The sequence below is a fragment of the Ranitomeya imitator genome, chromosome 3, assembly GCF_032444005.1.
Source record: "Ranitomeya imitator isolate aRanImi1 chromosome 3, aRanImi1.pri, whole genome shotgun sequence".
Taxonomy (NCBI): domain Eukaryota; kingdom Metazoa; phylum Chordata; class Amphibia; order Anura; family Dendrobatidae; genus Ranitomeya; species Ranitomeya imitator.
Window position 1 is genome coordinate 818,411,429 of NC_091284.1, and position 72,089 is coordinate 818,483,517.

At 46.3% G+C, this 72,089-nt stretch overlaps 1 protein-coding gene across 1 annotated transcript; it reads right to left on the minus strand.

The window, feature by feature from the left end:
- Nucleotides 1-45,387: 45,387 nt before the first annotated feature.
- LOC138671283 (uncharacterized) lies at nt 45,388-48,160 on the minus strand. The gene is made up of 2 exons (XM_069759345.1): nt 46,472-48,160; nt 45,388-45,998 (listed from the first exon to the last, which is right to left on the minus strand). Exons 1-2 carry the CDS (start codon nt 46,889-46,891, stop codon nt 45,471-45,473), a joined length of 948 nt encoding a protein of 315 aa, XP_069615446.1. The 5' UTR covers nt 46,892-48,160; the 3' UTR covers nt 45,388-45,470.
- Nucleotides 48,161-72,089: the final 23,929 nt, after the last annotated feature.

Below are 72,089 nucleotides of genomic sequence, written 5' to 3' on the forward strand. Positions count from 1 at the left end.
AAAGATAGATGCAAGAGTTAGAGTCCCTATGTGTGGGTCACAACAATACGGAGGCTATAGAAGGCAAACGGTGCAACATTTTTAATGAATCATGATTGCAAAAATTATTTTTAGCCCAAATTAATTGCATTTAAGTAAAAAAAAATTAAAAAAATCCCACAAGTGGGAAACCCCTTTAAGGAACTGGTATTCAGCACTGCAGTAGTAAAAAGAGCAGGTGGTGGATTATAAGGGTGCTCGCTATTCCTATGCCCCCCATCAGGTTTCACTTTACAGTATTTGTACTATTTCTATTTCCCCTAATGCTAAAACTTCAGCCTGTGGCCAATAATCAATGGTGGAAAAAAGCCTTCACCGCCTGGAATCGGTCACTGCCCTCCCTTTACTTCTAGAATTACTGAATTAAAGCCATGGGGTTTCTTCAAGGCCAGGAGCAGCGAGTGCAGCGCTTGCCCTCTGATTTATGGAGGCTGATGGCAGATAAGGAGCGTTTGATGTGGCCACCGAATTAGCAGCTGGATTCAGTTACAAACGAGTCTGAGCTTCCTGGAAAACATCTCCATGGGATGGTGACTGTGTAGATAGAAGTGTTTACCGGTTATCCCTTTACTGGTTATTCTGTGTCTTGTATAAAAGAGAAAAAAAAAGAAAAACAGAAACTTAGAGATGTTATTTTGTAACAAAAAAGTGAAAAAATACAATAAAAATATTATAGTGATGAGAGAATAAAAGTAATTTAATAAAGAGACAATCTTCTTTTAATTCATTTTTTTTGCAAGTTTTGGACATGTGTACATACATAACATTACTGATCCTAAGTTAGATCAGCAATCTACAGATGGATCTGGATAAGTTGGAAACTTGGGCCGAGAGGTGGCAGATAAGGTTTAACAATGATAAATGTAAGGTTATACACATGGGAAGAAGGAATCGGTATCACCATTACACACTGAACGGGAAACCACTGGGTAAATCTGACAGGGAGAAGGACTTGGGGATCCTAGTTAATGATTAACTTACCTGGAGCAGCCAGTGCCAGGCAGCAGCTGCCAAGGCAAACAGGATCATGGGGTGCATTAAAAGAGGTCTGGATACACATGATGAGAGCATTATACTGCCTCTGTACAAACCTCTAGTTAGACCGCACATGGAGTACTGTGTCCAGTTTTGGGCACCAGTGCTCAGGAAGGATATAATGGAACTGGAGCGAGTACAATGGAGGGCAAACAAATAATAAAGGGGATGGGGTAATTACAATACCCAGAGAAATTGGCAAAATTAGGATTATTTAGTCTAGAAAAAAGACGACTGAGGGGCGATCTAATAACCATGTATAAGTATATAAGGGGACAATACAAATATCTCTCCGATCTGTTTATACCAAAGAAGGTGACGGGCACAAGGGGGCATTCTCTGCGTCTGGAGGAGAGAATGTTTTGCCACCAACATAGAAAAGGATTCTTTACTGTTAGGGCAGTGAGACTCTGGAATTCCTTGTCTGAGGAAGTGGTGATGGCGAACTCAATCGAGGGGTTCAAGAGAGGCCTGGATGTCTGTTGTGAATTCTGCTTTTGGGTTCCCTCCAGTGGTTGTAGGTGGTAATGCAGTTGTCCCTGAGTTGCAGTCCTGGTCAGGTGTTTCTGCTGATTGCAGTTCTGACTGGGGTATTTACGTGTGCAGGATTCATTAGTCCTTGCCAGTTGTCCATGGTTCTGGGAGGTTTTGGATCTTTGTCTGCTTCCTCCTGCCTTGCTGCCAATTCAGCAAAGATTAGTGTCTGGTTTTTGTTTCTGTGGCACACATGCTGTGTGCTTAATAATTCTGTGCTATTCATTTGTTTTCTCTTGTCCAGCTTAGACTGTGTCAGTGTTTTCTCAGTCTTGTTGGATTCTCTGGAGTTGCAGATATACGCTCCACATCTTTAGTTAGATGGTGGAATTTTTTGTATTTTCTGCTGTGGATATTTTTGGAAGGATTTTAATACTGACCGCTTAGTATTCTGTCCCATCCTTTCCTATTTTAGCTAGAGTGGCCTCTTTTGCTAAATCCTGTTTCCTGCCTGCGTGTGTCTTTTCCTCTACTACTCAGTCAATATTTGTGGGGGGCTGCCTATCCTTTGGGTTTCTGCTCGGAGGCAAGGTAGAATTCCTATTTCCATCTATAGGGGTATTTAGTCCTCCGGCTGTGTCAGTACTGCATGCTCGCAAATGCCAGAAGCCTGACAAACAAGATGGAAGAACTAGAAGCAGAAATATCTACAGGTAACTTTGACATAGTGGGAATAACCGAGACATGGTTAGATGAAAGCTATGACTGGGCAGTTAACTTACAGGGTTACAGTCTGTTTAGAAAGGATCGTAAAAATCGGAGAGGAGGAGGGGTTTGTCTCTATGTAAAGTCTTGTCTAAAGTCCACTTTAAGGGAGGATATTAGCGAAGGGAATGAGGATGTCGAGTCCATATGGGTTGAAATTCATGGAGGGAAAAATGGTAACAAAATTCTCATTGGGGTCTGTTACAAACCCCCAAATATAACAGAAAGCATGGAAAGTCTACTTCTAAAGCAGATAGATGAAGCTGCAACCCATAATGAGGTCCTGGTTATGGGGGACTTTAACTACCCGGATATTAACTGGGAAACAGAAACCTGTGAAACCCATAAAGGCAACAGGTTTCTGCTAATAACCAAGAAAAATTATCTTTCACAATTGGTGCAGAATCCAACCAGAGGAGCAGCACTTTTAGACCTAATACTATCTAATAGACCTGACAGAATAACAAATCTGCAGGTGGTTGGGCATTTAGGAAATAGCGACCACAATATTGTGCAGTTTCACCTGTCTTTCACTAGGGGGACTTGTCAGGGAGTCACAAAAACATTGAACTTTAGGAAGGCAAAGTTTGAACAGCTTAGAGATGCCCTTAATCTGGTAGACTGGGACAATATCCTCAGAAATGAGAATACAGATAATAAATGGGAAATGTTTAAGAACATCCTAAATAGGCAGTGTAAGCGGTTTATACCTTGTGGGAATAAAAGGACTAGAAATAGGAAAAACCCAATGTGGCTAAACAAAGAAGTAAGACAGGCAATTAACAGTAAAAAGAAAGCATTTGCACTACTAAAGCAGGATGGCACCATTGAAGCTCTAAAAAACTATAGGGAGAAAAATACTTTATCTAAAAAACTAATTAAAGCTGCCAAAAAGGAAACAGAGAAGCACATTGCTAAGGAGAGTAAAACTAATCCCAAACTGTTCTTCAACTATATCAATAGTAAAAGAATAAAAACTGAAAATGTAGGCCCCTTAAAAAATAGTGAGGAAAGAATGGTTGTAGATGACGAGGAAAAAGCTAACATATTAAATACCTTCTTCTTCACGGTGGAAAATGAAATGCTAGGTGAAATCCCAAGAAACAATGAAAACCCTATATTAAGGGTCACCAATCTAACCCAAGAAGAGGTGCGAAACCGGCTAAATAAGATTAAAATAGATAAATCTCCGGGTCCGGATGGCATACACCCACGAGTACTAAGAGAACTAAGTAATGTAATAGATAAACCATTATTTCTTATTTTTAGTGACTCTATAGCGACAGGGTCTGTTCCGCAGGACTGGCGCATAGCAAATGTGGTGCCAATATTCAAAAAGGGCTCTAAAAGTGAACCTGGAAATTATAGGCCAGTAAGTCTAACCTCTATTGTTGGTAAAATATTTGAAGGGTTTCTGAGGGATGTTATTCTGGATTATCTCAATGAGAATAACTGTTTAACTCCATATCAGCATGGGTTTATGAGAAATCGCTCCTGTCAAACCAATCTAATCAGTTTTTATGAAGAGGTAAGCTATAGACTGGACCACGGTGAGTCATTGGACGTGGTATATCTCGATTTTTCCAAAGCGTTTGATACCGTGCCGCACAAGAGGTTGGTACACAAAATGAGAATGCTTGGTCTGGGGGAAAATGTGTGTAAATGGGTTAGTAACTGGCTTAGTGATAGAAAGCAGAGGGTGGTTATAAATGGTATAGTCTCTAACTGGGTCGCTGTGACCAGTGGGGTACCGCAGGGGTCAGTATTGGGACCTGTTCTCTTCAACATATTCATTAATGATCTGGTAGAAGGTTTACACAGTAAAATATCGATATTTGCAGATGATACAAAACTATGTAAAGCAGTTAATACAAGAGAAGATAGTATTCTGCTACAGATGGATCTGGATAAGTTGGAAACTTGGGCTGAAAGGTGGCAGATGAGGTTTAACAATCATAAATGTAAGGTTATACACATGGGAAGAGGGAATCAATATCACCATTACACACTGAACGGGAAACCACTGGGTAAATCTGACAGGGAGAAGGACTTGGGGATCCTAGTTAATGATAAACTTACCTGGAGCAGCCAGTGCCAGGCAGCAGCTGCCAAGGCAAACAGGATCATGGGGTGCATTAAAAGAGGTCTGGATACACATAATGAGAGCATTATACTGCCTCTGTACAAATCCCTAGTTAGACCGCACATGGAGTACTGTGTCCAGTTTTGGGCACCGGTGCTCAGGAAGGATATAATGGAACTAGAGAGAGTACAAAGGAGGGCAACAAAATTAATAAAGGGGATGGGAGAACTACAATACCCAGATAGATTAGCGAAATTAGGATTATTTAGTCTAGAAAAAAGACGACTGAGGGGCGATCTAATAACCATGTATAAGTATATAAGGGGACAATACAAATATCTCGCTGAGGATCTGTTTATACCAAAGAAGGTGACGGGCACAAGGGGGCATTCTTTGCGTCTGGAGGAGAGAAGGTTTTTCCACCAACATAGAAGAGGATTCTTTACTGTTAGGGCAGTGAGAATCTGGAATTGCTTGCCTGAGGAGGTGGTGATGGCGAACTCAGTCGAGGGGTTCAAGAGAGGCCTGGATGTCTTCCTGGAGCAGAACAATATTGTATCATACAATTATTAGGTTCTGTAGAAGGATGTAGATCTGGGGATTTATTATGATGGAATATAGGCTGAACTGGATGGACAAATGTCTTCTTTCGGCCTTACTAACTATGTTACTATGTTATGAGGTGTCTAGGATTTGTTAGGCACACCCCACGGCCACTTCTAGTTGCAGTGTTAAGTTCAGGATTTGCGGTCAGTACAGTTTACACCAACTCCAGAGAAAGTTCCATGCAGCTCCAAGCTCACCGGATCATAACAGTACAACTGGCCGATAATGAGTTAAATGCATCTCAGAAGAAGGGAAGAAAGGTGTTGAGCCATTTTTTTTTCTGCACTCTGTTTTGTCTTCTCTTCCCTCTTTTTCTCTGGGTGGCTGAGGAGTCTTGTGCTAGCATGGATATTCAGGAATTAGCTTCTCGTGTGGACCAGCTTGCTGCTAGGGTACAAGGTATTTCTGATTATATTGTTCAGACTCCTGTTTTAGAGCCGAAGATTCCTACTCCTGATTTGTTTTTTGGTGACAGGTCCAAATTTTTGAGTTTTAAAAACAACTGTAAACTGTTTTTTGCTTTGAGACCTCGATCCTCTGGTGATTCCATTCAGCAGGTTGAAATCGTCATCTCCCTGCTGCGTGGCAACCCGCAGGATTGGGCATTTTCCCTGGAATCTGGGGATCCGGCTTTGCTTAATGTAGACTCCTTTTTTCAGGCTTTATGTTTATTATATGATGAACCTAATTCTGTGGATCAAGCGGAGAAGACCTTGTTGGCCCTGTCTCAGGGTCAAGAGGCGGCAGAATTGTATTGTCAGAAATTTAGAAAATGGTCTGTGTTGACTAAATGGAATGATGATGCTTTGGCGGCAATTTTCAGAAAGGGTCTTTCTGAATCCTTTAAAGATGTTATGGTGGGGTTTCCCACAGCTTTCGGTCTGAGTGATTCTATGTCTCTGGCCATTCAGATTGATCGGCACTTGTGGGAGTGCAGAACTGTGCGCGCTGTGACATTGTCCTCAGAGCAAATTCCTGAGCCAATGCAGTGTGATAGGATTCTGTCTAGAACGGAACGACAAGGTTTCAGACGTCAGAATAGGTTGTGTTATTATTGTGGCGACGCTTCTCATGTCATTTCTGTCTGCCCTAAGCGGACAAAGAGGATCGCCAGTTCATTTACCATCAGTACTGTACAACCTAAATTTCTGTTATCTGTGTCCTTGATCTGCTCATTGTCATCATTTTCTGTCATGACGTTTGTGGATTCAGGCGCCGCCTTGAACTTAATGGACTTTGAGTTTGCCAGGCGTTGTGGTGTTCCCTTGCAGCCTTTGCAGAACTCTATTCCTTTAAGGGGCATTGATGCTACACCCTTGGCTAAAAATAAGCCCCAGTTTTGGACACAGGTGACCATGCGCATGGCGCCACCCCATCAGGAAGATTGTCAATTTCTGGTGTTGCATAATTTGCATGATGCTATCGTGCTGGGTTTTCCGTGGTTGCAGGTACATAATCCTGTGTTGGACTGGAAGTCTATGTCTGTGACTAGTTGGGGTTGTCAGGGGATTCATAATGATGTTCCTTTGATGTCAATCTCCTCTTCTTCCTCTTCTGAAATTCCTAAGTTTTTGTCTGATTTTCAGGATGTATTCGATGAGCCCAAGTCCAGTTCCCTTCCACCGCACAGGGACTGTGATTGTGCTATTGACTTGATTCCAGGCTGTAAGTTTCCTAAAGGCCGACTTTTCAACCTGTCTGTGCCTGAACATACCGCCATGCGGAATTATATTAAGGAGTCTTTGGCGAAAGGGCATATTCGGCCATCTTCTTCACCGTTGGGAGCGGGATTTTTTTTGTTGCTAAGAGGGATGGCTCCTTGAGACCCTGTATTGATTATCGCCTCTTGAATAAGATCACGGTCAAGTTTCAATACCCTTTACCTTTGCTTTCTGATTTGTTTGCTAGGATTAAGGGGGCTAGTTGGTTTACTAAGATTGACCTTCGGGGGGCATATAATCTTGTTCGTATTAAGCAGGGTGATGAATGGAAAACTGCGTTTAATACGCCCGAAGGTGATTTTGAATATCTTGTGATGCCATTCGAGCTCACTAATGCTCCATCTGTTTTTCAGTCCTTCATGCATGATATCTTCCGGACTTATCTTGATAAATTCTTGATTGTATATTTGGACGATATTTTGATTTTTTCCGATGATTGGGAGTCTCATGTGCAACAGGTCAGGATGGTATTTCAGATCCTTCGTGACAATGCTTTGTTTGTGAAGGGGTCTAAGTGTCTCTTTGGGGTGCAGAAGGTTTCTTTTTTGGGCTTCATTTTTTCTCCCTCATCTATGGAGATGGATCTGGTTAAGGTTCAGGCCATTCATGATTGGATTCAACCCACATCCGTGAAGAGCCTTCAGAAATTTTTGGGTTTTGCAAATTTTTATCGCCGTTTCAAACCCTTGACCGATTTGACGAAGAAAGGCGCTGATGTGGCGAATTGGTCCTCTGCGGCTGTCGCTGCCTTTCAGGAGCTTAAACGCCGATTTACTTCTGCTCCGGTGTTGCGCCAACCGGATGTTTCTCTTCCGTTTCAGGTTGAGATTGGGGCAGGGGCCGTTTTGTCTCAGAGGGATCCTGTTGGTTCCTTGATGAAACCGTGTGCCTTCTTTTCCCGTAAGTTTTCGCCTGCTGAACGCAATTATGATGTCGGCAATCGGGAGTTGTTGGTTATGAAGTGGGCGTTTGAGGAGTGGCGACATTGGCTTGAGGGAGCTAAGCACCGTATTGTGGTCTTGACCGATCATAAGAATCTGATTTACCTCGAGTCTTCCAAACGGCTGAATCCTAGACAGGCTCGATGGTCCTTGTTTTTTTCCCGTTTTGATTTCGTAGTTTCGTATCTTCCGGGTTCTAAGAATATTAAGGCTGATGCCCTCTCTAGGAGTTTTTTGCCTGATTCTCCTGAGGTCCTTGAACTGGTCGGCATTCTGAAAGAAGGGGTGGTCCTTTCTGCCATTTCCCCTGATTTACGACGGGTTCTTCAGGAATTTCAGGCTGACAGACCTGACCGCTGTCCAGTGGGGAAACTGTTTCTTCCTGACAGATGGACTAGTAGAGAGATTTCTGAGGTTCACTGTTCTGTGTTGGCTGGTCATCCTGGTATTTTTGGTACCAGAGATTTGGTCCTTTTGGTGGCCTTCTTTGTCACGTGATGTGCGTTCTTTTGTGCAGTCCTGTGGGACTTGTGCGCGGGCCAAGCCTTGTTGTTCCCGTGCTAGAGGGTTGCTTTTGCCATTGCCAGTCCCTGAGAGGCCCTGGACGCATATTTCTATGGATTTTATTTCTGATCTTCCTGTTTCCCAGAAGATGTCTGTTATCTGGGTTGTTTGTGACCGTTTCTCTAAGATGGTTCATTTGGTGCCTTTGCCTAAATTGCCTTCCTCTGCAGATTTGGTTCCGTTGTTTTTTCAGCATGTGGTTCGTCTGCATGGTATTCTGGAGAATATTGTGTCCGACAGAGGTTCCCAGTTTGTTTCTAGGTTTTGGCGGGCCTTTTGTACTAGGCTGGGCGTTGATTTGTCTTTTTCTTCTGCATTTCATCCTCAGACAAATGGCCAGACCGAGCGAACTAATCAGACTTTGGAGACTTATTTGAGATGCTTTGTGTCTGCTGATCAGGATGATTGGATGGCCTTCTTGCCATTGGCCGAGTTTGCCCTTAATAATCGGGCTAGTTCGGCTACTTTGGTTTCGTCTTTCTTTTGTAATTTTGGTTTTCATGCTCGTTTTTCTTCTGGGCAGGTTGAGCCTTCTGACTGTCCTGGTGTGGATTCTGTGGTTGACAGGTTGCAGCAGATTTGGGCTCATGTGGTGGACAATTTGGTGTTGTCTCAGGAGGAGGCTCAACGTTTTGCTAACCGTCGTCAGTGTGTTGGTTCCCGGCTTCGGGTTGGGGATCTGGTCTGGTTGTCTTCCCGTCATGTTCCTATGAAGGTTTCTTCCCCTAAGTTTAAGCCTCGGTTTATTGGTCCTTATAGGATTTCTGAGATTATTAATCCGGTGTCTTTTCGATTGGCGCTTCCGGCTTTTTTAGCTATCCATAATGTCTTCCATAGATCTTTATTGCGGAAATATGTGGTGCCCGTTGTTACCTCTGTTGATCCTCCGGCCCCTGTGTTGGTTGATGGGGAGTTGGAGTATGTGGTTGAGAAGATTTTGGATTCTCGTTTTTCGAGGCGGAGGCTTCAGTACCTTGTCAAATGGAAGGGTTATGGCCAGGAGGATAATTCTTGGGTTTTTGCCTCTGATGTCCATGCTGCTGATTTGGTCCGTGCCTTTCATCTGGCTCGTCCTGATCGTCCTGGGGGCCCTGGTGAGGGTTCGGTGACCCCTCCTCAAGGGGGGGGTACTGTTGTGAATTCTGCTTTTGGGTTCCCTCCAGTGGTTGTAGGTGGTAATGCAGTTGTCCCTGAGTTGCAGTCCTGGTCAGGTGTGTCTACTGATTGCAGTTCTGACTGGGGTATTTAGGTGTGCAGGATTCATTAGTCCTTGCCAGTTGTCCATGGTTCTGGGAGGTTTTGGACCTTTGTCTGGTTCCTCCTGCCTTGCTGCCAATTCAGCAAAGATTAGTGTCTGGTTTTTGTTTCTGTGGCACACATGCTGTGTGCTTAATAATTCTGTGCTATTCATTTGTTTTCTCTTGTCCAGCTTAGACTGTGTCAGTGTTTTCTCAGTCTTGTTGGATTCTCTGGAGTTGGAGATATACGCTCCACATCTTTAGTTAGATGGTGGAATTTTTTGTATTTTCTGCTGTGGATATTTTTGGAAGGATTTTAATACTGACCGCTTAGTATTCTGTCCTATCCTTTCCTATTTTAGCTAGAGGGGCCTCTTTTGCTAAATCCTGTTTCCTGCCTGCGTGTGTCTTTTCCTCTACTACTCACAGTCAATATTTGTGGGGGGCTGCCTATCCTTTGGGGTTCTGCTCGGAGGCAAGGTAGAATTCCTATTTCCATCTATAGGGGTATTTAGTCCTCCGGCTGTGTCGAGGTGTCTAGGATTTGTTAGGCACACCCCACGGCTACTTCTAGTTGCAGTGTTAAGTTCAGGATTTGCGGTCAGTACAGTTTACACCAACTCCAGAGAAAGTTCCATGCGGCTCCAAGGTCACCGGATCATAACAGATGTCTTCCTGGAGCGTAACATTATTGTATCTTACAGTGATTAGGTTCTTTAGAAGGTCTAAGACAGGCTTGGACTGGCCAACAGGAGAATCCTCCGGTAGGCCTCTGTGCAGGAGTGGGCCACCACCCTCTTATATGAGCAGTTCTTGGCACAATACACTTCATTCACTATATACAAAGTCGGCATCTTTATTTTTATTCAACAATCAACCTATTTTATTGCTATAGAAATTTATGAATGAGGATATCACATTTGCATGTAGCTGAAAAGTGGGGCCCTGAAGTTGATGTTAGTTGGGCCCTTGGCACCCCAGTCCGACACTGGACGTAGATCTGGGGATTTATGCTGATGGTATATAGGCAGAACTAGATGGACAAAGGTCTTTTTTTCGGCCTTACTAACTATTACTATGTTACTAGATCCTGTATTATACTCCAGAGCTGCACTCACTATTCTGCTGGTGCTGTCACGGTGTATATATGTATATACATTACTAATTCTGTTACATGCTGCTTTCTTGCTCAGTATTGGTTTAGATGCAGGGAGGATGTTGGGCTGACTTGTGCCTGATTGTTAGAAGCATAGCTACCTCTCAGCAGAGGGTGCAGTTGCCTCGGCTCCCTGCTCTGCCGTGCTCTGTTCTGCACAGGGCCGGTTTTAGGCAAAGTGGGGCCCTGGGCAAAAGTTTAAAATTTTCCCAATTGCTCATATATTGCACATCACACACAAGCATTTTGGTTATATTTACATTAACTGAGTTCAGGCCGCTAAAAGAGCATGATCTATAATATTGAAGTCATTCAACGTTTGTTTCCCGGCCTCTTTAATAATGATGGAATGCTGTAGATAAGCCCCCGATGTATCATGAAAGATGAGAAAAAGAGGTTAGATTATGCTCACGCGGGCGGTCTGGTCCGATGGGTGTCGTGGTCCCATCTTCATACGATGACGTCCTCTTCTTGTCTTCACGCTGTGGCGCCGGCGTACTTTGTCCTGTTGGGGGCAGTGCAAAGTACTGCAGTGCGCAGGTGCTGGGCCACTCTGACCTTTCCCGGCGCCTGTGAACTGCAGTACTTTGCTCTGCCCTCAACAGGACAAAGTACGCCTGTGCCGGAGCCACAGCGTGAATACAAGAAGAGGACGTCATCGTAAGAAGATGGGAGGCCCCAGACCGCGATGCCCATCAGACCGGAACACCCCCTCCCAGGTGAGTATAATCTAACCTCTTTTTCTCATCTTTCAGGATACATTGGGGGCTTATCTACAGCATTACAGAATGCTGTAGATCAGGGGTGTCAAACTGCATTCCTCGAGGGCCGCAAACCATGCGTGTTTTGAAGATTTCCTTAGCATTGCACAAGGTGCTGTAATCATGATGTGTGTAGGTGATTAAATTATCACCTGTGCAGTACAAGGATATTCGGAAAACATGACCTGTTTGCAGCCCTTGAGGAATGCAGTTTGACACCCCTGCTGTAGATAAGTCCCTGATGCTGTGGGCTTGGCTTATCTTCGATTTTGGGGTAACAGGTTCCCTTTAATGAATTAGTAGCATTTTGCTTGTTTAATATAATACACCCCATAGTCCTCCATATAGTATAATGCACATGCCATAGTCCCCCATATAGTATAATACACTCTTTATAGTCATCCATATATTAAAATACACCCCTCATAGTCCTCCATATAGTATAATACACTCTTTATAGTGATCCATATATTAAAATACACCCCTCATATTCCTCCATATAGTATAATAACTTCTCAGTCCTCCATATAGTATAATACACTCCTCATAGTCCTCCATATAGTATAATGCACATGCCATAGTTCTCCATATGGTATAATACTCTCCTCATAGTCCTCCATATAGTATAATACACTCTTTATAGTCATCCATATATTAAAATACACCCCTCATAGTCCTCCATATAGTATAATAACTTCTCAGTCCTCCATATAGTATAATACACTCCTCATAGTCCTCCATATAGCATAATACACTCCTCATAGTCCTCCATATAGTATAATGTAGTACAGTTCACTTCCCATAATATAATGCACCCCATAGTTTTTCAGATAGTATAATGTATTCCCCATAGCCCTCGATACAGTATAATGCAGGTCCCATATAGTACATATAGTGTAATGCACTGCCCATAGTCCAATAGAGTATAATGCAGCAACCCCACAGAATATAATGTAGCCCTCTCACAGAGTCTAATACAGCCCCATAATAGAATATAATGTAGCCCCCTCATAAGGAATAATGCAGCTCCCCAATTGAACGTAATGCAGCACCCTTCATATAGTATAATGCAGCCCCACTCCTATAGTATAATGCAACCCCCCATAAGGCAGCCCCCATAGAATAATAACGTAGCCTCCTCATAAGGAATAATGCAGCACCCCTCATATAGTATAATGCAGACCCCCCATAGAATATAATGCAACCCCCATAAGGCAGCCCCCCATAGAATATAATGTAGCCCCCTCATAGAACGTAATGCAGCACTCCTCATATAGTATAATGCAGACCCCAATAGAATATAATGTAGCCTCCCTCAGAATGTGGTGCAGCCCCCCTCACAGAATGTAATACAGCCCCACAATCCTCACCACCTCCTCATTCCCTGCGGTGCTCCAGGCTCTGCTCCGGTCTCAACAGCTGCACTGCCCGACACACTGCAGGTACGCGATGAAGTGATGTCATCACGCACCTGCTGTGTCAGAGGTAGAGGGGAATGATGGGAGAGGGAGCGTCACATGATGCTCTCTCCTCAATCATTGCTTTCAAATGTAGCGGCGTCTGTGATGCCGATACAGTTGAACGCGGTGCACAGGAGGAAGCAGCAGCTGGTGCTGGGCGGGCGGGTCCTCCTGACTCACGGGACCCATATCGGCCATATGGTGTGCCGCAATTAGCGGGCTGCCACTGGCTGGGGACCCCTGAGGAAGCGGGGCCCTAGGCAGCTGCCTCGTCTGCCTTCCGCTAACACCGGCCCTGGTTCTTTACTCTGTAGGTCACTTTCGTCCTGCAGCCTACACAATGGCGTCACCACATTCATCTGCCCAGGACCTGCTGCTGGACTCGCTGGGGTTTGGTAAATATATGATGCTTATTTTTTCTTTTAAAATTGTGTTATGGCCATAATGTGTGTAGGCAACTACCAGGGCCTTTATAAATAGTGGGGGCTACTAAGGAGACCGCCATAAGTCCTAAGTGGAGGCCATCATATAGAGTGAGGGGGCAATGATAATGACTGGAGGCTACTAAAGGTGTCATGATACGGAGTGGGTATTACAGTGTTGGCGTCATCAAACAGTTTGTGGACTACGAAGGTGGGCAGTATACGGTGTGGGTCGTAATATACAGTAAGGGGGCATTATACTGTGTATAGGGGAGCTGTACAGGGGGAGATTCTGGAAGTTATTTAATGTAAAGTGAGCACTTACTGTTATAGGGGAACTCAGGTTATTGTGACTGTCAGACACAGAGGGAATTATTACTTTCTAGGGAAAAAATATGGGCACTGTTTTCAAGGGCATTTGCACCCGGCATTACTATATTCTAGAGGGTTGGTTTAGAATTTAGAGGGCACAGAGAACCACCCAGCAGGTGCAATAATAGGGACACATATGGCGGCAGCAGCTCAGCATTGGGGTATTAGCAGGATGAGGAGTTTGTGCAGGTTGGGAATAGTCCCATTGGGGACAGTGCTGAAAATGTGAGAAATCGGATGTGTCTTTGTTGCAATCTCTGCATACAAGTCGTTGCTGGAGAAGTTGTCATGTCCGTCTGGGCCGGATGGAAAAAAAAGGAAAAAGTGAACAAGTCCACACAAAAGAACATCTGCTGTAAGTCACCATCTCTAGCTGTACTGTAATATCTAATACAGTGGGGAAAATAAGTATTTGATACTCTGCCGATTTTGCAAGTTTTCCCACCTACAAAGAATGGAGAGGTCTGTAATTTTTATCGTAGGTACACTTCACCTGTGAGAGACAGAATCTAAAAATAAAATCCAGAAAATCACATTGTATGATTTTTACATTATTAATTTGCATTTTATTACATGAAATAAGTATATGATCACCGACCAACCAGCAAGAATTTTGGCTCTCACAGACCTCTTAGGATATGTTCCCACGATCAGTAAACGCTGGGGATTGAACGCTGTGTACAGCCGCAGCGGCCAGATGTTACAGCATAGTGGATGAGATTTCAAAAAATCCCATCTCCACTATGCGTGCATGGACGCTTCCGACTTCCCTGCGGAGACGTACATGCGGCACATCTTTCGAGACCGCAGCATGTCAATTTATCTTGCGGAGATGCTCAATCTCCACAAGATAAATTTCCCGTCCAATGTAAAGGATGTGGTTATTTCGCATGGTTCAATGAACACATGCGGAATCACCACGTTCAAAAGCTGGCTGCGTTTTGAATGGAGCGGACATGTGCTGCGTCCAAAGTTTTGCGGGTTCCTGACCGTGGGAATATACCCTTAGTTTTTCTGTAAGAAGCCCTCCTACTCTGCACTCCTTCCCTGTATTAATTGCACCTGTTTGCACTCGTTACCTGTATAAAAGACACCTGTCCACACACACATTCTCACTCCAACCTCTCCACTCTGGCAAAGACCAAAGAGCTGTCTAAGGACACCAGGGACAAAATTGTAGACCTGCACAAGGCTGGGATGGGCAACAGGAAAATAGGCAAGCAGCTTGGTGAGAAGTAGGGTTGAGCGAAACGGGTCGAACATTTTCAAAAGTCGCCGACTTTTGGCTAAGTCGGGGTTTCATGAAACCCGATCCGACCCCTGTGCGGGGTCGGCCATGCGGTACGCGACTTTCGCGCCAAAGTCGCGTTTCAATGACGCGAAAAGCGCCATTTCTCAGCCAATGAAGGTAAACGCAGAGTGTGGGCAGCGTGATGACATAGGTCCTGGTCCCCACCATCTTAGAGAAGGGCATTGCAGTGATTGGCTTGCTGTCTGCGACGTCACAGGGGCTATAAAGAGGCGTTCCCGCCGACCGCCATCTTACTGCTGCTGATCTGAGCTTAGGGAGAGGTTGCTGCCGCTTTGTCAGAAGCAGGGATAGCGTTAGGCAGGGTCCATTAACCACAAAACCGCTTGTGCTGCAGCGATTTGCACTGTCCAACACCACCCTCGGTGTGCAGGGACAGTGGAATTTTTTTTTTTTTTTTTTTTCCCCTCAGCGCTGTAGCTCATTGGGCTGCCCTAGAAGGCTCCCTGATAGCTGCATTGCTGTGTGTACGCCGCTGTGCAAACCAACTGCTTTCTTCAAAGCACAAATCCTCTTGTTCCTTCCTTTCTGCACAGCTATCTTTTTTGTTTGTCCACACTTTTTATTTCATTTGTGCATCAGTCCACTCCTTATTGCTGCCTGCCATACCTGGCTGAGATTACTGCAGGCAGGGAGATAGTAGCTGCCTGCCATACCTGGCTGAGATTACTGCAGGCAGGGAGATAGTAATTGTAGGACATTCCCTGTTTTTTTTTTTTTTTTTTTTTTGGTGGGAGATTAAGATTGGCAATTTGGCATTTCTGCTAGAGTGCCATCCCTGTGTGTGCCATCTCTCTCACATAGTGGGCCATAGAAAGCCTTTTCATTTTTCTGTATTTTTTTTTGTGGGGTGTATAAATTCTCCCTGATAAAAATACAGTGGGAGATTAATATTGGCCTTTGGGCTTGTGTGCCAGTCCTGAGTGTGCCATCTCTCTCACAAATAGTGGGCCATAGAAAGCCTATTTTATTTTTTTTTGGGTTTTATAAATTCTCCCTGAAAAAAAGGGAGATTAATATTGGCCTCTGGGCTTCTGTGCCAGTCCTGAGCGTGCCATCTGTGCCAGTCCTGAGCGTCCCATCTCTCTCACAAATAGTGGGCCATAGAAAGCCTATTTAATTTTTTTTTTGGTTTTATAAATTTTCCCTGAAAAAAGGGAGATTAATATTGGCCTCTGGGCTTGTGTGCCAGTTGTGAGCGTGCCATCTGTGCCAGTCCTGAGCGTGCCATCTCTCTCACAAATAGTGGGCCATAGAAAGCCTATTTAATTTTTTTTTTGGTTTTATAAATTTTCCCTGAAAAAAGGGAGATTAATATTGGCCTCTGGGCTTGTGTGCCAGTTGTGAGCGTGCCATCTGTGCCAGTCCTGAGCGTGCCATCTCTCTCACAAATAGTGGGCCATAGAAAGCCTATTTAAATATTTTTTTGGTTTTATAAATTCTCCCAGAAAAAAAGGGAGATTAATATTGGCCTCTGGGCTTCTGTGCCAGTTGTGAGCGTGCCATCTGTGCCAGTCCTGAGCGTGCCATCTCTCTCACAAATAGTGGGCCATAGAAAGCCTATTTAAATATTTTTTTGGTTTTATAAATTCTCCCAGAAAAAAAGGGAGATTAATATTGGCCTCTGGGCTTCTGTGCCAGTCCTGAGCGTGCCATCTGTGCCAGTCCTGAGCGTCCCATCTCTCTCACAAATAGTGGGCCATAGAAAGCCTATTTTATTTTTTTTTTGGGTTTCAGAAATTCTCCCTGGAAAAAAAAAGGGAGATTAATATTGCCCTTTGGGCTTGTGTGCCAGTACTAAGCGTTCCATCTCTCTCTCTCTCTCAGTCAGTGGGCCATAGAACGCATATTTTTGGTTTTATTTGTTTTCTAAATTCTCCCTGAAAAAATCATTTTATTTTATTTGGTTTCTAAATTCTTCCTGATAAAATCATATTTTTTTTATTATTTTTATTTCTAAAGTCTCCCTGAAAAAAAAAAAAAAAAAAAACAACCAAAAAAACAGTGGGAGATTAATATTGGCCTTTCTGCTTGTGTGCCAGTCTTGACTCCTGGGTGTGCCATCTCTCTCTCTCTCTCTCTCTCTCTCTCTCTCTCTCTCTCTCTCCAATTGTGGTCCATAGAAAGCCTATATTTTTTTTCCTTGATTTGGGTTCTAAAATCTACCAGAGAAAATAACTACATCAATCATTGGTAGAAAAATATTGGCCTCTGGGTTTGTGTGCCACTCCTGACTCCTGTGTGCGTCATCTCTCAGTCAGTGGGCCATAGAACGCCTATTTTTGGTTTTATTTGTTTTCTAAATTCTCCCTGAAAAAATTATTTTATTTTATTTGGTTTCTAAATTCTTCCTGATAAAATCATATTTTTTTTATTATTTTTTTTTCTAAAGTCTCCCTGAAAAAAAAAAAAAAAAACAGTGGGAGATTAATATTGGCCTTTCTGCTTGTGTGCCAGTCTTGACTCCTGGGTGCGTCATCTCTCAGTCAGTGGGCCATAGAACGCCTATTTTTGGTTTTATTTGTTTTATAAATTCTCCCTGAAAAAATCATTTTATTTTATTTGGTTTCTAAATTCTTCCTGATAAAATCATATTTTTTTTATTATTTTTTTTTCTAAAGTCTCCCTGAAAAAAAAAAAAAAAAAACAACCAAAAAAAACAGTGGGAGATTAATATTGGCCTTTCTGCTTGTGTGCCAGTCTTGACTCCTGGGTGCGTCATCTCTCAGTCAGTGGGCCATAGAACGCCTATTTTTGGTTTTATTTGTTTTCTAAATTCTCCCTGAAAAAATCATTTTATTTTATTTGGTTTCTAAATTCTTCCTGATAAAATCATATTTTTTTTATTATTTTTTTTTCTAAAGTCTCCCTGAAAAAAAAAAAAAAAAAAACAACCAAAAAAAACAGTGGGAGATTAATATTGGCCTTTCTGCTTGTGTGCCAGTCTTGACTCCTGGGTGTGCCATCTCTCTCTCTCTCTCTCTCCAATTGTGGTCCATAGAAAGCCTACATTTTTTTTCCTTGATTTGGGTTCCAAAATCTACCAGAGAAAATAACTCCATCAATCATTGGTAGAAAAATATTGGCCTCTGGGCTTGTGTGCCACTCCTGATTCCTGTGTGCGTCATCTCTCACTCAGTGGCCCATAGAAAGCATATAGTTTGTTACATTTGTTTTCTAAATTCTCCCTGCAAAAATCTATTTTTTTTTTTTTGGGGGGTTTCTAAAGTGTTCCTGAAAAAAATAAAAATAAAAAAAAAATAATAGTGTGACATTAATATTAACATTTGTGCTTCAGTGACAGTCCTGCGTGTGGGGCATCTCTCTAATTTGCAGCCACCAAAAAAAGAGTGTGTAACATTGGGCCTGATTTTCGCTGTGGTCTCACCAACCTGTAAAGGGGTAGCTAAATCATACAGAAGTTATAGCTCACCGTGTAAGTTGTGTGACTGCAACAAATAACGTTAGTTTGGTTACGTTTTTAAAACAATGAGGAAGTCTAGTGGAAGAGGTCGTGGCCGGGGGCGTTCATTGTCAGCTGGTAATGAGGGTAGTGGTAGTGGTGGAGCATCAGGTGGTCGTGGGGGAAAAAATATTGCACCTAAGTCTGGAGCTGTGGAGCCAGGTTCGTCGTCCGGCTACACAAGGCCTCGAACGCTCCCTTTTCTGGGATTAGGAAAACCGCTTTTAAAGCCGGAGCAGCAAGAGCAAGTTTTGGCTTATCTTGCTGACTCAGCCTCTAGCTCTTTTGCCTCATCTCGTGAAACTGGTAAAAGTAAAAGCAGCGCGTCGTTAGTGGATGTTCACGGTCAGGGACAAGTCACTTCCTTGTCCTCTTCAGCAAAAACAACAACAGAGAAGAATGCAGCAGGCGACACAACGGGTTACTCCATGGAGCTCTTTACACATACCGTCCCTGGCTTAGAAAGTGAAGCAGTTAACAGTCCATGCCCATTACAAATTGAATCTGACATGGAGTGCACTGACGCACAGCCACAGCCAGACTACTATGCTGGTCCTTTGACTCAGACCACAACATTGCCCTCGCAGGGTGCTGATCAAGAATCAGACCCTGATGAGACTATGTTGCCCCATCACGAACGCTATACCACCGAACGACACGGTGACACAGACGAAGTTGCGCAGGAGGTACAAGAAGAGTTATTAGATGACCCAGTTCTTGACCCCGATTGGCAGCCATTGGGGGAACAGGGTGCAGGCGGCAGCAGTTCTGAAGCAGAGGAGGAGGAGGGGCCGCAGCAGGCATCAACATCGCCACAGGTTCCATCTGCCGGGCCCGTATCTTGCCCAAAACGCGTGGCAAAGCCAAAACCTGGTGGAGGACAGCGTGGCCATCCGGTTAAAGCTCAGTCTGCAATGCCTGAAAAGGTATCCGATGCTAGAAAGAGTGCAGTCTGGCATTTTTTTAAACAACATCCAATTGATCAGCGCAAAGTCATCTGTCAAAAATGTTCTACTTCCTTAAGCAGAGGTCAGAATCTGAAAAGTCTCAATACTAGTTGCATGCATAGACATTTAACCACCATGCATTTGAAAGCTTGGACTAACTACCAAACGTCCCTTAAGGTTGTTGCACCCTCGGCCAATGAAGCTAGTCATCAACGCAACATCCCTTCCGGCAGTGTAGGACCACCATTTAGCGCACCACCTGCTGTATCTGTGCAGGTATCTTTGCCAGGCCAAAGCAGTCAGGGTCAGGGAATCACCAGTTTCGTAGTAGGAAACACTGCATCTAGGGCACCGGCGGCAACAATACCATCTCCCACCGTCTCTCAGTCTGCCATGTCCACCGGCACCCCCGCTAGTTCCACGATCTCCAGCTCTCCAGTCCAGCTCACCCTACATGAGACTATGGTTAGAAAAAGGAAATACTTAGCCTCGCATCCGCGTACACAGGGTTTGAACGCCCACATAGCTAGACTAATCTCGTTAGAGATGATGCCCTACCGGTTAGTTGAAAGCGAAGCTTTCAAAGACCTGATGGACTACGCTGTACCACGCTACGAGCTACCCAGTCGACACTTTTTTTCCAGAAAAGCCATCCCAGCCCTCCACCAGCATGTTAAAGAGCGCATCGTCCATGCACTCAGGCAATCTGTGAGCACAAAGGTGCACCTGACAACAGATGCATGGACCAGTAGGCATGGCCAGGGACGTTACGTGTCCATCACGGCACACTGGGTAAATGTGGTGGATTCAGGGTCCACAGGGGACAGCAAGTTTGGGACAGTTCTGCCTAGCCCACGGTCTAGTAAACAGTTGTCTGTAGCCGTTCGCACCCCCTCCTCCTCCTCCTCCTCGTCCTCCTGCAGAAGCAAGAGCTCGTCCACAGACCGCAGTCGCACAAACACTCCATCCGCACCTGCCACTGTTGCACACCAGGTCTCCCATTATGGGGCAGCTACTGGCATACGTCAGCAGGCTGTATTGGCTATGAAGTGTTTGGGCGACAATAGACACACCGCGGAAGTTCTGTCCGAGTTCTTGCAGCAAGAAACGCAGTCGTGGCTGGGCACTGTAGATCTTGAGGCAGGCAAGGTAGTGAGTGATAACGGAAGGAATTTCATGGCTGCCATCTCCCTTTCCCAACTGAAACACATTCCTTGCCTGGCTCACACCTTAAACCTGGTGGTGCAGTGCTTCCTGAAAAGTTATCCGGGGTTATCCGACCTGCTCCTCAAAGTGCGTGGACTTTGCGCACATATCCGCCGTTCGCCTGTACACTCCAGCCGTATGCAGACCTATCAGCGTTCTTTGAACCTTCCCCAGCATCGCCTAATCATAGACGTTGCAACAAGGTGGAACTCAACACTGCACATGCTTCAGAGACTGTGCGAACAGAGGCGGGCTGTTATGTTTTTGTGGGAGGATACACATACACGGGCAGGCAGTAGGATGGCAGACATGGAGTTGTCAGGTGTGCAGTGGTCGAAGATTCAAGACATGTGTCAAGTCCTTCAGTGTTTTGAGGAATGCACACGGCTGGTTAGTGCAGACAACGCCATAATAAGCATGAGCATCCCCCTAATGCGTCTGCTGATGCAAAGTTTGACGCACATAAAGGATCAGGCGTCTGCACCAGAGGAAGAGGAAAGCCTTGATGACAGTCAGCGATTGTCTGGTCAGGGCAGTGTACATGACGAGGTACCGGGCGAAGAGGAGGTGGAGGATGAGGAGGATGATGGGGATGAGTATATTTTTAATGAGGAAGCTTTCCCGGGGGCACGGGAAATTGGTGGCGTGGCAAGGCCGGGTTCTGGTTTTTTGAGGGACACAAGTGACGTAGATTTGCCTGCAACTGCCCCTCAACCAAGCACAACCGCAGATTTGACAACGGGAACTTTGGCCCACATGGCGGATTATGCCTTGCGTATCCTCAAAAGGGACACACGCATTACAAAAATGATGAACGATGACGATTACTGGTTGGCCTGCCTCCTTGATCCTCGCTATAAAGGCAAATTGCAAAATATTATGCCACATGAGAACTTGGAACTAATATTAGCAACAAAACAATCAACTCTTGTTGACCGTTTGCTTCTGGCATTCCCTGCACACAGCGCCCGTGATCGTTCTCACACGAGCTCCAGGGGCCAGCAGACCAGAGGTGTTAGAGGGGCAGAAATCAGAAGTGGCGTTGGACAGAGGGGTTTTCTGACCAGGTTGTGGAGTGATTTTTCTATGACCGCAGACAGGACAGGTACTGCAGCATCAATTCAAAGTGACAGGAGACAACATTTGTCCAGTATGGTTACAAACTATTTTTCATCCCTTATCGACGTTCTCCCTCAACCGTCATTCCCATTTGATTACTGGGCATCCAAATTAGACACCTGGCCAGAATTGGCAGAATATGCATTGCAGGAGCTTGCTTGCCCGGCAGCTAGTGTCCTATCAGAAAGAGTATTCAGTGCTGCAGGTTCAATACTAACAGAAAAAAGGACTCGTCTGGCTACCCAAAATGTAGATGATCTAACCTTCATTAAAATGAACCACAACTGGATTTCAAAATCTTTTGCCCCACCCTGCCCGGCTGACACCTAGCTTTCCTATGAAAAGGTCTTGCCTGTGGACTATTCTGAATGACTTTTCCAATCTCGTAATTTTCTTCACCTGATTGTCCAGCATACGACATGTTTCCACCTCACGAAATGGCCAAACTCCCCACACGGGGCCGTGCTATCGCCACTTTGCGCTTGGACCCTTGAGAGTGCTGTTTGTCTGAAGAGGTGGGTGTGGCCGCTTTTGGTCGACGGCACTGCCACTGGGTCCCTCATAGTACAATAAAGTGTCTCTGGCGGTGGTGGTGCGCACCCAACGTCAGACACACCGTTGTAATATGAGGGGCCCTGTGCCTGTACCGCCGGCCACAAGACAGTTCCCCCCCCCAGCTCAAACAGTGCTCTACCACTAGCAAAATTATCTCTCACAGCTTCACCAATGTGTAGTCTAGCCGCTGACATCCTTCAATGCCTGGCACTGACAATACCATTGTTTTGACATTTTTGTTATGTTAGGCCTTCGAAGCCTGTCTGCGGTCCCTTCTTTCTACAACTACTACACTGACCAGGCCACTGCTGGCCGTGTTACCCTGGAACCAATTTAAAAGTGCCTACAGTCAGCCCAATTTTGTTATGTTAGGCCTTCGAAGACTGTCTGCCGTCACTCCTTCCACTAGACTTCCACTGACCATACACTGCTGCCCATGTACCCCTGGAACCAATTTAAAGTGCCTACAGCCAGCCCAATTTTGTTATGTTAGGCCTTCGAAGCCTGTCTGCGGTCACTCCTTCCACTAGACTTCCACTGACCAGACCACTGCTGCCCGTGTACCCCTGGAACCAATTTAAAAGTGCCTACAGCCATGTGTTATTATTTTAGGCCTTCGATGCCTGTCTGCGGTCACTCCTTCCACTAGGCCTCCACTGACCACACCACTGCTGCCCGTGTACCCCTGGAACCAATTTAAAATTGCCTACAGCCAGCCCAATTTTTTTATTTTAGGCCTTCGATGCCTGTCTGCGGTCCATTCTTTCAACTACTACTACACTGACCAGGTCACTGCTGCCCGTGTACCCCTGGAACCAATTTAAAATTGCCTACAGCCAGCCCAATTTTTTTATTTTAGGCCTTCGATGCCTGTCTGCGGTCCATTCTTTCAACTACTACTACACTGACCAGGTCACTGCTGCCCGTGTACCCCTGGAACCAATTTAAAATTGCCTACAGCCAGCCCAATTTTTTTATTTTAGGCCTTCGATGCCTGTCTGCGGTCCATTCTTTCAACTACTACTACACTGACCAGGTCACTGCTGCCCGTGTACCCCTGGAACCAATTTAAAATTGCCTACAGCCAGCCCAATTTTTTTATTTTAGGCCTTCGATGCCTGTCTGCGGTCCATTCTTTCAACTACTACTACACTGACCAGGTCACTGCTGCCCGTGTACCCCTGGAACCAATTTAAAATTGCCTACAGCCATGTGTTATTATTTTAGGCCTTCGATGCCTGTCTGCGGTCACTCCTTCCACTAGGCCTCCACTGACCACACCACTGCTGTCCGTGTACCCCTGGAACCAATTTAAAATTGCCTACAGCCATGTGTTATTATTTTAGGCCTTCGATGCCTGTCTGCGGTCACTCCTTCCACTAGACTTCCACTGACCAGACCACTGCTGCCCGTGTACCCCTGGAACCAATTTAAAAGTGCCTACAGCCAGCCCAAGTTTGTTATGTTAGGCCTTCGATGCCTGTCTGCGGTCCATTCTTTCAACTACTACTACACTGACCAGGTCACTGCTGCCCGTGTACCCCTGGAACCAATTTAAAATTGCCTACAGCCAGCCCAATTTTTTTATTTTAGGCCTTCGATGCCTGTCTGCGGTCCATTCTTTCAACTACTACTACACTGACCAGGTCACTGCTGCCCGTGTACCCCTGGAACCAATTTAAAATTGCCTACAGCCATGTGTTATTATTTTAGGCCTTCGATGCCTGTCTGCGGTCACTCCTTCCACTAGGCCTCCACTGACCACACCACTGCTGCCCGTGTACCCCTGGAACCAATTTAAAATTGCCTACAGCCAGCCCAATTTTTTTATTTTAGGCCTTCGATGCCTGTCTGCGGTCCATTCTTTCAACTACTACTACACTGACCAGGTCACTGCTGCCCGTGTACCCCTGGAACCAATTTAAAATTGCCTACAGCCAGCCCAATTTTTTTATTTTAGGCCTTCGATGCCTGTCTGCGGTCCATTCTTTCAACTACTACTACACTGACCAGGTCACTGCTGCCCGTGTACCCCTGGAACCAATTTAAAAGTGCCTACAGCCAGCCCAAGTTTGTTATGTTAGGCCTTCGATGCCTGTCTGCGGTCCATTCTTTCAACTACTACTACACTGACCAGGTCACTGCTGCCCGTGTACCCCTGGAACCAATTTAAAATTGCCTACAGCCAGCCCAATTTTTTTATTTTAGGCCTTCGATGCCTGTCTGCGGTCCATTCTTTCAACTACTACTACACTGACCAGGTCACTGCTGCCCGTGTACCCCTGGAACCAATTTAAAATTGCCTACAGCCATGTGTTATTATTTTAGGCCTTCGATGCCTGTCTGCGGTCACTCCTTCCACTAGGCCTCCACTGACCACACCACTGCTGTCCGTGTACCCCTGGAACCAATTTAAAATTGCCTACAGCCATGTGTTATTATTTTAGGCCTTCGATGCCTGTCTGCGGTCACTCCTTCCACTAGGCCTCCACTGACCACACCACTGCTGTCCGTGTACCCCTGGAACCAATTTAAAATTGCCTACAGCCATGTGTTATTATTTTAGGCCTTCGATGCCTGTCTGCGGTCACTCCTTCCACTAGACTTCCACTGACCAGACCACTGCTGCCCGTGTACCCCTGGAACCAATTTAAAAGTGCCTACAGCCAGCCCAAGTTTGTTATGTTAGGCCTTCGATGCCTGTCTGCGGTCACTCCTTCCACTAGGCCTCCACTGACCACACCACTGCTGCCCGTGTACCCCTGGAACCAATTTAAAATTGCCTACAGCCAGCCCAATTTTTTTATTTTAGGCCTTCGATGCCTGTCTGCGGTCCATTCTTTCAACTACTACTACACTGACCAGGTCACTGCTGCCCGTGTACCCCTGGAACCAATTTAAAATTGCCTACAGCCAGCCCAATTTTTTTATTTTAGGCCTTCGATGCCTGTCTGCGGTCCATTCTTTCAACTACTACTACACTGACCAGGTCACTGCTGCCCGTGTACCCCTGGAACCAATTTAAAATTGCCTACAGCCATGTGTTATTATTTTAGGCCTTCGATGCCTGTCTGCGGTCACTCCTTCCACTAGGCCTCCACTGACCACACCACTGCTGTCCGTGTACCCCTGGAACCAATTTAAAATTGCCTACAGCCATGTGTTATTATTTTAGGCCTTCGATGCCTGTCTGCGGTCACTCCTTCCACTAGGCCTCCACTGACCACACCACTGCTGCCCGTGTACCCCTGGAACCAATTTAAAATTGCCTACAGCCAGCCCAATTTTTTTATTTTAGGCCTTCGATGCCTGTCTGCGGTCCATTCTTTCAACTACTACTACACTGACCAGGTCACTGCTGCCCGTGTACCCCTGGAACCAATTTAAAATTGCCTACAGCCAGCCCAATTTTTTTATTTTAGGCCTTCGATGCCTGTCTGCGGTCCATTCTTTCAACTACTACTACACTGACCAGGTCACTGCTGCCCGTGTACCCCTGGAACCAATTTAAAATTGCCTACAGCCATGTGTTATTATTTTAGGCCTTCGATGCCTGTCTGCGGTCACTCCTTCCACTAGGCCTCCACTGACCACACCACTGCTGTCCGTGTACCCCTGGAACCAATTTAAAATTGCCTACAGCCATGTGTTATTATTTTAGGCCTTCGATGCCTGTCTGCGGTCACTCCTTCCACTAGGCCTCCACTGACCACACCACTGCTGTCCGTGTACCCCTGGAACCAATTTAAAATTGCCTACAGCCATGTGTTATTATTTTAGGCCTTCGATGCCTGTCTGCGGTCCATTCTTTCAACTACTACTACACTGACCAGGGCACTGCTGGCCGTGTACCCCTGGAACCAACATCAGAAAATATAAAAATAAGTATTTTGCTTATAAAAAAGAAAATACTGGTGAGATATCAAATGCAGACATTTTAACATTAAAAACAAACACACAACTCTAATCTGGTACAGTACTAAAAATGGCCACCAGCTACAATTACTTTCTCCTGCAAGTAGTTAACTGAAAGTTTTTTTAAATTGAAAACACACATATGGCATCCACCGAGTGTTGTCCTGTCGCGTCTTCTTTATATTATTGCCGAGAAGATGCAAAATAATGAAAATAATAAAATCATTAATTACCAAAATAATAGAGAAAGTCAACACCACATTGCAAATAAACATTCATTCCAAATAAAGAAGCAGGGCGCGTCCGAGGGTGAGTATATACCTAATAAGAATATAATCACCCTCGGACGCGCAATGCTTATTTCCAACAGCCTTCCTTCCTAAGAATCAGCCCTTCCGTCGTGTAGAGAGACGTTGTGTTACACTCCAAGGTGTTCCCCAGGTTGCCTTTCCTGAGCTTCGATCTTCCGGCTCTCGTTTAGTAGTTCTTGGAAACTACTCTGCATTAGGCCTTCAAATTGGGTATGGGGTGTAGAGAGATGGTGTGTTCCACTCCAAGGTGTTCCCCAGGTTGCCTTTCCTGAGCTTCGATCTTCCGGCTCTCGTTTAGTAGTTGTTGGAAACTACGCTGCATTAGGCCTTCAAATTGGGTATGGGGTGTAGCGAGAGGGTGTGTTACACTCCAAGGTGTTCCCCAGGTTGCCTTTCCTGAGCTTCGATCTTCCGGCTCTCGTTTAGTAGTTCTTGGAAACTACACTGCATTAGGCCTTCAAATTGGGTATGGGGTGTAGAGAGAGGGTGTGTTACACTCTAAGGTGTTCCCCAGGTTTCCTTGCCATTGCTTCGGTCTTCCGACTCTCGTTTAGTAGTTGTAGAAAAGTACACTGCATTAGGCCATACAAAATGGGTATGGGGTGGAGAGAGATGGTGTGTTACACTCCAAGGTGTTCCCCAGGTTGCCTTTCCTGAGCTTCTATCTTCAGGCTCTCATTAAATTGTGGTTAAATGGAACAACTGCATTTGGCGTACTAGTTGGTTTGGGGCCTACTATCGGTGTCTGCCACTCCTTGCTGTTCTCCTCCACTGAACAAAGCTGTGCCGCCTGTTTACTACGGTTGCCAATTTTGAACTGCATTTCGACTACTTACTGATTTGGCCCTACTCTCTGTGTCAGCCTCTCATTCCAGTTGTCCTCCACTGCAATGCCCCCTGGTTATTCCTGTGTTACCAATTTTGAACTGCATTTAGCCCACTTTCTTCTTTGGGCCTATATCTGTGTTTCCACTTCATCGTGCCCATTGCCCAGCCAGTGATAGATGAGTCTGCTGGTACATTGACCCATAACGCAACATTCCCCGTGCACGCTACACAACAACATTGTGACCCTGCTGAAAGTCAGGTTGCTCTTCCCGCATACCATACCACCTTACACGGGGACAAAGAGGAAGGTGCAGATGAAAGTGCAGGTTCCTTCATCAGGTGGGGGGAGGAATACTAGTTGGCGACGTCACTGGCACAGGGCCTCTCATAGTACGCAAAAGTGTTGCTGCCGGTGGGAGGCGCCCCCGCCGTGCAAACACACCGCTGTACTTTGAGGGGCCCTGTGCCAGTGCCAATGCCAACGAGTGGGCCCCCCCTGCTTGCTCAGGTTCACAGCACTTGCAAAGTTGAAATACTTACCTCTCCCTGCTCCACTGCCGTGACGTGGTCCAGATTTCCTGGGCCCACTAATTACTTGAACCAGCCCTACCCCCCACAACTTTAGCCAAATGACCCCCAATTTCAAATGCCTTCCAATTATTATAAGGTAAATTACGCTTGACAAGCTTCATTAAGAAGAATGGATGGTTTTGACATTAAAATGGCCACTCTAGGTGTTTTCCTGGCCCCCACTCACTGCCGACTATGCTGCCCCATTGACTTGCATTGGGTTTCGTGTTTCGGTCGATCCCGACTTTACGTCATAATCGGCCGATTTCACTCGACCCGACTTTGGACATAGTCGGGTTTCGCAAAACCCGGCTCGACTCTAAAAAGGTCAAGGTCGCTCAACTCTAGTGAGAAGACAACTGTTGGCACAATTATTAGTAAATGGAAGAAACACAAGATGGCTGTCAATCTCCCACAGTCTGGGACTACATGCAGGATCTCACATTGTGGGGTAAGGATGATTCTGAGAAAGGTCAGAAATCAGCCCAAAACTACACGGGAGGACCTGGTCAACGACCTGAAGAGAGCTGGGACCAGTCTCAAACATTACTGTTAGTAACACACTACGCCGTCATGGATTTAAATCCTGCTGAGCATATAAGTTCCCCTGCTCACACCAGCACCTGTCCAGGTCCATTTGAAGTTCAACAATGACCATCTGGATGATCCAGAGGGAGAAGGTCATGTGGTCAGATGAGACTGAAATAGAACTTTTTGAAATACACTCCACTCTCCATGCTTGGAGGAAGAAGGAGTACAACCTCAAGAACAACATCCCAACCGTGAAGCATGGTGGGGGAAACATCATACTTTGGGGGTGCTTTGCTACAAAGGGGACAGGATGACTGCTCCATATTTAAGTGGGGTCATATATCATGAGATTTTGTCCAACCACCTCCTTCCCTCAGTAATAGCATTGAAGATGGGTCATGGTTGGGTCCTCCAGTATGACGATGACCTGAAACACACAGCTAGGGCAACTAAGGAGTGGCTCTGTAAGAAGCATTTCAAGGTCCTGGAGTGGCCTAGCCGGGCTCCAGACCTGAATCCAATAGAAAATCTTTGGAGGGAGCTGAAACTCTGTTGCCCAGCAACAGCCCGAAACCTGAAAGATCTGGAGAAGATCTGTATGGAGGAGGGGCCCAATATCCCTGCTGCAGTGTGTGCAAACTTGGTCAGGAACTACAGGAAACATCTGACCAATGTAATTACAAACAAATATTAAGCTCTGTTTTTTTTATTCTATAAAATTAATTATGCAACAATCGTAGAATGTGATTTTCTGGATTTATTTTTAGATTCTGTCTCTCACAGGTGAAGTGTACCTACGATACAAATTACAGACTTCACCATTCTATGTAGGTGGGAAAACTTGCAAAATCAGCAGAGTATCAAATACTCACTTTCCCCATCATCTGTACTGCGGCACTAGTATGTACTACTATATGGTCACCATATGGCGGTAATAACCGTGTTGGTTTCCACCACTTATGTTAATTTTATTTGTATGGTGTCTGATTAATAATATGGACCTGGAGAATCATAGCACCAGGTTATTTTTACTGTATAGAAGGTAAATAAACAAAAATGGTAGATTTGCACTTGTTTGGCAATTTCAAATTTTGCCTCACTTTGAATTTTATTTTCAGGCTTTCTAGTCCATCAGACGCTAAAATACATGATGTCAGTCAAAAGTAGAACTCGTCCTGCAAGCAAAAAGCCCTCATACGGCTATGTGGGAGGGAAAATAAAAGAAGTGATGACTCTTGGGAGAAGGGGAGGAAAAAAATGGAAAAACAAAAAATTTAAATTTGCTCGGTTGGGATTGAGAGAGGTAATCATCTGAGCAGTCAGACGTGAGCTACGCATGAGGGGTCCGCGAGACACGTGGCTCCTCAGTCACAGATTGGGGATCCCCTGCTCTAACAAGAAGCAGTGATTGCCGGCACCGCCCATTTAGACGAAGTAGCAGCCGCCTACACTACGCCACCAACAATACTCTAATATTTCGTTGATCTTAGATAATGGCTGACCACTAGTGATCCTATTTAACCCTCTTGGTCCATCAATGGCACCAAGAACACACCTTTACCCGGGGATGGTCAGTCCACTGTATGGCGCTGATCACAAATTACATCCGATCAATGCAGGTTACAGGAATCCGATTCCGACTGATTGATCCTAGGGAGGTGGAGCTCAGGTTTATTGTTTCCAAGTCTTCCTCTACGTCAGGTTTTGGATGTTCTTATGGGTACAGACCTCCGGTAGGAATCTGTTTTTCAGTAAAGTTCAGGCGTCCACTTAGTCCTTCAGTTCTATATCCAGATGTATTAGAGAAAGTGTAATCTTCCATCTCGGGTATTACCGATACCATAATGAGCATAAATCAAAAATTGAGAGGAGAAAACTAATAAGGTAGCCTTTGAGCCGTGTCTTGTAAATGTCAGGATGATCGATGACGGCTCTATTCATTATGCAAAGTCGCTGCACTTAACATGAAATTTTAGAATCTGATTTTATGTTTTACACAAAGAGCCTCCCCGCCCCGGTACACCGCCGTCTGCCGCACTTCACTCACAACCTAATTGAAACCAAGACTTCAGATTCTCCTGAACGACGAGAGGAGCTTGAGAGGGAAGCCGAGGAGAAGTGTGGGGAATAAAGTCCCATAACACAAAGTATGAGTCTGGCTTCACCTTCAAACTGATTCACAGTCCAGCCCTGGATCGTAACTCTAAATTAAAGTTACATTTAAAGTTTCTTCTGGGACTTTAATATTGACGATGAATCTGCTATATCAGTCATCAATATCATATCGGAGAATGTCCAACTCCCGGAACCTCTGCCGATCCGCTCATCGAAGGCATCAGACTTGGAGCAGCTCTGTACATTGTGTAGCGTCTGTGGATGGCGCTCTCTTCCATACAAGGGTATAGGAGACAACTTGCAACACCATCCATGGCCGCCGCACACACAATGTCTGGAGCTCGGAAACCTTTGATGAGCTGCAGCCCTTTTAATCAGTTGATCGAAACGTTGCTGTGAGTCATCATCAGGTCATCGTTATTAATGGAGATATTCCCTTTCAACTTTTTCCCCTCCTCGGGTCCAGCGCTGTGTCTCCGCCACTGCTCCTATGTATGTGAATAGGTTGCAGCGGTGACGTCAGATCTACTGCGCTGCAGCCAATCACCGAGCTCAACGGCTCTGCCGATGTGGACCTTATGAGCCACTGAGCTCAGTTTTTCACAGCAAAAACAAATGCTCCGGGGATCAGCAGGCAGGGGTGCAACGATTGTGGTCGCAGAGTGTGGACCATGATCAGGCCCACGCGGCAGGGGGGTTAGTTGATACCAGCAGCTATTCCAGCTGGATGTGTGTCCGAAGATGCACATTCAGCTGAAATGTATTGTGGCGCAGAGACCTACCGACTCCCTGCACTGCATGCCACTGGCCAATCAGAGGTCGGCAGCTGATTATTGGCAGGCCGTGCATGGCAGTGATGGCATATGTTGCCCATAGCAGGCACGCCGATGGAAGGCGAGTAGAATGTTTGTTTTTATGTATTAGAGAACTGAGGCAGAATGGGGGCATATATAATAAGGAAAATGTAACTACACGGCATTTAATCTTAATTATCAAGATGTCTATTTTCAGTAAGTCAAAAGGCATAGATTTGTATCTTTATGTTGACTCTTCTTGTAGGTTGAATTGATATTTGCAGATTGATGTAATATGAGATGTTATTTATCTCATATCAGCTCCTACAGTATATTGTACTGTTATCTTTGCAAAACAGGGATGCAGGGTCACTGAACAATGATATTTGCTGATCTGTTGATTACACATTATACCAGTATAACATACACCTTGTACATATGGGGCAGTATTATAATAGTTATATTCTTGTACATAGGAGCAGTATTATAGTAGTTATGTTCTTGTACATAGGGGGCGGTATTATAGTAGTTATATTCTTGTATATGGGAGCAGTATTATAGTAATTATATTCTTGTACATAAGAGCAGTATTATAGCAGATATATTCTTGAATATAGGGGGCAGTATTATAGTAGTTATATACTTGTACATACGTGCAGTATTATAGTAGTAATATTCTTGTACATAGGGATCAGTATTATATTCTTGTACATAGGAGCAGTATTATAGTAGTTATATTCTTGAATATAGGGGTCAGTATTATAGTAGTTATATTCTTGTACATAAGGAGCAGTATTATAGTAGTTATATTCTTGTACATAGGAGCAGTATTATAGTACTTTTATTCTTGTACATAGGGAGCAGTAATATATATATAGTATTGTTCCAGGAGTGGAACAATTAGAGGAAAAGTATAATAGAAACATATACACCACTTCTGCATTTATCACCCACTTCTGGTTTTGGCTTGCAAATACTGATGTAAAATACTGACCAAATACTGCTAGTGTGACGGCAGCCTAATACTGAGTACATTGTCCTCCCTTATGAACTATAACCCCAACAGTGCCCATTATGAATTATACGGAGTACATTGTCCTCCCCTATGAACTATGGTATCATGAAGTGACTGTCCTAGCGTGACAGGACCCGACAAGTGGACGGTCACCAAACGGCGAAACACATAAAGGTACACCGGGGACACTTTAACAATGGTGGGCCCTGTCAGTAGGGAACGGGGAATGGACACCTCCTGCACTCACCTGAGGATATGCCCTGCTCTTACTAGCGTCCCTTTACGGGTTATTTCACCCCTTTGCTGAGCAGGATACCTAATCCCTCACTTGCCCTGCTCTAATACCTAGGTAGGGAGCTGGAAGGTGAGACCACTGGTCCCACCGCTGCACTAATCAACACAGGCGAAGTTACAGGCAACAAAGGGACAAAGCAACAATAAACTCCACACAGCTTTCTCTGCTGCAATGTACCGCACAGCAGAGTAAGGCACCAGATATCAGTATTCAGCTGAAGAACCACTGCACACAGCAAGCTCCTGTCTCCAACTAGGTTGGTCTCCAAAAGCACCTGTATAACCAACAGTCAGCTGATGCATCAGGTGACCTTTTGAAGGAATGTGGGAGGTGTCACCAATTGCATAAGCAAAAGAAGGCAGCAAAGATTACACCAGCGACCACTGGGGGGGCTCGGGGGAAGAAAAACTGCATTAACCCCCGATAGCCTGAATGGAAAAAAGTTTTAATCTGAGAGGCCAGATCTGCCACAGATCCAAACATGGATCGTGACAGTACCCCCCTTTCAATGAGGGGCCTCTAGATCCTCAACACCGGACCTCACCAGACAACAACCTACATTGAGGATGCCTCGATCCACCAGAAGTTCACCTCGGCAGTCACCTGACCCTCAGGTTTATGGCAAATGCGGCCTGATGGAAATGCTAACAACTTAGACTCCTGAGGCGCCACAAATCTCCAGAGGGCCGACCTCGGGAATGAGTTGTGTATATGCATAACTGGGGGTAACTCGAACTGAAAAGTCCCTGGGCTGAGAATGGCTGACAGCCGATTTGGCCCAATCACCCTAGAACTCCAGGACCCAGTCGCACATTTCCACCTGATGTTTCTGGTGGACCCCCATACGTACTCATTCACACACAGGTCCGGACCTGAACATTTATTTCCAATCATACGTTTGCCACAAGATGGTGAATTCATTGAGGAATTGACAGCAAAGGCATCCCCCTGTGTCACCACACTCACACCCCCACAATGCTCAGAGGGAACCATCACCCTCCCCTGACCCCTCTTTCTAAGGGGACTCCGACAATCAGGGTTAGCTTGTGGAGTCCTGCCCCTTCTCCCTGGCAGCATCTCTACTGCCCCCACTGGAGAAGAAGGGGTAGGTTGTAGAAGGACGGCAGAGACCGTAGCCCTGGGCAGCAGCCCTCACACGACTGATCCCAGCTGACCACTTCCCTTGACCGCCAATCTATGACCAGGTTGTGTTTTTGATGAGTGTTGGCATTCCCCCCAAGACGTAGCACGACAGGGACTTCTCATGACGAGTCCCTATACGCAGGTGTATATCATCCACGACTTGGGTCACCCACCCCTGGCTGAGTGGTACGGAGTCAATGGCCTGGACGCTTAGGGGATTTGTTAGTGTCCTACGCCTCAGGCCATGGGTCTGGAAAAAATGAGCATCCACCAGATTGACACCTGCTCCACTGTCCACAAGCACTGGTATACACTCAGTTACCACGCCAACCACCACTTCAGCTGACAAGGTACACTGAGTAGAAGAAATGGAGGAAATATACACTCCCTGGTCGCCTCCCTCCACACGAGCAGGGGGACGCAGCTTTTTAGGTGGTACAGGTATTTTGGTGGGAGCAGGGCAGACACCAATGAAATGACCAGTTTGCTCACAGTAAAAACATGCCCCCACACCACGGCAAACAGCAGGCAACCCCATTTGGGAACCTATTCCTTCAACCTGCATGGGTTCGTCCGCCTGCTCAGGTGTGTCCCCCTCCCTAGCTAGGACTATTGGGGGCACATTTGGTGTATGTCTCTCCCTCAAGCGTCTATCTACCCCGATGGCAAGGGACATGGCGGCCTCCAACGACCTGGGGGTGGCGTACGGCACAATGATAAGTTAATGATAAACTTACCTGGAGCAGCCAGTGCCAGGCAGCAGCTGCCAAGGCAAACAGGATCATGGGGTGCATTAAAAGAGGTCTGGATACACATGATGAGAGCATTATACTGCCTCTGTACAAATCCCTAGTTAGACCACACATGGAGTACTGTGTCCAGTTTTGGGCACCGGTGCTCAGGAAGGATATAATGGAACTAGAGAGAGTACAAAGGAGGGCAACAAAATTAATAAAGGGGATGGGAGAACTACAATACCCAGATAGATTAGCGAAATTAGGATTATTTAGTCTAGAAAAAAGACGACTGAGGGGCGATCTAATAACCATGTATAAGTATATAAGGGGACAATACAAATATCTCGCTGAGGATCTGTTTATACCAAGGAAGGTGACGGGCACAAGGGGGCATTCTTTGCGTCTGGAGGAGAGAAGGTTTTTCCACCAACATAGAAGAGGATTCTTTACTGTTAGGGCAGTGAGAATCTGGAATTGCTTGCCTGAGGAGGTGGTGATGGTGAACTCAGTCGAGGGGTTCAAGAGAGGCCTGGATGTCTTCCTGGAGCAGAACAATATTGTATCATACAATTATTAGGTTCTGTAGAAGGACGTAGATCTGGGGATTTATTATGATGGAATATAGGCTGAACTGGATGGACAAATGTCTTTTTTCGGCCTTACTATGTTACAAGAGTATCCTGCAACCTTGGAGACAGACCCTGCCTAAAATGGCTTTTAAGGGCAGGGTCATTCCACTGTGTGTCAGTGGCCCACCTCCTGAATTCCTAGCAGTACTCCTCAGCCGGCCAACCACCCTGCTTGATTTTACGCAGATGGGATTCCACTAGGGAGACGCCATCTGGATCCCCATACACAAGCGCCAATGCTGCAAAAAACGTGTCCACTGACCATAAGGATGGAGAACCGGCCGGCAGAGAGAAAGCCCAGGATTGGGGATCACCCTTAAAAGGGAGATTATAATCCCCACATGCTGTTCCTCACTCCCTGATGAACGAGGGTGGAGCCTGAAGTACAACTTGCAGGCCTCTTGAAAAACCAAAAATGTATCTCTCCCTCCAGAGAACCTGTCAGGAAGAGATATCTTGGGTTCTGGTTGAACCTGCACCTGGGCCGAAGCCCAAAACCCCACCAACTGCTGCAGCTTCTGCACCACCTCACCACGCAGCACCTTAAACTCCACGGTGAAGGTCTGAAGCAGTTGGGCAAAGGCCTGCATTTGAGCCATGGCTCACCAGAAAAAATGGGTTGGTTGGTTATAATGTCACAAAGTGACTGTCCTAGCATGACACAACTCGACAAGTGGATGGTCACCAAACGGCACAACACAAGAGGGTACCCCAGGGACACTTTAACAACAGTGGGCCCTGTCGGCAGGGAAAAGGGAATGGACACCTGCACTCACCTGATGATGTGCTCTGCTCTTACTAGCATCTCTATATAGTATGGGTTCTTTCACACCATCGCAGAGCAGGATACCTTATCCCTCACTTGCCCTGCTTAGTGTGCTGGAGCATTGTTCCTAGATTCATATCACTAAAGCTAACAACCTCAGTGATATACATCTCCCATTCAGTACTTTACCAATGACTTTGTCACAACCCCCATGCTGACTCTTCTCCATATCCTGCCATCTTGACACTGTCCCCTCATATTAAGGTACCGTCACACAGTGCAATTTTGATCGCTACGACGGCACGATTTGTGACGTTCGAGCGATATAGGTACGATATCGCAGCGTGTGACACGCTCCTGCGATCAGGGACCCCGCTGTGAATCGTACGTCGTAGCACATCGTTTGAAACTTTCTTTCGTCGTCTAGTGTCCCGCTGTGGCGGCATGATCGCATGGTGTGACAAAGGTGTGCACGATATTGTATACGATGTAAAGGGCGGAGGAGCTGGCTACGTAGGAGCGCTGAATTCTCCACCTCCCGTGTGCTGATTGGGCGGTACAATACTGTGCGCTCATTCGACAAAGGACTATTGTTCCCAGCGGATAAAACCGGAGCTCTCGAGCGCGCTATTCATTTCTCTCTAGCACGTGCTGTAAACAGAACTAAATTCGCTGGATTCCCTGGACTTTTAACTACTAGACTTTTACCGCTAAAGGTATGTATAACGCTACAGCGTAGCATATGTTGCGCTTCAACGGGGATAAACGCTGGAGTGTGGTTGATTGTTCCTTTGAGTAGGGTAGGCCTGAGAACCTCAGGTACACAGCTGTTGCGTGGCCCAATTAATTAATCCTTTTACAGATCGAGATGGTTGACTGCCCCATTTAATACCAGTAGTAACATATATAGTTATTAGATCAATGGTCAGAAAATTGTTTTGTAAGCACGTGTATTTATTGTACGTTTGTTTTCTTTTTAGGAACTATGCTCACTTCCGATGAGAGTTCTGTTGTTGCTGCTGCCCTGGTGTTTGAGGCAGCACGTCTCCAAGAGGAGAGACGTCCTAAACGAAAACGTCGCATGTGGACCCGGAGCTGGCTGCAGAAAAGATCCACATTGTCACACATGGGTCTCATAAGAGAGTTACGTGACAATAACCCTCAAGATTTCCGAAACTACCTTCGGATGTCCGAGGAATCCTTCAAAATAATACTGTCTGCTGTTACGCCACTCATACAAAGGTGTGATACGCCGATGCGTGCAGCCGTGCCCGTGGAGGAAAGGTTGGCGGTGACACTGCGCTTCCTGGCAACAGGAAGGTCTCTTCAGGATTTGCAGTTTTCCGCAGCTGTTTCCAGACCTTTCCTGAGCGTTGTGATTCCGGAGACATGCGAGGCCATTGTGCAGAGCTTAAGGCATTATATGGAGGTACTACTATATTTTTTTGGCTGCTGTGTTATGTCGATATATTATACTAGCTATTGAACCAGTTCTACGCCCTGATGGCGAGCATTTCTATAGGTATATGTTCTACATCCTATCATGTGCTGCTCCCATCCTGCGCCCCCATTCAGACATGTGCTGCTGTGATCCTGCGCCTCCATTCTGACATGTGCTGCTACCATTTTGCGGCTCCATTCTGATATGTGCTGCTCCAACCCTGCGCCACCCTTTTTTATTTGCTGCTCCCAACGTAATTTTATTGATTCTATTATTTAGATATATTGTTTAGCACCCCCTCTGAGTCACCGAAGCCATCTGTAAAAAAATGGCTGCCTGCATACTCTGTGTTGTTGACTTTGTTATACTAATCCATACTGCGCCTCAATCACTGTAGGATGTCCACATGAGAGTGTATGTGCATAATATATTTGACCAAATTTGTACATGTTTCCTTCTCATCTTGCAGTTTCCCAAGACGGCGGATGACTGGAAGAGGATTGCTTCCGATTTTGATGAGCTGTGGCAGTTTCCAAACTGCGGTGGTGCATTAGATGGAAAGCATGTGCGCATCACGCAACCAGCCAACTCTGGATCATTTTTTTTCAACTACAAAGGATATTTCAGTGTGATCCTCATGGCCCTTGTCAATGCAAACTATGAGTTTGTCGATGTGGATGTTGGCATGAATGGTCGAGTCTCCGACGGTGGTGTTTTTGAACACACTTCATTTGGGGAAAGCTTGAGGAACAATGAACTGCTGTTGCCACTAAATGAAGACACAAAAGCAAACCTAAATTTTGTCTTCATCGCTGATGAAGCTTTCCCTCTTCATCCACATTTGCTGAAGCCATTTGCACAGAGAACACTCACACCGGAGCGCAGAATCTTTAATTACCGGTTGTCGAGGGCCCGTCGTGTGGTTGAAAATGCCTTTGGGATAATGGCAAATCGGTTTAGAGTGTTCCACACAGCTATCAACTTGAAGCTGCCGTCTATAGACATTGTGGTTTTGGCATGCTGTGTGCTCCATAATTTCCTGAGACGTCATGATACAAACTCCTATTCTCCTCCTTCGTTTATTGATGCAGTGGACGCACGAACCGGAGATATTGTGCCCGGGGAATGGCGTACACAACCTGAAAATTTTACAGCTCTTCAAGCTCTTGGATCTGGCAGACAGGCAGACGATGCAAGGGACTGTCGCGAAAAATACTGTCAGTACTTTAATGGTTCTGGAGCTGTACCGTGGCAGGATCGCGCCGTATAACATAAAAATTTGTTTTTTTGCTTTGCTGTCATATAAACCTCTCTAAATAACTTTAAATGTGATGCCTATACAATGGTGCTGTTAACCCTTATAGCTTGGTAAACATTAAAGAAAGAATGCGAAGATTTTTGTTTTTTTTTGTAACACTTCTTGGTTTTAAATTATTTTACAACAAAATATAACATAACCCCCCCACCAAAAAAAATATTATCTCCTGCCCAAGAGGTGTCGCAGCGTCACGCCCTGCTGCTCCACTTGACTCTGGAGGAGCGCTGCTGTCTGCTGCAGGAGCGCTGCTGTCCGCTCCAGTCGCAATTGTCTCGCCAGGAGCTCTCTTACGGTGGCCGTTTCTGTGGATAGAAGAGGTTGGAGAACCAACGTTGATTCCTCTGAAAATACATCTCGACCTCTGGGGCAGGACCGAATTTTCTGTGTTGTAAATTTCTATTTGGTCTGGCACCACAGGGCGATGTAAATTTTATTAGATTTTACAGTTTTGGTTGTCTATTGTGACATCCAGCAGAAAACCACTCGCATTATCTTGATACTTACGGAGAAGGGACGCCGGTTCCTCATTGCCAGAACCAGAGCTGCTAATGTCCCATCCCAGCGATCTGGCCACTGCTGCAGCACCTAAAAGCAAATAATAACAGATCTGGTTAACTATGGAACACGCCGTTGGGAAGCGCTCGCAGTTTTGGTCACTTACGTATGTTAGCTTCTGGGGAGAATGCCGCGGACCCGGGGGAGGAAGAGGAGTGTCGAAAGGGAGGTGTTGAGGGTGGTGTAGGGGTGCGAGGCCGTCTGCTCTCTGGTGGTGGCGTGGTAGGCCGCTGGGTCATTACTGCGTCTGTAATGTATTCAAATATTTCCGCTACCCTCTTATGTCCCGTATGCAGTTGAAAAAATGTAATCTATGATTGTTAACTTACGTGACGTCACGGACTGTGGGCTCCCGCTGGTGGTGGATGCTGTGGTGCTGCTGGCAATGGCAGGTACCTGTTGCCGCCGCTGTCTCTCTACACAGAAAGTTTACAAACGCAATCTTTAAAAACACATGTAGAGTGCTGCAGATCAAAGCTAACAATATACTGAAACATAAAATTTATATCACACTTCACAGGGGTGCGAGGGTGCATGGTCGCAACAGATGGTGGAGGTGTGGTAGGCCGCTGGGTCATTACTGCGTCTGTAATGTCTTCAAATATTTCAGGTACCCTGTTATGTCCCGTGTGATGTTAAAAAAAAGGCAATAAATGATTGTGAACTTACGTGATGTCCCGGACTGTGGGCTCCCACTGGTGCCTGAAGATGGGGTACTGGTGGCAATGGTGGGTCTGACTTGCCGCCGCTGTCTCTCTACACCTAAAGTAAAGAATCACAATGTTTACACACAAATGTTGAGTGCTGCAGAGCAAAGCTTACAATATACTCAAACATAAAATAGAGATCACACTTTACAGGGGTGCGATACTCTGACATGTCTGTGGGCTCTGGGGTTCAATGGTCTTCCTGTCTTTGGAAAACGTATTATTTCATCTGTAGGCCAACCTCCTCCGTTAATATTTATGGGAAATTGAGAAAGTAAAAATTATGGACATCTTAATAATTTCAAGATGGAGGTTGAGATTAGGGAACCCGACAAGTTTTCTCACGGACAACGCATATTCTGCTTGGAGAATAACTAAATTGTACAAAAACGGGGCATGTGTTTTAATGCATTTGAGGTCACGTTGGCAACCATGAGCGCAAGACTCCCTCACAAACCCCCCCCCCCCTCCTGACAGCGTGCATCTCCCAATCCCCCCATACTAGTACTTGCCTCGCCTTGCCTCCGCACGCAACTCCGCAAACATTTGTGGCGTTTTATAGCGGAGGTCAGCCCATTTTTTACGCAGCTGAAGCTGACTGCGGCAGACACCAAACCTCCTCTCCATCATTCTTGTTATTTGTCCAAGCACTTCTCGCTTGTGGATGTGTGGGTGGGCAGGGCGGCTCTCCAGACCCTCGTAATCCATGGCATCCATCTGGGAAATAAAAAAAAGGAGTTCTGGCTGCCCCAGAGGAGCAGAACGCATTCTCGCCGCCATTTTAGATGGAATGACCCTGAAGAGCAACGCCCAGAGGAGGAGCTGCGCTCCGCCGTCCTGCCGCGCCATTGGCATCGCAATAGCGTTGCCGTTTATGAACAGCGTCACATTTGTGACGACTGAGCGTTAAGAAAGGAACGCACATAGTAAATGCCGTTCGAAGTATCGTTATATAACGCCGGAGCGGCACGTTAAGTACGCTCGTGGTCTATGACGGCGTGATGACGTTACAGCGTTCCTGCGTGCCTGCCCTAGCTTGTTTTTGTCCCCTGACATCGTGATAATGGCTGCCAGTCGCCGTGGTCCACCTATGGGCATCCCAGAGCTCAAGTTCCTTATTGGAACAATGGATAGGATGCAGTATGAAACCACAGGGATGGTGCTGCACCGCAACCAGCACAAGGAGGAAGTTGTCCGTGTGGTGTCTGAGGGCCTCAGGAAGCGGTTTGGGATAACTCGGACCAAGGCCCAGATAGTGAAAAAATGGGGCGATCTCAAGTCGAAAAGGCCAGAGCGCCTGCAGGAGCTTCGCCAGGAGATTAGCAGAGGTTAGTACTCAGGTACCCAAAAGTATGTTGGACAACTATGGGACAGTTTGAACGTTGCAGAGCCACTATGTGCCACAGCTATGGGACAGTTTCAACGTTGCAGAGCCACTATGTGCCACTGCTATGGGACAGTTTGAATGTTGCAGAGCCACTATGTGCCACAGCTATGGGACAGTTTCTACGTTGCAGAGCCACTATGTGCCACAGCTATGGGACAGTTTCAACGTTGCAGAGCCACTATGTGCCACAGCTATGGGACAGTTTCAACGTTGCAGAGCCACTATGTGCCACAGCTATGGGACAGTTTCAACGTTGCAGAGCCACTATGTGCCACAGCTATGGGACAGTTTCAACGTTGCAGAGCCACTATGTGCCACAGCTATGGGACAGTTTGAACGTTGCAGAGCCACTATGTGCCACAGCTATGGGACAGTTTCAACGTTGCAGTGCCACAGCTATGGGACAGTTTGAACGTTGCAGAGCCACTATGTGCCACAGCTATGGGACAGTTTGAACGTTGCAGAGCCACTATGTGCCACAGCTATGGGACAGTTTCAACGTTGCAGTGCCACAGCTATGGGACAGTTTGAATGTTGCAGAGCCACTATGTGCCACAGCTATGGGACAGTTTGAACGTTGCAGAGCCACTATGTGCCACAGCTATGGGACAGTTTCTACGTTGCAGAGCCACTATGTGCCACAGCTATGGGACAGTTTCTACGTTGCAGAGCCACTATGTGCCACAGCTATGGGACAGTTTCAACGTTGCAGTGCCACAGCTATGGGACAGTTTGAACGTTGCAGAGCCACTATGTGCCACAGCTATGGGACAGTTTGAACGTTGCAGAGCCACTATGTGCCACAGCTATAGGACAGTTTGAACGTTGCAGAGCCACTATGTGCCACAGCTATGGGACAGTTTCTACGTTGCAGAGCCACTATGTGCCACAGCTATGGGACAGTTTCAACGTTGCAGAGCCACTATGTGCCACAGCTATGGGACAGTTTCAACGTTGCAGAGCCACTATGTGCCACAGCTATGGGACAGTTTCTACGTTGCAGAGCCACTATGTGCCACTGCTATGGGACAGTTTGAATGTTGCAGAGCCACTATGTGCCACAGCTATGGGACAGTTTGAACGTTGCAGAGCCACTATGTGCCACAGCTATGGGACAGTTTCAACGTTGCAGTGCCACAGCTATGGGACAGTTTGAACGTTGCAGAGCCACTATGTGCCACAGCTATGGGACAGTTTGAACGTTGCAGAGCCACTATGTGCCACTGCTATGGGACAGTTTGAATGTTGCAGAGCCACTATGTGCCACAGCTATGGGACAGTTTGAACGTTGCAGTGCCACAGCTATGGGACAGTTTGAACGTTGCAGAGCCACTATGTGCCACAGCTATGGGACAGTTTGAACGTTGCAGAGCCACTATGTGCCACAGCTATGGGACAGTTTCAACGTTGCAGAGCCACTATGTGCCACAGCTATGGGACAGTTTGAACGTTGCAGAGCCACTATGTGCCACAGCTATGGGACAGTTTCTACGTTGCAGAGCCACTATGTGCCACAGCTATGGGACAGTTTGAATGTTGCAGAGCCACTAAGTGCCACAGCTATGGGACAGTTTCTACGTTGCAGAGCCACTATGTGCCACTGCTATGGGACAGTTTGAATGTTGCAGAGCCACTATGTGCCACAGCTATGGGACAGTTTGAACGTTGCAGAGCCACTATGTGCCACAGCTATGGGACAGTTTGAACGTTGCAGAGCCACTATGTGCCACAGCTATGGGACAGTTTCAACGTTGCAGTGCCACAGCTATGGGACAGTATGAACGGTGAAAAGTACTATGTGGCACAGCGAACTGCTGACCTAACTTTTTTTTTTTTCCTTCACAGAGGCAAAGACACAGCACCGCCGCCGCCACGAGGCATCCCGCCCAGCCTCTTCTGGCTCTGTGCCCTCAGGGTCCAATGTCCCGGAGCCCTCCGGGTCAACTCCTCCAGATCCTAGTAGGTTCCCACAATAATGTGATTTGGATTTTGTTTCAGGTCCCCTTCACGCCCCGGCAGCCAGTGTTGCCATATATGCTTACCAACCTTTTTTTTTTTTTTAATTTTTTTTTTTTTTTTTTTTTCCTTCACAGAGGCAAAGACACAGCACCGCCGCCGCCACGAGGCATCCCGCCCAGCCTCTTCTGGCTCTGTGCCCTCAGGGTCCAATGTCCCGGAGCCCTCCGGGTCAACTCCTCCAGATCCTAGTAGGTTCCCACAATAATGTGATTTGGATTTTGTTTCAGGTCCCCTTCACGCCCCGGCAGCCAGTGTTGCCATATATGCTTACCAACCTTTTTTTTTTTTTTAATTTTTTTTTTTTTTCCTTCACAGAGGCAAAGACACAGCACCGCCGCCGCCACGAGGCATCCCGCCCAGCCTCTTCTGGCTCTGTGCCCTCAGGGTCCAATGTCCCGGAGCCCTCCGGGTCAACTCCTCCAGATCCTAGTAGGTTCCCACAATAATGTGATTTGGATTTTGTTTCAGGTCCCCTTCACGCCCCGGCAGCCAGTGTTGCCATATATGCTTACCAACCTTTTTTTTTTTTTTAATTTTTTTTTTTTTTTTTTTTTCCTTCACAGAGGCAAAGACACAGCACCGCCGCCGCCACGAGGCATCCCGCCCAGCCTCTTCTGGCTCTGTGCCCTCAGGGTCCAATGTCCCGGAGCCCTCCGGGTCAACTCCTCCAGATCCTAGTAGGTTCCCACAATAATGTGATTTGGATTTTGTTTCAGGTCCCCTTCACGCCCCGGCAGCCAGTGTTGCCATATATGCTTACCAACCTTTTTTTTTTTTTTAATTTTTTTTTTTTTTTTTTTTTCCTTCACAGAGGCAAAGACACAGCACCGCCGCCGCCACGAGGCATCCCGCCCAGCCTCTTCTGGCTCTGTGCCCTCAGGGTCCAATGTCCCGGAGCCCTCCGGGTCAACTCCTCCAGATCCTAGTAGGTTCCCACAATAATGTGATTTGGATTTTGTTTCAGGTCCCCTTCCCCCCCCGGCAGCCAGTGTTGCCATATATGCTAACAGACCTTTTTTAAAATTTTTTTTTTTTTTTTTTTCTTCACAGAGGCAAAGACACAGCACCGCCGCCGCCACGAGGCATCCCGCCCAGCCTCTTCTGGCTCTGTGCCCTCAGGGTCCAATGTCCCGGAGCCCTCCGGGTCAACTCCTCCAGATCCTAGTAGGTTCCCACAATAATGTGATTTGGATTTTGTTTCAGGTCCCCTTCCCCCCCCCGGCAGCCAGTGTTGCCATATATGCTAACAGACCTTTTTAAAAAATTTTTTTTTTTTTTTTTTCTTCACAGAGGCAAAGACACAGCACCGCCGCCGCCACGAGGCATCCCGCCCAGCCTCTCCTGGATCTGTGCCCTCCGGGTCAACTCCTCCAGATCCTAGTAGGTTCCCACAATTATGTGATTTGGATTAAGTTGCAGGTCCCCTCTTAACACCCCCCCCCTCCCCCGGCAGCCACTGTTGCCATATATGCTGACAGACCTTGTTTTTTTTTTTTTCTTCACAGAGGCAAAGAGACAGCGCCGCCGCCGACAGCACGAGGCATTCAACAGCGACTCAGATCCAGAAGTGCCCTCCGTGCCTCAACATCCTAGTAGGTTCCCACAATTAAGTTATTTTGATTTTGTTGCAGGCCCACTCTTTCACCCCCAACCCAAACAACCACCCTCCCCCCCTTCCCCCCCAAGTCAGTTTTGCTTACTTTTTTTTTTTTTTTTCATTCACAGAAGCAAAGACACATCGGGAGACTACAGTGTTATTAATGTTATGTTTTTTGACCCACAGCTCTCGTCACTGTCAACAAAGAGGATATTGAAGCCGGCATAGACAAGTTACTCCACACTATGGCACATATTCAGGAGCAGCACAATGTGGCAATGGAGGAGCTGCAGAAGCTGCGGGACATGTGCCAGCAGTTGTAGGCGGGCCAATAATCCATTTTTTGTTGTTCCAATTAAAAGATTTTGTTAAACTTTCATTCGATTTTTTTTTTTAGTTAACTGTACATGAATTTGTTACGTTAATTTGTTCCCTCATACAGTGCTGTGATTGAGACACACCAATCAAAAAGTAGTGATAGAATTTATAATAAAAGCTTTTATTTGAAACATTATTTTAACAAGACAATAAAAAAAAAGGAATGTAAAAGTAGTTAGGAAATCACAAATTCTGATACGACGATTGTTCCGGCTGATAACTTTGGTGCCTGATGGGCGAAGCCATATGTAAAGGTATTGGCGTGTAGGAGTTATTAGGGGGTGGCTGGCCGAAGTGGGAAACGTGAGGATTGTGTCGCATCGATGTCTGACCCTGTGACCAACCATTGAAATTTGATGGCTCTGTCCGCTGTATTGGCCGGGAAGAGACCAAACAAGTGTTCTTGTCCAAATCGCCATCAGTACCCTTGTTTACTGCTTCCAGAATCAGACGCTCTGCTAGTATTCTTTGGTTGTCGTCCATTTTTGCCAGTTTGTCAACCACATAGTGTCCAAACCCCTCTAACGCAGGGCTAACATTTCTTGTCAACACCTTCTTTGCCAGGCTCAATAGTTCATTTGAGGCGTCTGAGGTGGCTTTCCGTTTTCTTGGACCTTGCCTCGATTGAGTCCTGGCAGGTGCAGCCTCCACTAAATCTGTTGTTGTGCAGTCCTGTGAACAGTCTAGTGTACTCTCCTGCGCACTGTCATCCTGGGGGGGGGGGGAAAAAACAAGTTATGAACCCGGCAACAAAAAGTTGTACCACCATAACCGCATCCAAACTATATATTCGTAGTAGGTAACAAAAAGATTATAATATATTTGATGCTTAGTAATATTCTTTAACCCTCCCTTTTATTGAATACTTTGAACTACACTGTTCTGACTGCTATGGGAACCTGACCAATATTTTATAGTCTAAATAGTCTCAACAAGAGTACATCGGCAGCTTGAAGCGATACTATTTTCTATATTGCTTAGATGGTATGGTTTAGAAATATCGCCATTTCATACATATTAAGTTCCCCATATAATACTTGACTGCGACAGGGTTACTTATGTGTACATGTTTTTGTAACAACTTCAAACTGATGTGATAATCAGAAGTATAAAACCTAAAATGCAGAGAAAAATTATGTAATTATAGGACACATTGGTGAACTTTCGTCCAAAGAGCTACTTACTTGTTGCCCTTGTGACTCCTGCTCGGCGTGGTTCTCCGAAACTATTGGTTCCACAGGTGCCAACAATCGAAGACACGTTGAAGTCCGTGGCACCTCTTGGTCCCTCAGAAAATTAAGATGCTCAAAATACCACAGTTTTGGCACATAAACTTCTTCAGTGGAAGCTCCGGACCTTGTAGTCTGAAGAACCTTGTTCAGCTCCTTCCTCCAGACCGTGCGGAGCGCCTGGATTTTCTTTTTAATAACTGCTTCGTTAGCTGCCTCATCTGGTGCCTGACGATTGTAAAGCTCAATGAGCTGTAAGTAACCCTCCCTCCTCTTTTCCCTGTTACAATACTCAGGAGATTTTATTTTCCAGAGGCAGGGAAAAGACTGATAAATCTCGATGAAATCCCTGATGAACTCCACACGATTTGACATCTAAAAAGTAATTATAAAAAAAAATTACATGGTTGACAAAGAGTCCTATTAACAATACTTTTGCCAGTGTGCCAAACGCTTAACAACAGCAGCCACACAAAGCGCTCATGCCTACCATCGCTTCTTCCATCTGCCACGCCATAGGCCACCATAACCCAAAACAGTGTACCGCCCGCTTCCCTACAGCAGCCACACAAAGCGCTCATGGTGACCATACATTGTACCATCTGCCACGCTGTAGCGCAACAGACACAACCGGTCATAAGCAGTCACAACAGCGTACCATCCGCATCGTTTCAGCGGCGGAACGAAGCGGTCATGCCGAACAAACTGAGTTCCATCTACCACGCTGTAGCCCACCAGTCACGACCAGTCACGACCAGTCACAACAGCGTACCATCCGCATCGCTTCTTCCATCTGCCGCGCCATAGGCCACCATAACCCAAAACAGTGTACCGCCCGCTTCCCTACAGCAGCCACACAAAGCGCTCATGGTGACCATACATTGTGCCATCTGCCACGCTCTAGCTCAACACACACAACCGGTCATAAGCAGTCACACCAGCGTACCATCCGCATCGCTTCAGCGGTGGAACGAAGCGGTCATGCCGAACAAACTGAGTTCCATCTACCACGCTGTAGCCCACCAGTCACGACCAGTCACAACAGCGTACCATCCGCATCGCTTCTTCCATCTGCCGCGCCATAGGCCACCATAACCCAAAACAGTGTACCGCCCGCTTCCCTACAGCAGCCACACAAAGCGCTCATGGTGACCATACATTGTGCCATCTGCCACGCTCTAGCTCAACACACACAACCGGTCATAAGCAGTCACACCAGCGTACCATCCGCATCGCTTCAGCGGTGGAACGAAGCGGTCATGCCGAACAAACTGAGTTCCATCTACCACGCTGTAGCCCACCAGTCACGACCAGTCACAACAGCGTACCATCCGCATCGCTTCTTCCATCTGCCGCGCCATAGGCCACCATAACCCAAAACAGTGTACCGCCCGCTTCCCTACAGCAGCCACACAAAGCGCTCATGGTGACCATACATTGTGCCATCTGCCACGCTCTAGCTCATCACACACAACCGGTCATAAGCAGTCACACCAGCGTACCATCCGCATCGCTTCAGCGGTGGAACGAAGCGGTCATGCCGAACAAACTGAGTTCCATCTACCACGCTGTAGCCCACCAGTCACAACCAAGCACAACAGCGTACCATCTGCCACATTGTAGCCCTCCAGTCACAACAGTGTACCATCCACTTCACTTCAGCGGTGGAACGAAGCACTCATGCCGTCCATACAGCGTTCCATCCACCACGCCCAAGCGGTTTACATACCTCGAAGCAGCGGTGCAAAGCGTGGTATATTCAGCGAGGTACAAAATTCCGATGTCCAGGTCCACCAAGTGTCCAAGTACGAAGTGAAGAAAGGAAATTTTGAAAGCAGTGAAGTGGCATTGGGAACAATAGCGCTCAGGTGACAAATTTTCCAACCAATTGTGTGCACAGAACCTTTGGCCTATCACCACACTAACTAGTGGCACAACACGCCCCTTGTGAACAACGTCACGCACAGATTATGCAAAATTTGCTCTGAATCGTCGTGTGTGACACGACCGTACGACTGTCCCATACGACTTCTACATCGCAAATACGTCATGAATTTTTCGCTTCAGCGTCGTGCATCGTGTAGTGTGACCGCAGTCTACGATGTTTGAAACGATAATTAAGCGACGATGCAACGTCACAAATCGTGCCGTCGTAGCGATCTAAATTGCACTGTGTGACGGTACCATTAGCCCCTCTCCTTATTGTGCCTTTACTCCGTAATGAGTGCCCTCTCCATACTGTGCCTTCTCTATTTTGCGCCCCATATCCATACTGTGCCCCCTTTTCACACTGCCCCTGATACTTTGTCCTCACACTATAGTACAGTCCCCCGATAATGCTCCCTTACTTTATATACTGCTCCCATAATGTGCCCTCACCCGATATACTGCCCTTCCCCCATACTGTGTCCTTTCACTGTCCCGCTATACTGTCTGCAACCCCCCTTCCTAGTCTATAGTAAAAGTTTCTTGAATCTTGGCTCTACCAAGCACTTATCTGCTCCCCGCTCCTGCATCTTCTCCTTCTTCAGCGCTCTGCAACGAAGTCTGCAGTATGAGGAGGTGACATCAGAGAGATGCCATCAGAATCGGCATGCCGTCAAACGTCAGGGCAGGCAGGTGATTCCTCTGACCTCGGAAGTATTTGTGAATTAATGCAATCCCACACCTGCAAATACACCAGTTTTGTTATGTGATACATTTTTTCTCTTTCTTCTGACGCCGCCCCTGTAATCTGCCGCCCTAGGCACTGGACCTCAGATGTAAGCTCTGTCTTATTTCAATAATGTTGCTTGCTCTTTTTAACATTAATGTTAACAGCTTCTTTACAAATCTGATCACTGCTTCCAATATTTCCTAAAATACCTTGAGACTCCATTTTGTCTGTGCCCATTTTCATGTCCGCCATTTTTATTTCTTTAGTGCCATATGCACTATTTTCATAAGCTGGCATTTCCTACCCCGCTATTGACCATCCTCCCCCACAATGTAACCTCGTTCTCCAGACGCCCCATAAACATTCTATGACTCGCTTCTCTTATTGACTCATTTTTACGTCTTTTTGCCCATATGTATGTAATAAGATTTCGCCTCTCGCAGGTTCACATAAGAGAACAGACATTTCTTTTATGGCTGATCCCCAGAGGAGCGCCTGTCATATAAAATAGTCCGCGCCGACCCACACATGCACGTGTTTAGCGCTGATTCGAACCTGCTGCCCCTGCGTGTGCAGGTGCTGGGGGGCTGCGGGACGATCCGGACGGGGACATATTACATAGGTGACGCTTGATGGAGATCGCTCCGGGTCCAGCACCGGCACTTTCCAAATTTGTGCTTTTAATGGAAATAAGATTGTGCTCCAGTCACAGACGTCACAGCTCACATGTGGTGTATGAACCCCGTTATTAAGGGGCATTGTGCAAAATCCATGCGAAGCCTTAAATCACTGGATCCAGAGATTGTAACGGGCAGATGCCGGAAGTTTTATGGCCGCTGCTTTCTAGACACTCGTTTTTATAAATATGAATCCACATTCTATGTGTCCTCAACTAACGGAATTCATAGTTACCAACTTTAAAGAGTAAATAAACTTTTATTTTTTTTAGCACTTTGTCCAACATGGAAAGTTATGAAAGTTTGCAAATCAGTATATTCAGGAATCCGACTTTTTTTTTTTTTTTTTTTTACAGGATTGAAGAGAAATCCCAAATATTTGCAACGTTTCTGGATCGCCCCCCCCCCCCCCCCACCCCTCCCGAGTAGGGCAGTGGGGTACTCGGCACCGGGCCCTTCTGTTCTCAATGGGGATGTCACGGCGGCTGACCCGGTCCGTGGCCCTAGGGGACGTCCGTTGAAAATGAGGGGAAAGGTCTTTAAAGGGATAGTGTTCGTGACGCCACCTGTTGTATTCGGTCCGGGTGACCGACGCTGCTTTAAGGGGTCCGCTGGGGTGATGTTATGGCAGCTAGATGGTATAGCTTCCCTCAGGTGAAGTGTATCCCCAGGGCTTCCCAGAGTGTAGATGGTGAATGATGAGAGGCGCAGTGAATAACGAGGACACAAGGTTGCAGTCTCTATCTTTACTGAAGTCTTCAGCGTCCACAGTCCAGAGCACCGGATCACGGGGCAGGCAGAGTCCGGCCGGTCTGAAGGCAAATCCAGAGTCCCCTTATCCAGGTGGAAATCAGTAGCCTTCCTCTAGTGCCATGGTGTTGCAGTCCCTTACTGCTAAGCTTCTCGGTGAGGTCCTCACAACTGATGCTGGTGTTCTAGATGTTATTTCTCTTTCTCTCTCTCTCTCTGTCCCCCAGATGGTATGGATAGGACAAACCCGTATGACTGATGGCCTGAGGCTTTTTACAGGGACCCTACGACGCCCCAGCCCCCACAAGTTGCCACCGTGCCTCCTGGGTGTAAGGTTGGGCAGCTAACGTGGAAATTAACTGTCCTGCCGGTCTCTGGAGCCAGGCTTGGAGAATATTGCTCCCTCGGTGTTCCGGCCACCGGCTTCTGCGCCTCAGAAGGAGGCAGCCTATTGCAGGGCAGAACTCCCTCTGGATTCCTCTCCTTTTGCTATGACTTCATTTCTCACTCTCAGCAACGCAATTCTCTTTGTGTCTTTTCTTAGGATGCTGCCGCACGTCGGAGCAGGCGCAGCTCCGTAACCCTCTATCTAGGCCTCTGACAGGATCCCACCCCTGTCAGGGACCTCTCTGTCTGCAGCTGTTTGATGTTCCTCCTTTCCCCTGTCTGCCTGACAGGTGCTGCCTGGGTGAAGCCCAGTCAGTTTCTGCCTCACTTCCTATCCAGACCACCAGTTTTACCATATTGTGAGGAGTGCCCTACTAAATAGGAGCATAGCTCCCCCTGGTGGACTGGAGTGTGAAGTGTGTTGTGTGGTTTGTGATACCTGGTAAGGTGATCTCCTTTATTGCCTCCAGACATAACATCACTCCCCCTGGTGGAAGAATGACATTACTGCAATTACCTGGACCCTGGGGCGCTGCATTTCCATGCTGGACAAAATTAAGTATGAAAAAATAAGTTCAGTTCTTCTTGAAATTTGCCCCCAAAACCCAATCCAAGAATGCCCTTTGTGCGCTCTCTTGATGAAAATTTGTATAAACTGCTCCAATTTCATGGTTAAGGACGAGAATGTGGACTTATATGGGAGATGAAATCACACATACTACATGTAATCCCTCCCATAAATACCCTTAACAAAGATTAAACCCCCTAAGCAAATATAGGCCCCCGTCCACCTAAATATATACATCCAAAATAAATATGAGCTGCCCTTAAAAACGACCTCGGACGTGACTACCCCTTAATACAGACTCGAAACTCCAAACCAGATCTGCATCAGCGACCAGACCATCCACCCGTTTATATAGACCCCAATTTATGTAGACCGGAGACCATACCTCCCCCCAATCATGCAGACCCCAGACCAGACTCTCTACATATTCAGATTGCAGCCCAACTACTAATACAGAGCAGACGTACGGTAACTTCCCCCCCCCCCCTCGGGGCTGCTGTCAGGACCCTGTATGTGGTGGCCCCCAGAAGTGCAAGAAAGTTGGAGTTCTGCCGGTTGGTTCGGCAATTGTTGATACCTCCATAGAAGTGAATGGAGATCAGCGAGCTTGTGCAACGAGTTCTCCATTCCCAGTGGCCAGGACCCATAGAGAAGATGCACATCTATCAGTGACTTATGCCAGATACTGTTGTTCTGCCATGCATATCCGAGATGGCACAACACAAAGCTTATAAACCTAAGGCTCGTTTGGAGGGAATTGTTGCTGATACTGGCCCCTCTGTATTGGGGGCATCTAATAGTCTATCCAAAATGGATAACATATTGTGGAGAAAATGTGATGATTTTTTTTTCCCTGATGAGTTATTAAAAACTAAAATGACAAGTCTAATTTCCCCAAAGTTTTTGTTCTCCGTCTTGCCCACACCAATCTGTTACCATAAGAAATGTCCATCCGAATCGTTAAAAAGAAAGAGAAAAAAAAAATGGGCTTTATCAAAAAACGTTTTACATTCTCGAGGTTAACGTAGAATAGTTTGGGGGTGTTTTTTTTTTAACCATTTTTCATAATCTGACATCATGGCACTGAGCACCTAAAACGCATCGCTTTGCACGGATAGTCGGCGCTCTCGGGACGCTCGTTCTGAAATTTGAGGGTTAGTCGTCTGTGTTTTGACAGACTCTGTATGAAGTCCTGGGAGATGAACTTACTGAGCTAATGAAATAATTCACCAACGCGTTTCACCCAATTAGCGTTCATTAATGCAGATCTGTTTTCTTGTGAAATGAGTCTCATGTGTCTGTGTGGAGTCTGAGCCGGCAGAAAAGAACATGGAGAGCTGAACTCGGTGCTTAACCAGGTGATGCATTTTCTGCTAAGTGCCCCCCACTGCAGACTCAATATTACCGTCAGGACCCCGAGAACCGGTGCACTAAGGCCTCATTACACAATAACGAAGCAGAGACGCTTAACCGGCTGTGAGCTACCAGAACGCCTGAATCCGGCAACCGTCCCCCCGCGTCACAGGGCGTTACAGGATGACAGGATTTGCAGAATGTTCCTGTAATATTGTAACCTCAATATATTGTTGAAACCACTGAGCCGCGTCAAGAAAACGGTACTCTGTAATGCTATTTTTTTTTATCAATTAACAAAATGCAAAGTGAATGAAGAAAAGAGAAATCTAAATCCCGTCTATTCTTCTAGATGCATTTGCATGAATATTGCTCCAAACATCTTGGAGGACTGACCCCAGATCTTCTGTGTATGAGGCTTGTGCTGCTTTTTCTGTCTTCATGTTATCACAGACAGATGGGATGATGTGAGATCAGGGCTCTGCGGGGGCCGGACCATCAGTTTCAGGACTTCTCATCCTTAATGATATTGGCTGGAAGTTTGGGGGTCGTTATCCAGCTGCAAAATACATTTGGAGCCAATCAGAAGCCTTCCTGATGGTATTACATGATGGATAAGTATCTGGTGCATTTCTCACCATTGAGGACACCATTACTCCTTACCAAATTCATAACTCCATTTACTGAAATTCATCCTCATTCTTGTAGGACCCTCCACCATGCTTCACGTTCCTTCAGACCTTCATTATGGTGCCGCTCTCCAGCTTTACTGTCACGATCAGCTGCAGCCGGAGATGCGGCCCAGCACATAGACACCGACCAACCTCAGAAGGCGTGGGGCGTGTGTCCCCCGGGACAAAATACGGACCCTTTAAACCGCAGAGGGGGACCCGGCGTACCCGAACTAGGGGAGGGCAGCGACTGGAGTTCTGTGACAGCTGAGCATGTGGACAAGGAAGAGACACGTAGGACATGATTACCGATACTTCAGGTATAAAGAAAGTAAAGTTTACTAAAGTAAAGTCACACAGTACATAAACAAAACATGACGATGTCAGGTGTTATGACCTGGTGGTTAAGAGGCCACACTGAAATGACCTGGTGGCTAAAACGCAACATGGAGCGAGCTCTGAGAAGGTGGTATCTCTACTGACCGCAGTCCCTAATCCTAACAACACAACTAGAAATAGCCGTGGGATGTTCCTGACACTCCCTAGACACCTCGACACAGCCTAAGATATAACTACCCCTAAAGAAGGAAATAGAAAGCTATCTTGCCTCAGAGAAACCCCCAAAACGAAAGATGGCCTCCCACAAATATTGACTGTGAAAGGAGAGGGAAATGGCAAACACAGAAATGAAATTAGAATTCAGCAAAGGGGAGGCCAATACTAAACTAGATAGACAGAGAGCAAAGGATACTGTGCGGTCAGTATTAAAAACTACAAAATCCACGCAGAGTTTACAAAAATGAACTCCACACCGACTCACGGTGTGGAGGGGCAAATCTGCTTTCCCAGAACTTCCAGCTAGCCTAAATAAGACATAGTGACAAGCTGGACAAAAGAGACAAAATGCAAAGCAATAGAGTCCAAACAAATGGACAAACAAACTAGCAAAACTTATCTTTTGCAGACAAGGACTGGCCATATGAGAAATCCAAGGGAAGAATCAAATCCAACCAAGAACATTGACAGCAGGCATGGACTAAAGCCCAGAGCAGGTTTAAATAACAAACCCAGGCAAGGCGATTAGTGAAGGCAGCTGCTACAGCTACCTAACGGAGCAGCAGTTCCACTCGAAACCACCAAAGGGAGCCCAAGGGCAGAACTCGCAAACACACCATTAGCAACCACAGGAGGGAGCTACAGAACGGAACTCACAACAGTACCCCCCCCCCTTGAGGAGGGGTCACCGAACCCTCAACAGAGCTCCCAGGCCGATCAGGATGAGCCAAATGGAAAGCATGAAACAAATTGGGAGCATGAACATCGGAGGCAACAACCCAAGAATTATCCTCCTGGCCATAACCCTTCCACTTGACCAGATACTGAAGCTTCCGCCTCGAAAAACGAGAATCCAAAATCTTCTCTACCACATATTCCAATTCCCCCTCAACCAACACCGGAGCAGGAGGATCAACGGAGGTAACCATAGGTACCACATATCTCCGCAACAAGGATCTATGGAACACATTATGAATGGAAAAGGAAGCTGGAAGGGCCAAACGAAAAGACACTGGTTTGAAAATTTCAGAAATCTTATAAGGCCCAATAAAGCGAGGCTTGAACTTAGGGGAAGAAACCTTCATAGGAACATGACGAGAAGACAACCAGACCAAATCCCCAACACGAAGCCGGGGACCAACACACCGACGACGGTTAGCAAAACGCTGAGCCTTCTCCTGAGACAACGTCAAATTGTCCACCACATGAGTCCAAATTTGCTGCAACCTGTCCACCACGGAATCCACACCAGGACAGTCAGAAGGCTCAAGCTGCCCTGAAGAAAAACGAGGATGAAAACCAAAGTTACAAAAAAAAGGCGAAACCAAGGTAGCAGAACTAGCCCGATTATTAAGGGCAAACTCGGCCAACGGCAAAAAGGTCACCCAATCATCCTGATCAGCAGACACGAAGCATCTCAAATAGGTTTCCAAGGTCTGATTGGTTTGCTCCGTTTGGCCATTTGTCTGAGGATGGAATGCAGAAGAGAAAGACAAATCAATGCCCATTCTAGCACAAAAGGACCGCCAAAACCTAGAAACGAACTGGGAACCTCTGTCAGACACAATATTCTCCGGAATACCATGCAAATGAACCACATGCTGAAAAAATAATGGAACCAAATCAGAAGAGGAAGGCAACTTAGGCAACGGCACCAAATGGACCATCTTAGAAAACCGGTCACAAACCACCCAGATAACAGACATCTTCTGAGAAACAGGAAGATCAGAAATAAAATCCATGGAAATATGCGTCCAGGGCCTCTCAGGAATAGGCAAAGGCAAAAGCAACCCGCTGGCACGGGAACAGCAAGGCTTAGCCCGGGCACAGGTCCCACAGGACTGCACAAACGAACGCACATCCCGCGACAAGGAAGGCCACCAAAAGGACCTAGCCACCAAATCTCTGGTACCGAAAATCCCAGGGTGACCAGCCAACACCGAACAATGAACCTCAGAAATTACCCTACTAGTCCATCTATCAGGAACAAACAATTTCCCCACAGGACAGCGGTCAGGTTTATCAGCCTGAAACTCCTGAAGTATCCGCCGTAAATCAGGGGAGATGGCAGAAAGAATTACCCCGTCCTTGAGGATCCCAGCCGGCTCAAGAACTCTCGGAGAATCAGGCAAAAAACTTCTAGAAAGGGCATCAGCCTTCACATTCTTAGATCCAGGAATATACGAGACCACAAAATCAAATCGTGAGAAAAACAAAGACCACCGAGCCTGTCTAGGATTCCACCGCTTAGCAGACTCTTAGCAGATTCTTGTGATCAGTCAAGACCACCACGCGATGCTTGGCTCCCTCAAGCCAATGTCGCCACTCCTCAAATGCCCACTTCATAGCCAACAACTCCCGATTGCCGACATCATAATTACGCTCAGAAGACGAAAATTTTCTGGAGAAGAAGGGACATGGTTTCATCAAAGAGCCATCAGAATTTCTCTGAGACAAAACGGCCCCTGCCCCAATCTCAGAAGCATCAACCTCAACCTGAAAAGGGAGAGAAACATCTGGCTGACGCAGCACAGGAGCAGAAGTAAAACGACGTTTAAGCTCCTGAAAGGCCTCAACAGCCGCAGAGGACCAATTCACCACATCAGCGCCCTTCCTCGTCAAATCGGTCAGAGGCTTCACCACACTAGAAAAATTAGCAATAATGCGACGATAAAAATTGGCAAAGCCCAAAAATTTCTGAAGGCTCTTTACAGATGTAGGTTGAGTCCAATCATGAATGGCCTGGAGTGGACTTTAACAGGGTCCATTTCAATAGCCGAGGGAGAAAAAATAAAACCCAAAAAAGAAACCCTCTGAACTCCAAAGAGGCACTTAGACCCCTTCACAAACAACGCATTAGTACGAAGAACCTGAAACACCATCCTAACCTGCTTCACATGAGACTCCCAATCATCGGAGAAAACCAAAATATCATCCAAATACACAATCATAAATTTATCCAGATAATTCCGGAAGATATCATGCATAAAGGACTGAAATACCGATGGAGCATTAGAGAGCCCGAATGGCATTACAAGATATTCAAACTGGCCTTCAGGCGTATTAAATGCTGTTTTCCATTCATCACCTTGTTTAATACGCACAAGATTATACGCCCCTCAGAGGTCGATTTTAGTAAACCAACTAGCACCCTTAATCCGAGCAAACAAATCAGAAAGTAAAGGTAACGGATACTGGAATTTGACAGTGATCTTATTGAGAAGGCGATAATCTATACAGGGTCTCAAGGAGCCATCCTTCTTGGCAACAAAAAAAAATCCCGCTCCCAACGGTGACGAAGACGGGCGAATATGCCCCTTCTCCAAGGATTCCTTTACATAACTCCGCATAGTGATCCTGGCATCTCTTTGAGTGGTCAGTCTTACCCCTCCCTCACTTTATGACCTTTGCTTAACTCTCTACATCTGGTCTCCCATACCCAGCCACCCCCTCATTCACACCTGATTGCCCTTAACTGGGGATATATTCACATGCAGGAGTCTGCTATAGACTCAGTCTGCTGCAAATCATCTTTTAACTTCCATCTTTTAAATTACATCTTTTTAATTATGATTCTGAATTAGACTGAATTGGACTGGAATTGACTGGAAGGTAACAGACTACTGACCACTACAATGTTTCGGTTTCTTTTCTCTTTCACCCCCATACTACTTTCCTTCTTACAATCTCCTGCAATCCCTCCTCCTAGTAAGGAACTAGTCATTTCTTCCTCCATACTCCCCAGCCATCTCACCTTCCCCTCAGAACTGTTCCTCCACATACAATCCTTTTTATCCAGACACACACGGCCACATCATGTCCTATCCTGCTCCCACCTTCTAATGATCTGTCTGTTACTCCTCATTGCTGGTGACATATCCCCAAATCCCGGCCCTCCCCAATTCATCCCCACACTCGTTTCTAACCCCCTGCCACGATCCTCCGCACGTTTTCCCAACCACGACAACCTCATACCCATTCATCCAGCCCCCACTCCCCCGCTCCCCCTACTTGGAGCACTATGGAACGCACGCTCCATCTGCAACAAACTGCCATTTATCCATGACCTCTTCATCACCAACAAACTCTCCTTCCTCGGCCTCACTGAAACCTGGCTCACCCCCTCTGACTCGGCCTCTCCAGCTGCGCTCTCCTATGGCGGATTCCACCTCTCTCACACCCCTCGCCCCAGCAACAAACGCGGTGGAGGAGTTGGCTTGCTCCTGTCCGACACCTGCTCCTTTACTCCAATCCCGCTACCACCCTCCGCTACTCTTCCCTCGTTTGAGGTGCACTCTGTCCGCATCTATTCCCCCTCCAACCTCCAGCTGGCTGTCATCTACCGCCCCCCAGAACTAGCCATCTCCACCTTTCTCGACCACTTCACCACCTGGCTACTTCATTTCCTCTCTGTTGACATCCCCACTATCATCATGGGTGATTTCAATGTCCCCATTGACACTTTCACCTCAGCTACCTCTAAACTTTTATCACTGACTGCCTCCTTTGGCCTCACTCAATGGTCCTCTGAGGCCACTCACAAAGATGGCCACACGCTGGACCTCATCTTCACCCGCCTCTGCTCCCTTACTAACCTCACTAACACACCCCTCCCCCTGTCTGACCACAACCTACTGACATTCTCGTCCCTCTCCTCTCCTAGTGTGCAACCCCCACTCCACAAACTCACTCACCCTCGCAGAAATCTCAAACATCTCAACTTACAATCACTCTCTGAGTCCCTTCTCCCTCTCACAGACATAGCCTCCCTTCATGACACAGATGCTGCTGCCACTTTTTATAACACCACAATAACAACAACACTCGATTCGGCCACCCCACTCATGCATAGTAAAACTCGTACAATTAACAGGCAGCCCTGGCTGACCAGCCTGACCAAAGAATTGAGACGGGCTTCCAGGATTGCTGAGCGGAGATGGAAGCAATCCCGCTCTGCCGACCACTTCACTGCATACAAGCAGTCCCTCGCCAGCTTCAAGTCTGCGCTCACTGCCGCAAAACAAACTTACTTCTCATCCCTCATATCCTCCCTGTCCCACAACCCTAAACAGCTTTTCAACACTTTCAATTCTCTACTCCGTCCCCCCGCACCTCCTCCCTCCCCCCTCATTTCTGCTGATGACTTCGCCTCTTTCTTTAAACAGAAGATCGATACGATCAGAGAAAGCTTTGGCCCACAGCGCCCACTGCCCCTCTTAGCTGCTCAACCCTGCTCCTCCAAAACCAGCTTCTCCACCATGACAGAAGATCAGCTCTCCACCCTCCTGTCAAGATCACACCTCACCACCTGCACGCTTGACCCGCTCCCGTCCCACCTCATCCCTAACCTTTCCACGGTCTTCATCCCAACCCTAACACACCTCTTCAGCCTCTCACTCACAACAGATGTCCTTCCCTCATCCTTCAAGCATGCCAAGATCACACCCATCCTCAAAAAGCCCTCCCTCGACCCATCCTCTGTGTCTAGCTATCGCCCAATATCTCTTCTCCCTTATGCCTCCAAATTGCTGGAGCAACACGTCCATCTTGAACTGTCCTCCCACTTCTCCTCCTGCTCCCTCTTTGATCGGTTACAATCAGGCTTCCGTTCCCATCACTCAACTGAAACTGCCCTAACTAAAGTCACCAATGACCTACTAACTGCCAGGAGCAAGCGACACTACTCTGTCCTCCTTCTCCTGGACTTGTCTTCTGCCTTTGACACTGTAGACCACTCCCTTTTGCTACAAATCCTCTCATCCCTTGGCATCACAGACTTGGCCCTTTCCTGGATCTCGTCATATCTGACAGACCGAACATTCAGTGTCTCCCTCCCCCACACCACCTCCTCACTTCGCCCCTTGTCAGTCGGTGTTCCTCAAGGCTCTGTTCTAGGACCCCTACTCTTCTCCATCTACACTTTCGGCCTGGGACAGCTCATAGAATCCCACGGTATGCAGTACCATCTCTACGCTGACGACACGCAGATCTACCTCTCCGGACCTGACCTCTCCTCCTTGCTTACCAAAATCCCGCACTGTCTGTCTGCCATTTCAGCCTTCTTTTCTGCTCGCTTTCTACAACTGAACATGGACAAAACAGAATTCATCATCTTTCCCCCATCTCACTCTACCCCTCCACCAGACCTATCCATCAATGTCAATGGCTGCTCACTATCCCCAGTCCCACACGCCCGGTGCCTCGGGGTGATCCTCGACTCTGCCCTCTCTTTCAAGCCACATATCCAAGCCCTTGCCTCCTCCTGTCGTCTCAAACTCAAAAATATTTCCCGGATCCGTGCTTTCCTTGACCGCAACACTGCAAAAACGCTAGTGCATGCCCTTATCATCTCCCGCCTCGACTACTGCAACCTCCTACTCTCTGGACTCCCCTCTAGCACTCTGGCACCACTCCAATCCATCCTACACTCTGCTGCCCGACTAATCCACCTGTCCCCCCGCTATTCCCCAGCCTCTCCCCTGTGTCAAGCCCTTCACTGGCTTCCTATCGCCCAGAGACTCCAGTTCAAAACCCTCACACTGACATACAAAGCCATCCACAACCTGTCTCCTCCATACATCTGTGACATGGTCTCCCGGTACCTACCTACACGCGACCTCCGATCCTCCCAAGATCTCCTTCTCTACTCCCCTCTCATCTCTTCTTCCCATAACCGCATCCAAGACTTCTCCCGTGCTTCCCCCATACTCTGGAACTCTCTACCCCAACACATCAGACTTGCGCCTACCATAGAAACCTTCAAAAAGAACCTGAAGACTCATCTCTTCCGACAAGCCTACAGCCTGCAGTGATCCTCAACCTACTGAACAGCCGTACAGCCAGCTCTTCCCTCTCCTAGTGTATCCTCACCCACCCCCTGCAGACTGTGAGCCCTCGCGGGCAGGGTCCTCCCTCCTTATGTACTCGTGTGCCTTGTTATCTGCTCATGTTTAATGTATTTGTCTATATTTGCCCCGTATTCACATGTAAAGCGCCATGGAATAAATGGCGCTATAAAAATGTATAATAATAATAAAATAATAATAATAATAGTGGCATGCTCTGGCACAGACAAATTGAAAAGTCGGCCCTTAGGGAACTTACAGCCAGGAATCAAATTAATGGCACAATCGCAGTCCCTATGAGAAGGCAGGGAACTGGACTTGGGCTCATCAAATACATCCTGGAAATCCGACAAAAACTCAGGAACTTCAGAAGAAGGGGACGAGGAAATGGACATCAAAGGAATATCACTATGAATCCCCTGACAACCCCAACCAGTCACAGACATAGATCTCCAATCCAGCACTGGATTATGTTCCTGTAACCATGGAAAACCCAGCACAACAACATCATGCAAATTATGCAACACCAAAAAACGAATATTTTCCTGATGTGCTGGAGCCATGTACATAGTCATCTGCGTCCAGTACGGAGGTTTATCTTTGGCCAAGGGTGTAGCATCAATCCCCCTTAAGGGAATAGGACTCTGCAAAGGTTCCAAGGAAAAACCACAGCGCCTGGCAAACTCTAAGTCCATTAAGTTCAGGGCAGCGCCTGAATCCACAAATGCCATGACAGAAAAGGACGACAATGAGCAAATCAGGGTAACAGACAAGAGAAATTTAGGCTGCACAGTACTAATGGTAACAGACCCAGGAACCCTCCTAGTACGCTTAGGGCAATCAGAAATAGCATGAGCTGAATCACCACAGTAAAAACACAGGCCATTCTGACGTCTGAATTTCTGCCTTTCTGCTCTAGTCAAAATCCTATCACATTGCATAGGCTCAGGACTTCGCTCAGAGGACACTGCCATATGGTGCACCGCCTTGCGCTCACGCAAGCGCCGATCAATCTGAATGGCTAGAGACATAGACTCGCTCAAACCGGCAGGCGCAGGAAAGCCCACCATAACATCTTTAAGGTTTTCAGAAAGACCCTTTCTGAAAATAGCAGCCAGAGCCTCTTCATTCCATTTAGTGAGCACAGACCATTTTCTAAATTTCTGGCAATATAACTCTGCCGCTTCCTGACCCTGACACAGGGCCAACAGTGTTTTCTCAGCATGCTCTACAGAGTTAGGTTCGTCATACAACAATCCGAGCGCCTGAAAGAATGCATCTACATTCAATAATGCCGGATTCCCTGTTTCAAGAGCAAAAGCCCAGTCATGAGGATCACCACGCAGTAAGGATATGATGATTTTCACTTGCTGAATGGGATCACCAGAAGAACGGGGTTTCAAAGCAAAAAACAATTTGCAGCTATTTTTAAAGTTCAAAAACTTGGATCTGTCCCCAAAAAACAAATCAGGAGTAGGAATTCTAGTCTCTAGAGCCGGAGTCTGAACAATATAATCTTGGACACTCTGGACTCTTGCAGCAAGTTGATCCACACGAGAAAACAAACTCTGAACCTCCATACCAGAGCATATATCCAGCACCACCCAGATATCAAGAGGAAAAAAAAGACAGATCAGAGCACATAAAAAAAAATGGTTCAGAACTCTTTTTTTTTCTTCTTTTAAGATGCATTCAATTCATTCCTGGCCTGCTGTACTGTTATGACCTGGTGGTTAAGAGGCCACACTGAAATGACCTGGTGGCTAAAACGCAACATGGAACGAGCTCTGAGAAGGTGGTATCTCTACTGACCGCAGTCCCTAATCCTATCAACACAACTAGAAATAGCCGTGGGATGTTCCTGACACTCCCTAGACACCTCGACACAGCCTAAGATATAACTACCCCTAAATAAGGAAATAGAAAGCTATCTTGCCTCAGAGAAACCCCCAAAAGGAAAGATAGCCCCCCACAAATATTGACTGTGAAAGGAGAGGGAAATGACGAACACAGAAATGAAATTAGAATTCAGCAAAGGGGAGGCCAATACTAAACTAGATAGACAGAGAGCAAAGGATACTGTGCGGTCAGTATTAAAAACTACAAAATCCACGCAGAGTTTACAAAAATGAACTCCACACCGACTCACGGTGTGGAGGGGCAAATCTGCTTTCCCAGAGCTTCCAGCTAGCCTAAATAAGACATAGTGACAAGCTGGACAAAAGAGACAAAATGCAAAGCAATAGAGTCCAAACAAATGGACAAACAAACTAGCAAAACTTATCTTTTGCAGACAAGGACTGGCCATATGAGAAATCCAAGGGAAGAATCAAATCCAACCAAGAACATTGACAGCAGGCATGGACTAAAGCCCAGAGCAGGTTTAAATAACAAACCCAGGCAAGGCGATTAGTGAAGGCAGCTACAGCTACCTAACGGAGCAGCAGTTCCACTCGAAACCACCAGAGGGAGCCCAAGGGCAGAACTCGCAAACACACCATTAGCAACCACAGGAGGGAGCTCCAGAACGGAACTCACAACAGTCAGGCTCCCGATTCCACACCTCAGAAGGGTACCACCCAGTGGACCCCAAGGCACCAACGGATCACCGAGGCACAGATAGGCAGGACATCAGGACCCAGGCAGGACATCAGGGTACATGAGGACATCAGGGTACAGGCAAGACATCAGGATACAAACCAGACATCTGGACTCAGGAAAGACCTCAGGACATCAGGACACAGGCAGGGCAACAGGACATCAGGTTACAGGCAACAAATCAGGATACAAACAGGACATCAGGACATCTGGAGCCAGGGTCACCAGCAGACATCAGACAGGAGTCGTTCGGTTCCGGACATCCAACACGACCTACAGGCACCAGAGACATCAGGCTCCAAGCTCCAGACAGCCGTCATCAGGTTCCAGACTGCGGTCGTCAGGCTCCGGGCATCGGACCTAGAAAGGAACTCAAGCGTGATGGTGCAGACACCGCCGTACTGGACATGAGCCAGATGGGGTTAACACCGAATGGTAGTCAGAGCACAGAGTAGTAGATGCTCAACAGAAACACCGGTTTCAAGAGACTCAAAATCACTGGGAGTGACGCTCCAGATGCAAAGGGATTCCAGGAACATAATCACAGCAGACACAGTTCAGACAGGTTCAGGTACAGAACAGGTACAGGATCAAGGATTCGGGCCTGGATTTACCGCCTCAAGTTCAAAGTTCAGGAGCTTTGTGAGTGTAGCTCAGGCCCCACCCATAGGGCAGGGGAGCTTTATATATGAGCTGCCCCTCAGCAACTGGCTGGGGACAGCATTTGAAGTACACACCCTAAGGGTATGTGCACGCGTCCGGATTTTTAGCGTTTTTTTTTGCGGAATTTTGCTATAAAAACGCTATAAATCCGCTAAAAAAAGCTAACATTATGCATCCTATCTTTTAGAATGCATTCCGCATTTTTTGTGCATATGTTAGTGTTTTTTTCCGCAAAAAAAACGCATTCCGCAAAAAGAACGGACATGCTCATTCTTTTTGAGGATTTTTTGTGGTTTTCATAGCCAAAATGACATTCAGGGAAAAAAAAAAAACGCAAAAAATCTGCAAAAAATCCGCGCAAAAAACGCGCAAATTCCGCGAGAAATCCGCACGGAAAAAAACTCGAATTTCTGGCAGAATTCTCAGGATTTTGTCAGGAAAAAAACCTGACGTGTGCACATAGCCTAACCCTGATAAAAGCAGGGGAGGTGTGGCCGCGCACGCCCTAAGCACACACAGAAACCATTACAGCACACAGTGCAGGATCTGAGGCTCAGGGCACCTGGCTGAGACTGCAAGAACTGAACCACGTGGAAAGTCATGCACCAGCTGCAAATGACCTCACAACCCGCGGACAGCTTCACAGCAGCAACCAGGGACCGCACATGAGGAAGGTATGCAGCAGGGCAAATACCTAAACAGCCATGTACGACTGCGCAGCAGAGCAGGGAACTGAGAAGGCTCCATTAAGGTAACAGCCAACAGTATCCCAGCTCAAATAAAGGGGAAAAGAGTAAAGGGTTAAAGCAAACATATGCATTGTCATGCCGAAAACCAGAAACAGAATAGCATGACATTTACTAGCTGATCTGTGCATCCCTGGCATGTCAATCTTTCTTAGCCACAGCTCACATTTTGGCTGGTCACTCACCAACAGCACACTTGACTCTGCTTCATCCAGCACATTTACACACATCATGAAGACAGTCCCTGGTTCTAGTAAAAAAAAAACTGGGCTGGTGCATCTAATCAAATCCTGCAGAGCTCAGTTTTAACCCTATCCTACCTGGCTCTGCTACACTATCTATTTAAAAAGAAAAAAAAGCAGTAGTAGCACCAGGATAAGGTGGGTGCAGCGCCTCCCTGGCAAAGACTAAACCATGCAGATAAGAAGTAACGAATGGAGGCAGCACACCAAGCAATATGGCAAAAAACAGACAAACAGTGGTTTATTAGCCTATAGTGGCAATTCGGTTCTGAGGTCCTTGAGAAAGGTTCATTGCCACTGTCACTTTGTGCTAATAAGCCAAAGTATTTTTCTGTCTGTCTATTATCTATCTATCTATCTATATATCTATTAATTTATCTATAATCTTTCTACTATCTATTTATCTATCTATATATCTATCTATTATCTATCTATTATCTATTTATTATCTATTTATCTATTATCTATCTATTATCTATCTATCTATTATCTATCTATCTAGTATCTATTCTCTATCTATATATCTATTTATTATCTATCTATTTATCTATTCTCTATCTAGTATCTATCGATCTATTATCTATTTATCTACTATGTATCTACAGTATCTATTATCTATCTATTATCTATTCTCTATCTATTATCTATCTATCTATTATCTATCTATCCATTATCTATTCTCTATTTATTATCTATCTATTTATCTATTATCTATTATCTATCTATCTAGTATCTATTCTCTATCTATTATCTATCTATATATCTATTATCTATCTATTCTCTATCTATCTATCATCTATCTATTATCTATTCTCTATCTATTATCTATCTATTATCAATCTATTATCTATCTAATATCTATTATCTATCTACTGTATCTGTCTGTCCATGAGTTTCAGCTTACGCTTCATAGAATTTTCCATCCAATCCTATAATAATTGGAGGGATTGTGTATTACAGTCTTTGCTGATTCGTAATAATAACAGTGGCAGACACTAATTGGCTGCAATCTAGAATAAAAGCAGCAATTTATCCATGTAAATAACAAACACATTCCGCAAATGGTAAGAATAAAATACGTGGACGTAACAATTAATGGACGGAACGACTCCAATAAACAAATGAACATGTGCGAAGCACAAAGAGAGAAGGCAGAAACAGCTGGGAACGAGCAAAAGACATTTAATAACACAGAAATTAGGGAAATAACGTCGTCTACAGTAAATCCATCTGGAGCTGGAGGAGATGAAAATGTTCTGAATTTGAGAAATGTGGTTTAAGGTGAGCGTTTATAAAGAGCAGCGCGTTTTACAGGTGGGATACATTTCAGGGTTGTGCTCTGGGCCAGAATCTGGAGTTTATGCTGTAAATCAAGAACAACGTCCGTAAAAGCAAAATGCAAAAGAGAAAAAAAAGATATAAGTTAGAAAGAAGAGAGATCAATAAATGATAAATATGAGAGTAGATAGATAAGTATCAGATAACTATAAGGCAATGACAAATATAAGATACACTAGATGGTGGCCCGATTCTAACGCATCGGGTATTCTAGAATATGCATGTCCACGTAGTATATTGCCCAGCGGCGTAGTACATTGCACTGTGACGTAGTATATTGCCCAGCCACGTAGTATATTGCCCAGCCACGTAGTATATTGCCCAGCCACGTAGTATATTGCCCAGCCACGTAGTATATTGCCCAGCCACGTAGTATATTGCCCAGTCACGTAGCATATTGCCCAGCCACGTAGTATATTGCCCAGCCACGTAGTATATTGCCCAGCCACGTAGTATATTGCCCAGTCACATAGTATATTGCCCAGTGACGTAGTGTATTGCCCAGCCACGTAGTATATTGCCCAGCCACGTAGTATATTGCCCAGCCACGTAGTATATTGCCCAGCGACACGTAGTATATTGCCCAGCCACGTAGTATATTGCCCAGCCACATAGTATATTGTCCAGCCACGTAGTATATTGCCCAGTCACGTAGTATATTGCCCAGCGACGTAGTATATTGCCCAGCCACATAGTATATTGTCCAGCCACGTAGTATATTGCCCAGTCACGTAGTATATTGCCCAGCCACGTAGTATATTGCCCAGCCACGTAGTATATTGCCCAGTGACGTAGTATATTGTCCAGTCACGTAGTATATTGCCCAGCCACGTAGTATATTGCCAAGTGACGTAGTATATTGCCCAGCACAGAGCCACGTAGTATAGAGACTTGAAAAAAAATAAACATATACTCACCTATAGCCCGTTGAAGTCCTGCTATACTCACTATCCGCCGCCTTTTTTGCTCCTCACCACGCTCCCAGGACTGCTCCATTGCAAGCGGCAGCTTGCGATCCCAGGGATGGTGTGAGCAGGACCTATGATAATGTCGCGGTCACATGACCATGACGTCACGGTAGGTCCTTGTCGCACACCAGCCCTGGGACGGGAGCTGCCGCTTGCAATGGAGCAGTCCCGGGAGCGTGGTGAGGAGCAAAAAAGGCGGCGGACGGTGAATATAGCAGGTTTTTTTTATTATTATTATTATTTTTAACATGACCTATTTTTACTATTGATGCTGCCTAGGCAGCATCAATAGTAAATAGTTGGGGACACACAGGGTTAATAGCAGCGGTAACGGAGTGCATTACACCGCGGGCCGTTACCGCTGCCATTAACCCTGTGTGAGCGGTGAGTGGAGGGGATTACAGAGCGGGCGCCGGGCAGTGAGTGCAGGGGAGTAGGGGAGGGACTAATCGGACTGTGCCCGTCGCTGATTGGTCGCGGCAGCCATGACAGGCAGCTGCATCAATAGTAAAAATATGTCATGTTAAAAATAATAAAAAAAAAAAAAACCTGCTATACTCGCCATCCGCCGCCTTTCTCGCTCCTCTCCACGCTCCAAGCGGCAGCTTGCGGTCCCAGGGCTGGTGTGCGACAAGGACCTGACGTGACGTCATGGTCATGTGACCGCGACGTCATCATAGGTCCTGCTCACACCAGCCTTGGGACCGCAAGCTGCCGCTTGCAATGGAGCGATCCCAGGAGCGTGGAGAGGAGCGGGAAAGGCGGCGGAGGGTGAGTATAGCAGGACTTCAATGGGCTATAGGTGAGTATATGTTTATTTTTTTTTAAGTCTCTATACTACGTGGCTCTGTGCTGGGCAATATACTACGTGGCTGAGCAATATACTATGTGGCTCTGCTATATACTACGTGACTGGGCAATATACTACGTGGCTGGGCAACATACTACGCGGCTGGGCAATATACTACGTGACTGGGCAATATACTACGTCGCTGGGCAATATACTACGTGACTGGGCAATATACTACGTCGCTGGGCAATATACTACGTGGCTGGGCAATATACTACGTGGGCTGTGCAATATACTACGTGGCTGGGCAATATACTATGTGGCAGGGCAATATACTACGTCACTGGGCAATATACTACGTGACTGGGCAATATACTACGTGGCTGGGCAATATACTACGTGGCCGGGCAATATACTATGTGACTGGGCAATATACTACGTGACTGGCCAATATACTATGTCACTAGGCAATATACTACGTGGCTGGGCAATATACTACGTGGCTGGGCAATATACTACGTCACTAGGCAATATACTACGTGGCCGGGCAATATACTACGTGACTGGGCAATATACTACGTGACTGGGCAATATACTATGTGGCTGGGCAATATACTACGTGGCCGGGCAATATACTACGTGACTGGACAATATACTACGTGACTGGGCAATATACTATGTGGCTGGGCAATATACTACGTGACTGGGCAATATACTACGTGGCTGGGCAATATACTACGTGGCCGGGCAATATACTACGTGACTGGGCAATATACTACGTGACTGGCCAATATACTACGTCACTAAGCAATATACTACGTGGCTGGGCAATATACTACGTGGCTGGGCAATATACTACGTGGCTGGGCAATATACTACGTGGACATGTATATTCTAGAATACCCGATGCGTTAGAATCGGGCCACCATCTAGTGTATATAGATATATGAAAGATTGAAATTACTATAGATAGATAATAGATGATAGATAGATAATAAATAGATGTTAGATAGATACCGTAATATTTAGACAGATAGATAATATTTATTATTTATCCATCTATCTATTATCTATACCATATCTATCTATCTATTATCTATTGATCTATCTATCTAGTATCTACTAGATAGATAGATAATAGATAGATATGGGACAGATAGATAATAGGACAGATAGAGAATAGATACAGTAGATAATAGATAGATTATAGATAATAAATAGATAATATTTATTTATATAGCACCATTAATTCCATGGTGCTGTACATGAGAAAGGGGTTACATACAAAGTTATAGATATCGTTTACAGTAAACAAATTTACAATTACAGACTGGTACAGAGGGGAGAGGACCCTGTTCTTGTGGACTTACATTCTACGGGATAATGGGGAAGAGACAGAAGGTCAGGGGTGCATCAGCTTCGGTAGTGGTGAGGAGGCAGCTCTGGTGGTGGTGGTGGAGCAGCGGCTCTGGTGGTGGTGAGGCGGCAGCTCGGGTGGTGGTGGAGCAGCGGCTCTGGAGGTGGTGAGGCGGCAGCTCGGGTGGTGGTGAGGCAGCGGCTCGGGAGGTTGATGAAGTGGCAGCTCGGGTGGTGGTGAGGCGGCAGAATGGTTATTGCAGACTGTACGCTTTCCCGAAGAGATGAGTTTTCAGGATCCGTCTGAAGGATCCGAGGGTGGTGGATAATCACACATGTTGAGATGTGGAATTCCAGAGGATGGGGGATATTCGGGAGAAATCTTGGAGGCGGTTGTATGAGGAACGGATAAGTGTGGAGGAGAGTAGGAGGTCTTGGGAGGATCGGAGATTACGTGAGGGAAGATATTGGGAGATTAGTTCAGAGATATAGGTAGGGGACAGTTTGTGGATGGCTTTGTAGATCAGTGTTAGTAGTTTCAACTGGATTCGTTGGGGAATTGGGAGCCAGTGGAGGGATTTGCAGAGGGGAGCAGCGAGGAGAAAGGTGGACTAGCCGGGCAGCAGAGTTGAGGACAGACTGGAGTGGTGCAAGAGAGTTAGCGGGGAGGCCACAGAGGAGGGTGTTGCAGTAGTCGAGGTGGGAGATGATGAGAGCATGCACAAGAGTTTTGGTACATTGTGGGCTGAGGAAGGAACGGATTATTGCAATATTTTTGAGTTGGAGGCGACAGGAGGTGGCAAGAGTTTGGACGTGCGGTTTGAAGGACAGGGCAGAGTCGAGAGTTACCCCGAGGCAGTGGATTTCAGGTGAAGAAGAGAGCGTGATGCCATTTACCATAATAGATAGGTCAGGTAGGGGGGATATGTGAGATGGGGGAAAGATGAGGAGTTTTGTCTACATTGAGTTTTAGGAAGCGAGAGGTGAAGAAGGAGGATATGGCTGACAGACACTCCGGGATTCTGGACAGCAAGGAGGTGGCATCTGGGCAGAGAGGTAGATCTGAGTGTCGTCCTCATACAGGTGGTACTGGAAGCCATGGGACTTTGAGTTGTCCTAGGCCAATGGTATAGATGGAAAAAAGTAGGGGTCCCAAGACAGAGCCTTGAGGGACTCCAACAGAGAGAGGGCAGGATGAGGAGGTGGTGTGGGAGTGGGAAACGCTAAATGTGCGGTCGGTAAGGTATGAGGCAATCCAGGACAGGGCAAGACCTTTGATGCCAAAGGAAGAAAGAATCTGTAGGAGTAGGCAGTGGTCGACTGTGTCGAAGACAGAGGACATGTCGAGAAGGAGGAGGATGTTAGCTTTGGCTGTAAGTCATTAGTAATTTTGGTCAGGGCAATATCAGTGGAGTGGTGGGGGTGGAAGCCAGATTGGAGGTTGTCAAGGAGAGAGCTAGATGAGAGGTGGGAGGAAAGTTGAGCATGGACTTGCTGCTCAAGGAGTTTGGTAGCAAATGGGAGCAGTGATATGGGGTGACCGCAAGTATGCAAATAGCTGGGCATAGCAGTTGGGTCAAGGTTAGATTTTTTGAGGATGGGTGTGATGGTGGCATGTTTGAAGGCAGAGGGGAAGGTACCAGAAGATATTGATAGGTTGAAGAGATGGGTTAGGGCTGGAATGAGCATGTTAGTGAGGTTGGGGAGCAGGTGGGATGGGATGGGGTCGAGTGCACAGGTGGTGAGGTGCAATTTGGAAAGGAGATGAGTAAGCTGTCCTTCAGTGATGTTGGAGAGGGAGGTTATTAGAGAAGGGCAGAGGTCTGGTATATGGAGTGGTTGGGGTCGTGGAACAGTTAGGGTTTGCCTTGTTTGGTCGATCTTATTTTTGAAGTAGGTGACAAAGTCCTCGGCAGAGATGAGGGGAGTTGGAGGTAGATGATAGATAGATAGTAGATAGGTAATAGATGATAGATATTAGATACATAATGGATAATAGATAATAGATATCAGATAGATAATAGATAGATGTTAGATAATATTCAGATAGATGATAGATAGATAGATAGATAGATAGATAGATAGATAGATAGATAGATAGATAGATAGATAGATAGATAGATGATAGATAGATAATAGATGGATAGATAGATGATAGATAATGAATAGATACATAGATAAATAGATGATGTGTATTCCATTTTTGGGGGGTATTTGCCTTCTGAAGCTCACAAATTTTCTCTTTGATATAGTTAAATGAACACAAAACACAGAAAATGCACAAACATTAACCCCTTCATGACCAGGGGATTTTTCGTTTTTCCGTGTTCGTTTTTCGCTCCCCTCCTTCCCAGAGCCATAACTTTTTTATTTTTCCGTCAATTTGGCCATGTGAGGGCTTATTTTTTGC

Excerpts from the sequence above, each read along its gene's own strand:
- LOC138671283 (XM_069759345.1), bottom strand. The coding sequence starts at position 46,891 with ATGTCAAATCGTGTGGAGTTCATCAGGGATTTCATCGAGATTTATCAG. Across the intron at positions 45,999-46,471 it reads AGGAGTCACAAGGGCAACAA|GATGACAGTGCGCAGGAGAG; the intron begins GTAAGTAGCTCT and ends CCCCCCCCCCAG.